This window comes from Rana temporaria, chromosome 3 (assembly GCF_905171775.1).
Source record: "Rana temporaria chromosome 3, aRanTem1.1, whole genome shotgun sequence".
Taxonomy (NCBI): Eukaryota; Metazoa; Chordata; class Amphibia; order Anura; family Ranidae; genus Rana; species Rana temporaria.
Window position 1 is genome coordinate 358,246,811 of NC_053491.1, and position 72,089 is coordinate 358,318,899.

General features: G+C 43.0%; 1 protein-coding gene across 1 annotated transcript; it reads left to right on the forward strand.

Moving 5' to 3' along the window:
* Window positions 1-6,810: 6,810 nt before the first annotated feature.
* Window positions 6,811-44,151, forward strand: IL12B (interleukin 12B). Its single transcript, XM_040341671.1, has 9 exons — window positions 6,811-7,082; window positions 15,891-15,978; window positions 17,611-17,859; window positions 18,011-18,122; window positions 19,170-19,351; window positions 24,281-24,438; window positions 29,189-29,301; window positions 40,851-41,434; window positions 43,859-44,151. The coding sequence occupies exons 1-9, from the start codon at window positions 6,942-6,944 to the stop codon at window positions 44,149-44,151; spliced, it is 1,920 nt and encodes a 639-aa protein (XP_040197605.1). The 5' UTR covers window positions 6,811-6,941.
* Window positions 44,152-72,089: the final 27,938 nt, after the last annotated feature.

Here is a 72,089-nt window from a genome sequence, read left to right on the forward strand (position 1 = left end):
TCTGCAGTAACACAGTTCGTCGCCACTCCAGCCAGAGTGGGTGAAGTGCCCCCGGACAGACCCCTGCCACAGGCCTGGCAGCCGGAGTGCCACTTTAAGGTTGCTGGGAGGAACAGGCCTCTGCCACAGACCTGGCTCTGATTAGATTAGGATGCCAGATGAAACCTCTGCCACAGGCTCAATGCTGACAATGTGAACAGCAGAGCGAATCCTCACAATAAATCACTTCAGGGTCACCGGTTGACAGTGCAAGTGTACCTGTCAATGTTCCGGTCACCAGATCCCCGATGGTTCATTCAAGCCCTTTTGGATAACCTGCCTCCGGGTTCTCCTCAAGCCGATCCCCCACCGAATGACACACAGCCTGGGATCTCCCCAGTAGAAGGAAGACCAGTATGTCACTGGGGCCCCTTTGTGGCATCATCCTATAATTGTCCGAGTGATACTCCGGCTGCCAGGTCAGTGAGAGAGGCCTGTCCGGGTACACTAATCACACTCTGGCAGGAGTGGTGCAAAGAAGTGTTACGTTTGGGAGCAGGACTGTATCCTATCATTACGCCTGAATCTGCTATTCTCCTATCTTCTTCAGCTTTACTTTCCTCACCCCAAGTTTTACTGTTTTTACCCGGCTGGGTAATAAAGAGCACAGCAAAGAGCACCTGTCTGGACATTCCTTTACTTCTACTACATGCAATAAGCATCATTCACCCCTAAGAATTTCGGAGGAGCCACGAGGTAACACGCCGCCCAAAAATCAAGCAGCTCCTCCGGGGTTAATGCTACACTAATAACAAGCTTGATAGCAGATTTGGAAAGTCTGGTTATCTAGGGAGCATCATCACAAATACGTGTCTCTTTCTTGTTCTGGGGAATGCTTTGTTGGTGCCCTCAGGAATATGAGTTCACTGTCAACTATCGATAATTAGGAGCCAGTAGGGTGGGCTCCTGATAAAGTCAGCAGTGTTCAGCCATTCACAGGGATTCTTGATCTGGAGCCCCTCTTATCAGCCTCTGGCATCACAGTTCATTAAGGGCCCTTTCACATGTACGGACAAACGGTCCGTTTATTACAAGTCCATTTACGGACTTGTAATGTATCCCTATGGGATTGCAGACGTTAGCGGATGATGCATCCGCTAACGTCCGCAACAATCCGCGTCCACAAAGATCCGCTTTTGCGGACGGAAGAAAACCCTATTTTTCTTCCGTCCGGCGGAACCGATCAGATGAATACGGACACACGGTCCGTATTCATCCGATTCCCCATAGGGGAGAGCGGAGGAGAGACAGGGCGGTCTCTGCACTGTGTGCGGGGACCGCCCTGTCCGCCGACAGCTCAGCGGGGATTTACGGAGGAATCCCCGCTGAGCCAAACGGGCTAACGGAGCGGATCAATATGGATCCGCTCCGTGTGAAAGAGCCCTAAAGCAATGTTTCTCAACTCCAGTACTCAACTACCTCCAACAGGTCATGTTTTCATGATTTCCATTATTTTGCACAGGTGATTTGTTCAGTTTCACTGCCTTAGTAATTAGGGAAATCCTGAAAACATGACCTGTTGGGGGTACTTGAGGACTGGAGTTGAGAAACATTGCATTAAAGAACCAGATCCCACCTGCGTAAAGGGGTTAAAGAAATGACATCTCTGCTATTTTAATGCACGTTACAAAAATCAGTTAAAGAATGTTTGATTCAAAATCATTCATCCATTTTTCTTATAGTAGGCTTTGCAAACTGAACATTTGCTGTATAATATTAATATTTAATCAGGAAAAACGTGGCAGTTCTGCAATCTTTATCATGTTTCCACGCTACTCAAATCTAAAAACAAACAAAACATTTAACTGGATTGAATTTTTAAGCATTTTGGGAGGTGCGCTGGATCTATGTCGATGTTTTTCTTTGTAAAAAAAAAAAAGTTGGTATATATTTAAATGTCACTAAAATATATTTTTCAGAAGTCAACTTGAGTTCAAGGTTTATCTTTTAAAATTAAACCTAAAATTTTTATTAGCTTGGAATCCAAATAATGAAAAGGGAAGTGAGAAAGAGCTGGAAAAGTCCTGTATATAGAACAAAGGTCAGACGTCTGCAGTTTCCACCCAGTTTGGATTATTCATTTATGATGATTATTCATTTCTAATTGAAAATCTATTTTTTCCCACAGGAATTCTGCAGAAACCACTGTAGGAACTTTTATCTGTAGTGTGTATCCGGGTGGCCTTCCCTACCTAATCATGAAGCAATTTCTGTGTTATACCTTATAATGGTGTTTTGGCAAAAATTCTACAATGTAAATGTTGAAATTTTCCCTCTCACCAAAAAAAATAAAAAAACAGGAAGTGAAGGAAAATCTCCCTAGAGTGGTCACAGATGGAAACAAGACAAGACAAAATTGTAGCTCCACCCTTCCAAATCTAAAAATTAGGCTTTAAGATATTACTAAAATAGATCTAATTAACAGTAATAAGCATATCAGTATTTTTCTTTTTTTTAACAGTGTAAAAGCATATCAGTATTTAATGTTTCCAATACTTAATAAATAAATAGTTTTTTTTATCAATACTTTATTTATTAAAAAATGTTCTTATATATATCACATACAAATAATGACAAAAACATAAAAATAAAAAAAAACAACAGAATCCCAATACCAAAACACTACATATTAAAACAATAAAAAAAAACATAAAAAAACACTGTGGCCGGGATTCAGAAAAAACTTACGACGACGTATCTCCAGATACGCCGTCGTAAGTCCAAATGTGCGCCGTCGTATCTATACGTGTATTCTTGAAACTAGATACGCCTGAAATTTGCCAAGATACGACCGACGTAAGTCTCCTACTCCGTCGTATCTTGGGTGCATATTTACGCTGGCCGCAAGGGGCGCTTCCGTAGATTTACTTGTCGAATATGCAAATGACCTAGATACGCCGATTCACAAACGTACTTGCGCCCGTCGCATTAAGCTACGCCGTTTACGTAAGGCGTATGTCCGGCGTAAGTTTACCCCTCATAAAGCAGGGGTAAGTCATGTTAAGGTATGGACGTCGGAAACGTCGGAACAGCGTTGTATTTTACGTCGTTTGCGTAAGTCGTACGTGAATGGGGCTGGGCGTAGGTTACGTTCACATCGAAAGCATTGAGCCGACGTATCTTAGGGAGTATTTGCGACGTGATTCTGAGCATGCGCGCGCATGTGCCGTTCGATCGTCCATGCATTTACATGGGGTCACGCTTCATTATAATACAACACGCCCACTGCATTGCTACTTTGAATTACGCGGGCTTGCACCGGCCCCTTTTACGTTAAGCCGGCGTAAGAAAGGGAGCAAGTGCTTTGTGAATACAGTACGAGCCACTCCAGGTTACATCGTTATTGCGCATATCAGATGCGCTACGCTGCTCTAAAGAAACGCCAATCTTTCTGAATCCCGGCCTGAGTACGTTACTGCAGTATTATTCCTGAGCTTGCAGCATCTACCATATTTTCACCAATTCAGTGCCAAACCAGGTGTTCTGCCTATATTTATTTAAGGTGAAAATTCCGCTTTTGCAACCAAATTGAGATAATACCTGCTTCATATTTACTTCATATGGCATAACTTTAAAACATTTACAAATTGCTGCTTACCTTTTTTATTTGCATTTTTTAAGCTGGAAAATCTTACTTAGCGTGTGTTCTGAAAAGGAGGAGGCTATGGGACCTCTGTACTGTGCTAGCAGATTTCATTTTCAGCTGTAAACTAGATCTGAACACCATGGAGGTTATTTACGAATGGCAAATCCACTTTGCACTACAAGTGAAAAGTACACTTACAATTGCACTGCAACTGCAGTCGCTGTAAATCTGAGGGGTAGATCTGAAATGAGGGGAAGCTCTGCTGATTTTTTGTAGCACTACCCCCATAGGAGCTTCTGGTTAGTTTTGGGCCTTGCACGTTACCTCATTGTCTAGGGGTTGAGAGTCAGCAAAAAGTTCAATGTCCACGATTTATAGTTCCTTTTCTTTTGCTTTTATTTTCAAACAACTTTTAGAAGTAGAGGGGTGAAGGATCAGGGGAAGGTTTAGGCGCACAAAACAGATCACTGGGGAATTGCTAAACTTCAAAGTCACACTCACCACTTTCTCTTAAGTGGGTATTGCTCACCCGGATAGGCCCCTCTCACCTGGCCTAGCAGCCGGGATGATGCACAGACAAGGATAATCTCAGTCTCTGCCACAGACTGGTTGCAAGTTCGGATGAGGGATTCTGGAATCCTCTGCCACCGGATTTTATACCCAGAGATCCAGCCTTACAGATCTAGAGCCTTTAAGCCAACCCGGCACACTGTAAGGTATTGTAGGCTATGGTGCATCCTTCAATAAGTTACCAGGCCTCTCCCAAAGTACCAGCCTTCTGCTCGGTAATTTCCAGGACAGGTCCTCCCCTGGCTTCCTCCATTGAGTGGCTTCCTCCCGCAGAACAGACAGCACAGGATCACCTCCATGGCGTTGGCCCCAGTCGGGGTAACTGGGCCTACCAGGCTGAAATGCAGCCTCGGGCCAGCATGGTCCCAGAGGCTAGAAAATCACACGACACATACCCGCACCAGGAAGGCCACAAGGTGGAAAAGGCCCCCGTAAAATGGTGTCTGCCCCTAAAGTATCCTTCCCCATCATGCCCTGCGGGGAGACCACTCCCACTGGGCTGTTCCCGAGGAAAGACACCCAATACACCATGACTTGCCTTAGTTCCAACATTGGCCTGTGGTGGTACCACCACCTACAGGAAAACAAAGGGAAATCCCTCCAGGCTCAGCCATAGCCAGAACAGAGGTTGATTTAGCCCCAATTAATAGAGTCTGAGCTAAACTACCAGCTCTAAATTTGACATAGCGCCTGGTCACTGGGAGCAGGGCCCTACATTTTATTATCCAATCATATGCAAGCTATAATGCTGTTTTTTATTTTTCTTGCATGTCCCCCTCGGATCTACAGAGCCTACACTTCCAAGTACACTTGGAAAATTTGTCTTTAGTAAATAACCCCCTATACGTCCTAACAAATGGTTAAAGATCTCCTGGGTTGGGTTCTGCATTGTATAATAGTATTACAATGTATTTATGGGTGAGGACTGTAAACAGTGTTTGCAGGCTTTATTGATACAGGAACCACTGTCATTGCTCCTAAGATAAGGTGACCAGATTTCTAAAATGAAATCCGGGGACATATTTTTTCTTTACTAGTAATGGCAACAATCTGCGAATCTCTGCCCGTCGCCTCACAGCCTCTCAAGTCTCACTCTTTGGGCCCCAACTACTACTGGATGGGGAGCGGAGGAAGATCACTCCACCAGGGAAGACAAGGAGATAGGCAGGTGGCTGGCCAGGATTTGAGCCAAGGCAGAAGAACATGCGAGCGGAGCTTAATGGGCATGCGCCCGAAACGGAAGAAATATTCCCTCCGCTCCGACCAGCACATGATCATCAGAAAGGGGCACAGATAATGGGAAAAATACAACCCCACTATGCTAGTAGGCACAGCGGAGTGGGGGTGTGTAATTCTAATTTTTTTATTTTAATTCTGCACTGACTGTCTTTGAAATTGCCCCTGCCCCCTATTAAATCCAATCTGGGGACAACACCAGGGACAGACTTGGTCCAGGGACAGTGTCCTTAATCAGGGGACTGTCCCCTGAAACTGGGGATGTCTGGTCACCCTATCCTAAGACACCACCACAGATTACAGTGGGGGCTGGGGGCAGTGGTGTATTTAGGTTTTGTGCTGCTCTAGGCCTGACGAAACTCGTGCACCCCCTTAATTTAAATATGACCCACAGCTTTCCACCCTTTCCTGTGAAGGCCACACCCCCATTTAAGACCTGCCCTGACATTTTCCAGTGGGGACACTAGTTCTAAGAGCCTTGGGGGAGCAGTAGAGTCCCCTAATTTGCAGGGATTTACTCTGACTTCCTGTCTTGTTATGGAGCCCGTCAGCTGACTGTTTGACAGTTTTTAGCCTCCCGACATGGCATCTGTCTCTCTCTAGCTGAGAACTCAGGTGGGAGGTTCACTGTTATGATAGGAAAGTCAAAACTAGAAGCAATGCAAAGCCCCCCCCCCCCCACTAAAAGTGTAGCGCAAGCTACAGGGACTCTTTTCATGCTGCCCCCCTACAAAGTGCTGCCCCCCTACAAAGTGCTGCCCTAGGCATGGGCCTTGTTGGCCAAGATACAGCATTGGCTAGGGGCATCACTGTGCAGGGTTCACATATTACATGAGTGCTGTTCAGTACAGCAGTAAGGACCACCAACCATGGCCAGGGCAGTAATATTCTGAGCCTAGCCTATGTGATGTTGTGTAGGCCCTTGACAGCCTGGGCACAGACAAAGTGAGCCGAATCACGCTGGCTGTCATGCAACCTGAGGACATCTAGTGGGTGAAAGGAGGTACTGTGGAAAGCAGCAAAGAAACCATAAACTGAAAGTAAGAAATTCAATAAAAGCTGATTTTTTATGAGGGTTTTTTTCAATAATTATAAATAAGAAAATATATAATAAATAATAATAATAATAAAAAAAAGGGAATTCAAACAATTGCCTGGTATACCTTTTTCTACTTTTAGTGTGTGTTTTTATCCTAGTTGGGGAAGTTTCCTTCTTTTCATTTTTTTTTTTTAAAGAGAATAACAGAAACTACATAATGCCACCCACACAAGCTAAATTAGTTTTGTCTAAAATTCCCTTGTATCTTTCTATTTGAATGTCCTACTGGACAGGTATAGGAAGGCAAGGTACACTAAAATGAGTGACATATCTGTACAGTATATCATGTTCTTCCACTTCACACATAATGAAAGAGGAAGAGGAAACCATTAAGCCGCTTTAGAAAAATAAAATAAATATGAGACCTTTCAGCTTCCTCTAGGATCGGGGCATTACCAGTGACATCATTAGATGTTCTCATACTTCTATATAACCCGGTATCCTCTGCAGTTTACAGATTGTGATATTTGGCTGAAACAAGGAAGCAAAGGTACTCACATCATCATCATCATCGCAGCAGCTTCAGACTCTGTTCCAGCGACAAACGCAAAAGTAAGATGCCTCAGGGTATTGTTTTGTTTATAGCATTTTACTACATTTATAGCATGGGTATACTTTAATTAGTTGTAGGGCCGTTCTGTGTGTCTTTTCTAAAGGAAAATGTGTTATATCCCTTATTTTACTAGCTGCTTTTTTTGTCCTCATTTGCTTTTTATTTTAACTGTCAGTTCTACCTTAAATTGCATCTTAGAAAATTAAATTTTGTCTTTAGATGCAGTGGCTCCATTTTTGTTTCCAGACATTTGTTTCCTTTTTTTTACACCAAGGGAGCTTGCCAGTAACAAATTTCCTGTCCTAGGGTGACAACACCTTCTCACTGTATTGTGTCATTGGAGGACAAGCTATACCAGCCTGAGACAGGGAGTGTATTAGGACTACAGAATACTTCCCCCTATCCTCATCTCCAGAAGTGTTCTGTAGTTTATTGAGCTAGAAGTTTATAGTTTGATAACAATGGTTGTGATTTCACCTCAGTGAAGACACTGGAGGGGAACTCAATAAAGAAATAAGGACTGTTTTTTGGCATTATGTCCCTTTAAAACAGCCTGTGCCAAAAATTACAAAAGTCTCTATCACCCGTTTTAGTAACTTTACAAATGCAGCGGAATCAGGTAGTTCTTAATAGCGCCACTTGTACAAGGTGGTGCTATTAATGCACCAAATTCAAAAATAATTACCCCCAGTTCATAGATAACAAAACTGGAGGTATTTAAGACCTAAACTTAATTGGCATTCAGAGACAGGCAGAGTGCCTGTCCTTGTCTGTAGTGTAGAAAAGTGGCATACTTGCCACTGCTACACCCCCCCCCCCCTTATTACTTGTTGTTAAGGATGCTGTCGGCTTCAAAGCTGACATCCTCTTAACAACCAATGGTGCTTAAGTGGGTGGAGCCTGGTGGAGAAGTTGAGACGCAAGTTCTCCATCAGGTCTGCACCTTATTGTAATTGACAGCAGGCAGTGGGCAGATTCATTGGCCAATGGCAGGCTTTCTGTTAACTAAAGATCTGCCCACTGTCAATCACAAGGGGAGTAGACCTGATGGGGAACTTGTGTCTGTAAATTCCAATCAGTCTCCTCCTGCCCAAGTACAGAACTCCTCTATTGTTTTTAACCCATTTTGTATAACTTGGTTTTAACAAATTTTGTTATACATTGACTTTGTTTTAGCAACTCTCAGTATATACTGTATTTATTGGCGTATAACACTCACTTTTTTACCCTAAAAATAGAGGGTAAACTGTGCCTGCGTGTTATATGCAGGGGGCTGAGGAAAGTTTTTTCCTGAAACTTAACTCTTAAAGTTAGGGTGCGTTTTATACGCCTGTGCGTGTTATACGCCGATATATACAGTAGTTTCTAATAGAATTCAGCTCTTTGGTATATTATAAAGATCTATACTAATAACAATTGGTGAGACTGTTTCCATAGAGCAGCTTTGTGTGACAAAATAGCAACAAAAGTATGCAGGTCTTTCCCCTGGCAGAATTACATGATGGTAAAACCAGGTCTGCAATTCCAATAAAGGATTTGTGGCTGGTGACTGGGGCAGCAGGGTAAGAAGGGACAGTACCAAGTATCAGAATTTACAAATTGATAAACTTTTTTTTATTGTGGTTTTTTTTTCCTGGCCACCTTTGGACACTTGCAAGAGAACTGTAAGGCGAATGGGGTGTATGTTATGTTGAGAGGAGTCAGGTGGCTCTTTAAAGTTTGGTAAACATAAACCCATCTTTGATTTTTTTTTTTTTTTTTTTCAAGGGGGTCTGTATAGTTGAAAAGTAGTTCTGTATATAAAGCAGAACCCCTTGTTGCCACAAGTAGGAACTTCTAGGACTAGATTTTACTAAAATAATTAAATATGAAGGTGAGAAAAATGAATCAGTTAACCGGGCCATTACCTGAACAAAAATGACAAGTAATACAATCTGTCTTCATGTTCAACCACATCACCTTACTATCCAGAATCTGATGCTGAGTGGTGCTATGGTGCGGTTAAAAGAAGATATTACAATCTTCTCAAAAAAAAAAAATTTTTTTACGAAAATGAAAAGTCAAATGCAATCAAAATGTACTGTACAACAATATTTGCTCGACATATTTCGCCAGAATATGGCTTCATCAGGAGACTTTATACTTTTTTGTACAGGATACTGCAAACAGAAAAATACACATTAGAAAACAATAAACAACAGGGCTGAATAACCCTGTTAAATTCATTTTTCAATTCACATGATTACATTGGATCTGAGAGACCACTCTTACTCTGAATAAATATTCAGGTCAATATGCAAGTACACCAGGGCCACAGGCCCGCCATTAGGATATTGGTGTGTCATAGGAAGACCTTGATGCCAAAACAAATCAAAGAAACACCACATATATATTATATGTATGAAGCATGTATACTATTCCAAAAATGCTACCAACATATATACGATCAATTAAGGTCTCTACATTTGGACAACAGTGTTAATCACAATTGCCTGTAAATTGGACATATAAAGCTATCTGTTAGAAAGGTTTCAGCTTCTGAACTGTAGTTGCTTTGATCAACTACCAGGGGGAGATCAAACACTTGTTGCAGATCCTTTATTTCACAGGTGTCCCTCCATGCCATTTCATGTGGCCCTCGCACCTCGCTCCAGCCCTCCTCTGGTCTTACTCCAGACCCTTACTTTCTGCTTTCAAGCAATGCATCTAGCTTCTTCACAGCAGCAGCATAAGGAAAGGGGGTGCACTGTGATGTAAGGGAGAGTGGGGGACTCAACTTCTGATGGTGGGGTGGCTCTTGACATCTATTGTAAAGGGGAGGGGATGCGCTGGACATCTAGTCTTACGGATACAACCGGCCCTTTTGAGGGCAATCATAATGCTGATGCGGCCCACAATGAAATTGAGTTTGACACCCCTGTTTATTTCTATGCAAAAAATATTATCATACTAACAGGGAAGGGTCTCTCCTAATACTTGACTGCATAGGCGTGTGCACAGGGTGTGCCAGATGTGCCTAGGCACACTATAATCACCCCATTTGCATTACCATAATTGCTCTGTGTGCCAGTGGGAAGGTGGGAGAGATCTCCCACTTAGCGACTCTGCCTTAAGGGGAAGTGTGGAAGCATTTCTCTCTCTCTCTGAATTTGCAGGCAATGAGATCATGTACCGGCGGGTCAGAGTGTCCCGCAAGTAAGACTATGTGTGTGTGTGTGTGACTGTGTGTGTATAAATACATACATGTGTTTGAACTTTAGTGTGCACACCTTAATGCAATAGGCTGCGCACACCTATGCTTGACTGCAAAAAGTAAATGCTAGCCTACCACTTTATTTATATTGTATTGTCTTTAAATGAAAATCAAAAAATATATCTGTTTAAAAAACTGTGAGATCCTGCAGGATTGTCACTACAGGCTTCTGTTGGGTGGAAAGAACCCTGTAAGTTTTTTTGCATGGATTCACACGGGATAATTTTTTTAAAACCATAATGCACTGCATGGCTTTTGAACTATGACCAGCTGGATAAGGAGGGCCAATCAGAGGGCTTTTGGATAAACCATGCACTGGGGTGTCATTCACAATAAATGACAATGCAAGGCATACTCAATAGGGCAGGCTCTTTGCTATGCTTCATGGTAACGTACGTTAGCGTGTTTTTATCACATGTTCCTCCAACGCACAGGCAAGAATAGTCCCACAGAAGCTTGTTATCACACCCAAGTAAACGTTAGGCCCTGCGCACAATGTCGAATTGTTTTGCACATTGAAATTGTTGCAGAAAGTCAGCATTCCAGCACGTGGAGAGGAAAACAATTACACTATTAAGTTATATAAAAATAAAGATCACCACATTCTTGGAAGACTGACACAGCAGTGAGTCAGGTTATAATGTTGTCACATCTGCAAACACTAGCATGTCCTAGTTAACAGCTGTTAAAGGGACATTTTATGGGTTTGTTTGGGTTCTCTGGCCCTATTTTAAACCACCATTTCATTAAATATCTTACAAGACTTTATAATATTTTTTATGTTTTTATTCAATTTTTATGTAAAATTACAAGCAACAAAGGAGTTAAGGGGTATGAGTTGGGGGTTATAAGTTTGATGAGGAAGGGGCAATTAGGGAGTGGGACACATGCGTGGGGTGGGGGACATGATTTGAGGCATAAAGATGATTTCTTATTTTTTTATCAGGGCAATGCTCACACTTTCAAGTTTGAAGCGGTCCACATACAGCGTGGTCACGACACTGTAGTAGATATACAATGGTCCTGCAAGAAAGCATCCAGCAGACCACTCAAGGGAAGGAATGCATTATGCCCCTGTATTAAACATTGGTTTTATAGTGTAACCAATGCATACCATGTCACTTGGACAGCTTATCTTGCATAATATGTATCAGTCGCTCCATATTCACTAGCTTATTGATTAGCGTGAACCATTCCTGCAACCCGTCTGTTTGGAATGCCAAGTGTCAGAATGCACCATCTAGCCACAATAATCATGTACATGGCTAATGCCACGTACACATGGTCGTTTTTTGTGATGAAAATAAACAAAGTTTTTCAAACTTAATTTTAAATAACGACGTCGCCTACAGACCATCGTTTTTTAAAAATGCTCTAGCAAAGCGCGGTTATGTTCAGCACGTACGGCGGCACTCTGTTCCATTCAAGCTCGCGTCATAACTTGCTTCTGAGCATGCGCGGGTTTAAAAACATTGTTTTAAACGTCGTTTTAGCCTACACACGGTCATTTTGTATGACCCAAAAAACAACGTTTTGAAAAACGACATAAAAAATTGAAGCATGCTCGAATTTTTTGTTTTTGTTTTTCAGAAGACATAAAACAACGTTTTCCCCACACACGGTCATTTTAAATGACGTTTTTAAAAATGTCGTTTTTTTTTCATCACAAAAAACGACCGGGTGTACGCGGCATAAACATTTTAAAAAATGCTGCTTGGGGATGGCTGCATGATGCAGTGTGATTGTATGAGTGTAAACTTTCAGGAGCAACCACAATTGAAAGCGCTAATCAGGACAGTCTTGAAAGGACAAACAGTCAAATAATTAAAACGTTCAATGAAATAAAAGCATGTGCCGATTTAATAATAACATATGATTGGATGAAAAATTATCTAGACATCTCCTTGCATAGATGGAACAACTGCAAAGTGTGCTCCTCACTGTGACAGTACCTTAAGCAACAGTTGGTGGTGGACTGACATAGATAATATGTGGGTGTGAACAGTGCCGTCTTTAAGTCAGGGCAAAAGGGGAAGCTGCCCTGGGCCCTGTCAATGTTGCGGGGCCCAAAGCAGCTGCCTCATACTTGCCAACTATCCCAGTTTAAATTCCCTTGTCCCTTGAAGTTTTAGTCCTGTGCTGTGTCCTGATATCTAAATGTGAAGTGCTGCTACTTATTCTGCCCAGCTCTGCCCTATTGTTGTGTACAGATGACTCACCTGCAGACCCTTTACATGTAAACAACCAATTTTCTATGAGCTAATTCACTCATTGTAGAAGGTAGGGAGGCTCAAAGCAGCCATTGTGTACTGAGAGCTGCCATAGGGAGGGATGACAAACTGCATAGGAACAAGTTAGGTTCAGTTACTTTGGTTTACTTCTGATTCCTTGCTATTTGGGCAAATCACCTGCTTTGCCACCTTCTTTTTCTTACTTACTATTTTTTTATTTTTGGTTCTAAATATGGGGGTAAAAATTACAGGCATGTAGTTCTCAGCTACCCGCCTGCCCATTTACATCCAATAGGCTTAAATGGGATTTACCTGTACTGCAGGTCCCATTTTTAAGGCTATGGGACATTAATGCGCAGGAACTAGCATTTTCCTGGCCAGTGTTCAGAAATAGTGGAAGGCTGATGGTGTCAGAGGAGACATGTATGTACCTGTAGTGGGCATGACTCAACGTATTGTAAAAAGGGTAAACAGGGAAGAGGGATAAGGAGTTTACTGAACTTGTAAACTTGTCCATTAAATTTAGAATTTACAATACATTTGCACGATCAGTAAGTTGTAGGCATAATAATGAATATACAGTAAGAATAAGGAATGTGGTGTGGCATAGAACAATCCAATATATTGGGGGTCAGTGTGAAGAATGACACTCACATCACTGGTCAGTGGGACAAATGTCACCCTTACAGACAATTTGATCATTAGGTGTGCAGGTAGTGCCCATGTGGGGACGGGGAGCAGTGTTCGCTAGTTCCCCTAAAGTCTGACAAAGGCACATGCCTACACAGGTATGGCGTTTAAGGCAGCACTCCCCATAATAGCGGCACTTCTCCACACAGGCAAACTCCTTGAAGTCTGTGGCACAGTTCTTTAATTCTTTATACTCTGTACGCTATGGATAACAGTTCCTATTGCACTTCTCTCTTTCGTGCAGCATTTCTGTGCCAGTGTCACGGAGTATGCACCAGACTCCACCAGCCCAGTTACCTGTCACTCCATTCCAATGACACTGATCCGTATGTTAAGCTTGAATCCCACTCCATCTTCCACGACATACAGACTGGGTCCCTACGATGCCCGTACCGTGAGTCAGACCCAGATTGGGGTTTCCTTTGCTAGGAAAGGTGCCTAAGCTTACCATCTCCTTCACTACTGGGAGCTATGCCAAGTCATCTGCATTTCCCAACTGGCTGCTAATTGCACCTAGACACTAGTACTGTAGTCACTAGCAAAGGCCTTTACTAGTTACTGCACTTTATACATATGTAATGTATCTTTTCGTGTTCTGTCTTGTCCCCTGGTGTGAACCATACAGTATGTGTGATATGCCATGCATGCATACACCCCTTCTTCTAATATAACTTTGGACCAGACGAAGATGTACACAACATTTATTTTCCAAAGTTGTTCAGGTATAATTAAACAATTGCTTCTTCCATCTATTCCTAACACAAAGTGCCTTCTGAGTGTCCCTGCCCATTGAGGTAGTCATACCTTGCAAATAGAACAAATTCATATCTCTGGAACCCCAACTGGGTTTCCACCAAGGGATGGTATCAAGCAAGGAAGCAATTGCATACAAGCACAGCTTCTGTTCCCTTCCTGCTGCGTAGATTGACCTATGTCTAGAGGGAGATCACTTTATATATATACAGTTGCCTCAGCAGAGGGTGGTACCACCCAAAAAGCCCAGGAAAACCTGGGCGACAGAGTTAATACATAACAACTCAGAAGACATCAGCTCTGCAGGGCAACATAGAAAAACAGTACAACAATCAAAACATTAAGAAAACAAAAACAAAGGACACATAGTACAGCTACAGCAATCCCCTACTACGCACCCGCATACAGGTTTACTTACACAAAGTGTCCTCACTATATATGAATTGCTAGAATTCAACTATGTCCAGAAAACCCTCCCATAAATGATGCAATGTTACAAGTAAATATTACCTAGCAAGCAGAAACCTTTAAAGCCTACCTCCAGTAAACCTAAAACTCCTCCCTGACAGTAGGGCTGTGCCCACACTGCATTGGTTAACTACTCATTTAGACCTAGGGGATAATAAAAGCAATTTATTTATATGATTCTCCACTTCCAGAGTAGAGAGTGCTCCCTCCCAATGCGGCAGTGAGCCCTACTTTGTCGCCCTCATGTCCAGTGCAGGGTTGTATATCTCTCTTGGCCTGCACTCTAAAAGTAGACACCGTATTTATAGGCGTATAACACGCGCCAGCGTATAACACGCACTTAAATTTTAAAAGGAACGTTTCAGGAAAAAAACTTACATTTTAAATAAAGAACTTTGAAGCAAAATAAGGGTCAGTGCCCATCAATGCAGCCTGATCAATTCCCATCTGCAGCCTCAAAATTGCCCATCAATGCAGCTTGATCAATGCCCATCTGCAGCTTCACAATTGTCCATCCGTAGTCTCACAATTGCCCATCAATGCAGCTTGATTAATGCCCTTCTGTAGTCTCACAATTGCCCATCAATGCAGCTTGATTAAGGCCCATCTGCAGCCTCCCCATTTCCATGAATGCAGCCTGATTAATGCCCATCTCAGGGAGGGGGGCGGTATGAGCTCCGTCAGATTACATACAGCGAGAATTTCCTGTTTACTTGGCACCCTCTTTAATACATGATAGATAGACAAAACACTGGTCCAATGCTCGCCCAGGAGACAGGACTTTCTATTAGAGAGGCTGCTGAGTAAACAGGAGATTCTCGCTGTATATAATCTGACGGCGCTCGTCCCGCCCTCCTCCCCATTCTCTCAGAGGAAGCCCAAATTGCAGTATTGGCTTATAACACGCACACTATTTGCAACTGATTTGCAGGATGAAAAAGTGAGTGTTATACACCTATAAATACAGTATTTGCTATGCCATAGAGAAATACTATAAATATTTTTGAATGGTTCAAGTCAGAATCTCTGTGTGTAATGTCTGTGGAGGCACGCAGTTGGTGGCCGACCACCAGCAGAGGAAACATTGTTCGGGTGGGTACTCTTGTAGATTTATGACTGACCTTATAATCCCACACATTGCTGGCATGCAGTTAGGCCTTTTATATACAGGCTTCTGTTTGCATGCCAGTAGGTAGTGTGTACAGAAAGCTTTTACAAGCACTTACTTTTTAGCCAGCCCATTAACATGAGATGGAGTTTCCAAGTTAGGTGAGGCTAAATTAAATCTTCTTGAAAAAATGTTGTGATAAATTGTTCCTCATTCTTTAGTTGTTTTATTCCTTCCTATTGAATTAGAAAGTTAATTACCAGCTCAGCAATCACAACAAATCATAAAACATTTTGACTTTCAGATGATGCTTCTACCGATGACTCTAATGTTCATCTTGCTATACCTGGATCCACTGCATGGAGCTTGGGACCTGCAGGTCAAGAAAAACAGTAAGTGTGATTTATGTTTTTACCACCTCAGGGGCCTGATGTATTTAGTCTAAAAGGGGGGGGGGGGGAGTGAGGGAGCGGCCCACCTTAACCTATCAGGTATTTGCTTCTTGGAGAGGAGCTCTAAGCTCCAGCTCAGATCAGACTCAATGTTTGTTTGATGATGCTGGGTGCTCTTGGCATAGTTGCCAACATTTTATTTACACAGTCTGGAGGACACTGCTGCAGAGAAAGTGGGTTTGATTTACTAAAGTCAAATAGACTGTTCATGTGGCAAGGGAATTTGACCCAGAGCTTAGTGAATGAGTTGAAGTTTTGCTGACTTCCATCATCCAATCACAAGCAAGCAAAAATGCTATTTTCTTTAAAATGTCATTTGCACATGATTGGGTATTTATTGCAAAGTGAAACTTCACCACATTTACTAAGCTCTGAGGCAAATTCCTTTGCAAAATCCAACTTCTCTTGCAAAATGAACAGCCTATTTGCCTTTAGTAAATCAACCTCAGTGCATCCAAGCATGTTGTGATCAATACTATCTGACAGGATCAGGTAAAGAATATGGATTTCTGCTGTCTTCTGAAGCAGGATTTTATTCAAGAGGCAGCTCTCTGGCATGCAATGGGCACTGTTAAGCTATTGAAACAAAACATTTTAAAAATAGGAGCAGCAAACAAGTTCCGAAGTCCAGATATAGTTTATTGTTCACGCTATCCATTAAAAATTCTATTAATTTCATAAGTTCTTCATCAGGGCATAGAAATGTCAGGCATAGCTGGATAAAAAAAGAGGTAAGTATGGTTTGTGGAAGATCATAGAACCTTCTGGATCAGGTGTCACTATTTATTTAACCACAGAATATTGATATGGTATGCGGACAAACCTAGTGTTTGTAAAAAAAAAAGGATCCTGCTCCTTGAAAGCATATTATACAGCACAGTGCTCGTGCTGTGTAATTTGGCCCCTGTATCACCTGTAATACCTGGCTGATCTGCCTGGCTTTACCCTCCCCCTGTAAACTGACCATGGTGTATGGTGGCTGCTAAGCCCTGATACGTGGTCAGTTTACGTGCCTCCATCAGCTCCAGCTCCTTTGTCCTCCTCTGTGCTCTCCTCCATCCTCTCCCCCCTCCCCTCCCTGCCTGTCTGCTCCTGTGTTAGTGCCCGCCCCTCCCCTCCTGCTCCAAAAATATATTTTATTGTCCTCAATAATCCACTGTGTCCTAATGATGTTATGAATGTTAATATAGTGTATCTGTGGCTAGAAATCCTAGGAGGTGTTTTTCAAAGTGACTTCTTAACACAATAAAGCATAAAGCACAAAGACATGGATGGGTGGGTGAGTTTGCTTATTATATTATAAAATGATTAATAAGTGTTTTCATTTTGTGGTGCTTAGGTACAATTTGGTCCTGCTTTAAGATTAGAGTTGACGGCACTTAGCTGGTAACCTTATAATAAAGCCTTCCCTGTGATTTCTTCATTGGTTAAGCTTTTTATTTTCAAGTAGATTAATGTTATGGTAGAGAAAGAAAAACAAGAGAAAGAAATTGAACATGTCTTGTTTTATTACCCTGAGATACCTTCGTTTTGCTTATTAGTCTCCATTTTTTTCCATTATTCTCCATTCAGCAATGGTAGTAGATGTTGCTGAGAATCCATCAGTAAATGTAAAGTGCCGCACTCAGGACCATCAAACTGTCCATTGGAAGAAGAAAACCCGAAAGCAACGATCCGACAATGGGATACTAAAGCTGACAGTGACGGAACATGCTGACGTTGGGAATTTTACTTGTCACTCAGATAAAGGACTCATTCTGGATTATAAAGTCATTCTATTACATGAGGAAAACTTAGAGCAACGCAAGAAGATATTGTCAAGTAAGTATATTGCGAATAGCTGTTTTAATCCTGTTTCGTAAATCATGCATTCATATTTACTTACTTGACCTTTACTGTCGCAGTTTTCATTACGTTTTGAATAACAGTTAACAATTATGAATTTGTTTTGGTTTCTGCTGTTTTTTATTAGAGTCGGGAGAAATATTGAAATGTTCAGTAAAAAACTACAGTGGCAACTTTAGTTGTTTCTGGAATTCAACAGATGACAGCAATATCGAATTTTTCTTTAAAGCTCATAGAGGGTAAGTCACCTATGAAGGTCAAATATTAAAATTGTATTAAATATTTATGAATATGGGTTTAGGATCTGTTATCTGGAATGTGAGGAACTCAAAATCTATATTTTTTTTAATTAGGAAAAGTATAAACTATTTCTACACTCCAAGAACAGAAAACACCACTTAAATTTGTAGCAGCAGTACTGAAAAATAGAAGTAAAATGAATAACATAAATTAAACATATAATAAACATACAATAAAATATATATCACATTACATTAAACTAAGCTTTCTCAACCTTTTAACCCTAGAGGAACCCCAAACATAAGTTTCATGTCTCGAGAAACCCTTAGGAACCTTTACTAAAACCAATTCACCGGGGCTCAATAGGAACAATGCCCCTTATATTGGTAGTCAATAGGAAGAATTTCCCCCTTAAAGTGGTGCTCAGAATGCCACCCTTAAAGACAGCTAAATAGATATTTGGTGTCATACTGCTGTATTTGCTAAGTGGTGCTGAACCTTGAACTCTGTAGGCATCATCAAATAGGTGGTTCATCAGCCACAGCTTAAGAAACCCCTAGCAACCTCTGGAGGAACCTAAGGGTTCCACGAAACCCCGGTTGAGAATGGCTGCATTAAACTGTATATCCAAGCTCTGATCATTGCATTACAAAAACTAGTAAAAGGGAAAAAAGCACAAAATATACAGAGAAAGTAAATAACCTGAATTCTTATACATGAAAATGTATTACTGAACATGATTTAAAGAGGATTTGTGCCCCCCTGCCGCCTTAGGCCGCCCTAGGCCATAGTCATTTTGGCTCCTCATTTCTTCTCCTAGTGTCAAAGTTACAGTAAGGGAGGTTACATTTTCCCAGTGGGGTCCTAAGGTATTAACTCATCTCAAGTCTATCCAAAGCTAATCAAAACATTTTAGCTGGAGTTATTATAAAATATGGCAAAAATGTATAGTCTATAGGCTTTTAGTCATTGTATGTCCACACATGGCAGCCCACACTTGGCAGCCTGACATCTATATTATACTAACTCAAATGTGTATTATACAGTGATAATGACAGCATATCCTGCGATGAGCCTGTAAAAAATAAAGGTCAATACAGTGTGGAGTGCCGCGATACCCAATCCTGCATTTATGAAGAAGAGGAACAAAGCATCACGGTTGATCTGCATGTAATTCAACAACATAAATACGAGAATTATACATTGGCTTTCATGCTAAGGGAAATCAGTAAGTATTTTCAGTTAAAATCGTTTTCTCTGACCAAAGGTTATAGAGCAGAGACGCTCAATGGTGGCTTTGGATGCTATTCTGTGGCTCACCCAGGTTTAGGATGGTAGGGGTTGGGTCATTATTTTATTATATATGTTTCTGCAAAAACCTTAAATTAATAGATGCCCTCAAGTATTGTAATATGGACCAAGACTTCTGGACCCATGGCAAGAACAAGCATCCCTCACTATACTGTTATGTTGTTGGTATTCTTTGCTGACAAGGTCATAATGCTTGTGGGTGGGTTTATGGGTTATGTGTTAGGTACAGGTAATGAAAGGTCCTTTTATTAACTTTTGGCTTTTAGTTGTCACTGTGGTAATAAACCCAATACCAAAAATTGTAGATATTGCAGCTTACCAATCAAAAGATATGGTGGCTGCATTTGTTTCCTTTTTTAAAATATTCCCCTCTATTTTCGCCTGGTGATCTGGCCAATAACACACTTCCTGTATTAGAGTTCCCCCACTCTGAATGAAGGAGCAAATTTGGACAGCAGCATTGTTGGTCTGGAGGGAGTGGAGAGTTAGATGTACTAGAAGGTTTAGATACACTGACAAATTGAAGTTAACACTTTATAAGCAGTTACAAAAAAAAAGTTGTGTTGTTTGTGGGATAAAGGTTACATATAAATAAAAGCTAACCATTGTAAGCACCCCTGTCAGTGGTAAATGGTTTGGCTCATCACTGTAACCGCTATATTTGCAAAAGAGCTTGTTCTGTTGAAAAACAACAGACTTACTGGCTGGATGACTAGATGAAAATAGAAGAAAGAAAGCCTAAAAAATTAACAAATGCACCCATCACATCTATTGATTGGTAAACTGCAATATAATAAAATAGTATTGCTTGAATTGTCACAACCTGTTCCTTTTTTTTTTTATTATATACAAAGGTTTTAAAGCGGGCCTGTGCTTTGTCTATACAGGGCAAGGCAACAGGTTCACTTTCATTACCTCACCCCCAGTAGCTTATACTTACTTTCCTTTCTCTCCCCGCTGCTCTGTTAGCAAGCATAAAGCAAACACCCTGGCACTGAAGTCTAGTTTCGGAGCTCAGGCCATCTTTCTCAAGATACATGTCTTGAGAATGATGTGATGATCTCCATTGAAACGCTGACAATAAAAATCCTTGCCATCCAGGCACTAGCAAAACAGTTCAGATTCCTCTCTGACAGGTTTAGGTCTTCACTCTGTCACCTACAAAAAAAAAGTTTTGCAAGCCCTTTCTTTCTCTTACAAAGCAATTTCCACACATAGCTCTTTCAAATAGTATCCCTGTGGCCCAGGCCAGAGCACCCCCTTGTTTCAGCCGTTCCTTATTTATTCCACCTGCTGCTAATCAAAAATGGGCAGCAAAGCCCAACCTGGAAAACATGGACCAGATTCTACCTTAGTTTCCCACAAACAAAAACTTGTGAGGTGAAAAATACTGTCCCTTATTATGTCACATATCCCTCCCTCTGCTCAAGCCGCTGCAGCTGAGCAACTGTCTCAAGAAGGGAATTGGCACAAGAAAGGGCATCTTCAATATCCTCAGCATTTCCTCCTCTATGTTCCACCATAGACTTAAATGCTTTTGTAGCCAAACAGGTAATGCATTTAATAGCTAAACATTCCTTCTCAACAGTGGCAAAAATGTTCTCCTGTCTATTAAGCTTTCTGCTAAGGTAGACCACAGGGTGCTCCCCTCCATCTTTCATTTAGGACAGTGCAGCACCCAATCCCACATCAAAGGCATCTGTCTGTACCACAAACGTCTATGTGAGATCAGGGGTCACGAGCACTGGTTTGGCACAAAGAGCTTCAACATCTGAAATGCCTTCTCAGAATTCCACTTAATCATAACTGAATTTTCGTCAGGTCAGGACTTCAGTGATGGCAACATTGCAAATAAAATGCCTAGGATTCCAAGGCCCCAATTCAGCCACACCACTTTACTGCAGGTATCATCTTTTGCAGGTAATAGCTGGCACACCACCATTTTCTGTTCCACCATTCATGAGCCCCTCTTTAACTCCATGAGGTGTTGGGCCACCACTTGTGGAGCTCTCAGTTTGCTTACTGGGCCTCTGTAAACTGGCAATTCCTCTCCATCAAACTGTCGCTGATTCTCTGCTAACTAGCAATTGGTTTCCTGCTGGATTGCAGTGGTGGGCAGCAAGGCTCTTATCACATAATCAATCTTTCCACTTAATCAGGAAGTTACCTGCATTCTCCACCTTGTGTGGGGGGTAGCTCAAGTGGAGATTAACTTTCCTGGAATAAAGCAATCCAAGTATAAATAAGAGGGAGGAGATGATGGACAGCCGCACTCCAATAAAGTGTAAAAAATGGTGCCTTTTATTCCAGTAAAACGAAAACTACAACAGCAAAAAAAAAAACGCAAGCAGTGGGGTAACAGAGCTGACGCATTTCACATCGATAACCGATGCTTACTCATAGCATCCAAGTAAGTTTTATTTTAAAAGATTTCACACAAGACAAACAAAATAAAACAGTAAATTAATCTTTGCCATCCAGGCACTAACTAAACAGTACAGGTTCCTCCCTGTCAGGTGAAGGGCTTCTCTCAGTCACCTACAAAAATAAATTTCCACACACAGCTCTCTGAGGCAGTTTTCCTGAGTCCCAGGCCAGAGCACTCTTGTTCAACGGTCCTTTATTTAACCTACCCGCTGCTGGTCAAAAATGGGAAGCATTTTTTTTCCTTCCCCTCTTTTTTTCCTCTTTATTTTGTTTTTCTGTGTAGCTATCTGCCTGTAGAGGCAAAACCAAGACTCAATCTTGGAAAGGAAAAAGAGAAATGGTGTTTATTTAGTTATAGATTGTTATTAGAAGATAGTTGAATTATTCTTCAAGATTAGATAATGACTATGAAAAACAGCAAATAGTGACAAGGGGGGGGGGGGTGTAATGGCGCTTGCAACAGGATCTAATTAAAACTAAATATCAATAACGATTTCCATAATGTGAATAAGTTGTCAGGAAAATGTGCTCCACTGGTTCCTGTGTAAAATATGTTCCACTCTTGAATAAAATCATATACCCACCCAACATTAACTGAGTAATGTGGAGAGTAATAAGAATGGATAAATGATGATAAAAAAGACAAATGTGCCAGTGACCCGCACAATATTAATAGCGAGTGATCTGGAATCGTTCAGATAAAATTAACAAGCAGTAGCTATCTTCATAAACATATATAGTGAAAATATGCAAATGAGCTCAAACCAATAGTGCAATAAATGAATAATATCCATAAAAGTGAAAAAAAACATCAAAAAGTGGAAGAAATATAAATAATAAAATTCCAATCCATGCATAAAAGTGAAAAAAATTTCAATCCATAAATGACTGCAGTGAAAAATGTCCCATATAATTCACCAAGGAATTAAAAAAAAAAAAAAAAAAAATCAATCAAGAAATGTCAATATATAAAAAAATATATATAACAATATATATATATATATATATATATATATATATATATATATATATATATATATATATATATATATATATATATATATATATATAAAGAAACGTGTCCAGTGCAATAATAACGTGAAAATGAAAAACAATCCAATCCAATAGTCAGGAACGCAATATCAAGCAAAGAATATAAAGTGCATCTGTGCTTCACTTCTATTTAAATAGTACTAATTATGATAAGGACAAGAAATATAATTGTTGTGATATAACAGTATGAGCCTCTTCATGATATAATTGTAACACTGTTTCTATGTGTAAAAATAAAGAAAAAAAAATGGGAAGCAAAACCCAGCTTGGATTCCACACAGCCAAGGTGACCTGGAAAACATGTATCAAATGCACCCTAGTTTCTCACATTTGAAAGCATATGAGATGAAAAATACCATCCCTTAACCACCTTAAAGCGGGGGTTCACCCTTAGAGGGCACTTTTCCCCCTTAGATTCCTGCTCGTTATTACTAGGGGAATCGGCTATTTATTTTAAAATATGTGCAGTACTTACCCGTTTACGAGACGCATCCTCTCCGTCGCTTCCGGGTATGGGCTTCGGGAATGGGCGTTCCTTCTTGATTGACAGGTTTCCGAGAGGCTTCCGACGGTCGCATCCATCGCGTCACGATTTTCCGAAAGAAGCCGAACGTCGGTGCGCAGGCGCAGTATAGAGCCGCACCGACGTTCGGCTTCTTTCGGCTACGAGTGACGCGATGGATGCGACCGTCGGAAGCCTCTCGGAAGAATGTCAATCAAGAAGGAACGCCCGCTCCCGAAGACCCATACCCGGAAGCGACGGAAGAAGATGCAGCTCGAAAACGGGTAAGTACTGCACATATTTTAATATAAATAGCCGATTCCCCTAGACCGAACGAGCAGGAAGCTAAGGGGAGATTTTTTTTTTTTTTTTAAATGGGTGAACTCCCGCTTTAATGTTATGTCACAATATGTTACATATTATGGGTATTAAAATTAATCTTTACATCAAAGTGCGAAAAATTCACCAAAAAGTACTCAAAGAAATACTCAAAAAATAATCATAAAATACTCAAATGTCGATATCAGTATATGAAAATCGAAATCAAAAAAGTTACAATGTTGTAGCCAAAAGTGTATTTTAAAAAAAAGTTGTTACTGCTTCCTGGGTCCCTGTTGAAGAATTTCCTCTAACTCCTCGTTCCAGCAACTGTGGTCGCTGAGACAGAAAGAGTATGGCCACAGCAAAAATAACAAAATAACTCACAGAAGTCGCATTTCTCCCCCACCTTATCCAAAAACATTTAGGCTGCAATCTCAATGCCTAGATTTCAAGGTCATCCATACCCCGAGGCCAGCTATATTAGTGATTTGTTGACATTGGAGTCCTTCGTTAACTCTTCCATAATGTGATTATTTTTTACAGCCAAGCCTGATCCCCCTCAAGAACTAGATATTAACAACACAAAAGATCACAAACATGTTTCCATACACTGGAAGTACCCAAAAACCTGGTGTAACCGCCATTCATTTTTCCCACTCATCTTCAATGTTCAGATAAAAAAGGATGAAAAAACCACAGAGGTAAGCTGATATTATCTCTAAGAAAAGAATTCAAATGGTTATTTTTTTAAGTACAATGTGCAACTGTGCTTAAGAATAAAAAATTAAGCAGCACAACAAGGGCGTGGTTTAGGGTGTGGTTGTTTATAGGGGGGTGCTTTACATTGCCAATAGGCTCCCAATATATAAATCCACCACCGATAATAGGTCAAGATTGTCAATCACAGCAATTGCAACAAAACAATAATGGCCTTTTCTATTTTTGTAATTATTTCCTCCCATTAACTGACTTTAATTGCCCTTTTACACGCAAGCTTGTAAAATAGGCAGGTGGCAGCCTTTTATATGATAGAATGCTTCTACGTATAATACAGAAATGCTGAGTACTTGAATGGGAAATAAAGTGAGAAAATCTATAGTAAAAAAGAAACCAAGAACTAATGTAAATATGCTTCTTTGTAAAATATTATACACTTCACGAAATAGAAGAATGTACTGAGCAAGTTTAGTTATGTTTAGAAGCGTGTTTCTGTAGCAGAAATTACCGGTTTCCTTGTGCCTCAAGGGTATTTGGAAATGTAGATTGCACAGAACTTCCTGGAAACTTATAACAGTCAGGGCAGGAAAGAGTCAAACCATTGTTTTGTGGTACGTTACGTATATACTGTATATGTTATTGTAATAGCACATCAAAGCTGTTCTTTTTTTAGCTTTAGCATACCGTGAAAACCTGTTTGAATTATTCTAGTGGTTATTTATAGGTACAGAAAATGCTCACCTTATACCGACTGAGGGCTCACTTACTACAATGTTTTATTTTAAGTGATAACATCTTGGTGCTGGTAGATCAGTACAGAAAGCAATGCTCAAATTAAAGTCCCACTCACAGTAACCCCTCCTAAAATCCTAACACCTGCCCTGTAATTCTAACCCTACCCCTCCCTGCAACCCTAACTACAACCCTCCTATGTTCTTCTCTACACTAACCTTCCCTGTAACTGTAATACCTAGTACACATGATCGGTTTTCCCGACGGTCAAAAGATTTCCGGGAAACCGGCTCAGTCCCTTTTCCCCTGTACACACGGCTGGTTTTCCTGACAGGAAAACTGCCAGCAGGACTTTAGTCGAGAAAACCGGCCATGTGTATCTCCCTCGCAGTGTTTCCCATAGGAAAACTGCGGGAAAAAACCCCCGTGAACACTAACCTTTTCTGTAACTCTCACATCCACCTTCCCTGTAGCTCTAAAATAAATCCTCACTGTTACCCAAATATTAACCCCTCCTGTAACTCTAACACTAACCTTCCCTGTAACCGTAACATTAACCTTCCCTATAACACTTACACTAATCCTCCTTAAAACCCTAAAATTAACCTTACCTGTAACTCTAACATTAACTTTCCCTGTAGCTCTAACAAAAACCCTAACACTAACCTTCCCTGTAACCCTAACACTAATTGTCCCTGTAACCCTAACACTAACTCTTTCTGTTACCCTAACCTTCCCTGTAACCCTAACATTAACCTTCACCGAAACTCTAACGCTAACCCTCCCTGTAACCCTAATGCCCTGTACACACGATCGGTCAATCCGATGAGAACGGTCTGATGGATTTTTCCATCAGTTAACCGATGAAGCTGACTGATGGTCAGTCGTGCCTACCCACCATCAGTTAAAAAAACGATCGTGTCAGAATGCGGTGACGTAAAAGACAACGACGTGCTGAAAAAAATTAAGTTCAATCCTTTCAAATTTTTTAACCGATGGATAAATAACTGATGGGGCCCACACACGATCGGTTTGGTCTGATGAAAATGGTCCATCAGACTGTTCTCATCGGATTGACAGATCGTGTGTACGTAGCATAACACTAACTCTCCCTGTAACCCTAACACTAACTTTCCTTGTAACTGTAACACTAGCCCTCCCTGAAATCCCAATAATATCTTTCCCTTTAACCTTAATATTACCTTCCCTGTTCCCTTAACACTTGCCCCCACTGTAACCCCAATACAAACCCTCCCTGCAACTCTGTCCTTTTTTTAACTCTAAAGCCCTGTACACACGATCGGATATCTGATGGAATCTAATCCAATGGATTCTTTCGTCGGATATCCGATGAAGCTGACTTTTATCAGTCTTGCCTACACACCATCGGTCAAAAATTCGCCTGTGTCCAAACGCTGTGACATAAAACACTACGAAGTGCTGAGAAAAATGAAGCCCGATGCTTCTGAGCATGAGTCGACTTGATTCTGAGCATGCGTGGATTTTTGACCGATGGACTTCCACACAGACGATAATTTTTTTCAATCAGTTTTTTATCCATAGGAAATTTTTAAAACATGTATTTTTTCACCGATGAAAAACAAACCGACGGGGCCCACACACGATCGGTTTGTTTGATGAAAACGGTCCATCGGTCCGTTTTCATCAGACAAACAGATCGTGTGTACAGGGCTTAACAATAACCTTCTCAATAACTCTCACACCTCCACCCTCCCTGTAGCTTTTTAACAAATCCTTGCTATAACCCAAATACCAACCCTTCCTGTTACTATAACACTAACTTTCCCTGTAGATGTTCAGCACATTGGTCACGTAGCTGGGCTGTCCAATGAGCACTTTCCATTGTGAGGATCATGATGAAAACTCAAAGATGGGGCTGTGTATTGCAGTGTACATGGAACTCTACATTATCAGCAGTGGCGGTGCGTCCATAGAGGGCACCGGAGCGCCGCCCCTCTTGCTCTCGCACCGCCACTGACTTACAATACATAGATTCATGCATTGCATGAATCTATGTATTGTTGCCGCTGCCACTGACTATTCAGATGGCCGGCCGGATGGTGAGCGCCGGCCATCTGAATAACAGCAGCTGGTTGGCTGTGTAGAAGTGCCTATCAGAGCCGGTGGCTGTATTCGGCTTCCAGATACTTATCTAAGGAACGTACGGGGGGTGCGTTCCTTGGATAAGACTGACAGGCGTCTCAGCCAATCAGGTTCACCTCTTCTGGTTACCGGTAACCTGATTGGCTGAAGCGTCATCAAGAGCGGTAGAGAACATCGAGGGACGTGGAAGAAGATTGGCCAACCCCAGAAAGGTAAGTGTCGGGCGGGGGAGGGGTATTTTACAGGGCACAGCAGCGACAATTGGCACAGTGACAGTGGCGACAATGGGCACAGTGGCGACAATGGGCACAGTGGCATCAATTGGCACAGTGGCGACAATAGGCACAGTGGCGACATGTGGCACAGTGACAGTGGCATCAATTGGCACAGTGGCGACAATGGGCACAGTGGCGACAATTAAAGGGCACAGTGACATCAATTGGCACAGTGGCGACAATTAAAGGGCACAGTGGCGACAATTAAAGGGCACAGTGGCACAGTGGCGACAATTAGCACAGTGGCGACAATTGATGGGCACAGTGGCTGCGTTTGATGGCATGGCACAGTGGCTGCGTTTGATGGCATGGCACAGTGGTGACAATTGATGGCCCAGTGGCTGCATTTGATGGCATGGCACAGTGGCGACAATTGATGGGCACAGTGGCTGCGTTTGATGGCATGGCACAGTGGCTGCATTTGATGGCATGGCACAGTGGTGACAATTGATGGCACAGTGGCTTCATTTGATGGCATGGCACAGTGACTGCGTTTGATGGCATGGCACAGTGGTGACAATTGATGGCACAGTGGCTGCATTTGATGGGCCCAGTGGCTGCATTTGATGGGCACAGTGGCTGCATTTAATGGGCACAGTGAGGCTGCAATTGTTTTTTTTCCGTTTGCGCCCCCCCCCCCCCCCCAAAATTTTGAGCACCAGCCGCCACTGATTATCAGCATGGGGCATCATAGCCGTTATGTGCAGCAGGGTCCGGAGTGGTGGCTCGGGATATTTAGAGTTCGCTTACCTTTTCATTTTTGTGAAAAGGTGAACTTACCCTTTACACCCAGATGCTAATGTATGCAAACGATTTTCTTTCCTTGATTTCTTGATTTTCAGCTAGTTATCTGACCAGTAACAAACCTAATGTCTTAGGATATCTTCTCCATCTATGGAAGAGCAAATAAAATCTGGAAATGGTACCGTTAGATGAACTAGCAGACTTAGATGGATTTTACATAAGTGACTAACAAATTAAAGCGACAGTAAAGCTTACCTGTAGGTAAAATTAATATCTGCTCAACGTGCACCGTTTAGGCATGCTTGTGCCATTTTCTGATAGTGATGTGCCGTTGCCTGACACACACACGCATGCATGGGAGTGACATCACCACAGCTCAGCCATTCAATTTTCCAGATACCTTGAACCCAGTAGGAAGTTCAGGTGAAGATGAAAGACTTGTCAGCGGTGACAATGCACCATTGGAGGGCTTCATTCTAAGGTATATATTTCATAATGTTCTAGTATGTGATGCATACTAATACATTATGCAATTGCCTTGCAGGGGATTTTTTTTTTTTAATGCCGCAGTTTACTTCCGCTTTAAGACTTAACTCAAGCTAATGCTTTTAAGCCCCTAAATAAATACAAAAAAAAACTGGCCAATGTAAGCATCCCTGTCAGTGTTAAATGGCTTGTTTCAACCCTCCATCCTCCACTTTTGCTGGGCAGACTGGGGTGAGTCAAAAAACTGTGTTAATGTCAGTAACTGACTGCATCAAATATGTCATTTTGGATTTTGGATTTTAGTACTTTAATGTCTCAACAAAAAAATAAGTATGTGCTATAAAGTAAATGCCACTTCTTTTTGACAATTTAGCATCAAACTGACCATACCACCTTTAAGTTGGAGGACAAACACATTGAATCCTTCTGTGTCCAAGCTAAAGACAAGTTCTTCAACTCATCCTGGAGCGAATGGTCATGTTACAAGTAGGTAAGATATCCTATGTACTACATTGACTGCACAAGATACGTATGTTTTGGTAAACTTTTTGTGACTCTCATAGTAAGAATTGGGGAAGTAACAGCAAGTATTCCTACAGAAACCCCTATAGGAGGCCTTGGCTCTTGGGCTTTGATCCTAAAGTGAATCTGTGCTTTGCCCTACAAGGTTGGCTCCTGCAGCTGCTTGTACTTAAAGTGGATGTAAACCTGATTCATGAAATTTGAGCTGGGCACATATATCTGCAGTGTTTTCTTATCTCTCTTCAAAGCCCTAAGTCCTGTTGCTTTCTCCTTCTCTGTTCTTATGTTATCAGCCTGATAACTTCTGACAAGTTCTCTGACACATGTGATAAAACCAGCCTTAAATTTGTGTGAGGGCGGGTCCTATAAATAGATTAGCAAACAGCTGGTCAATTCACAGCACCACTTTGCAATTCTCTGCCTATGAGGATAGGGGTGTGTGCCTTTCCTACAATCAGCTGTCTCACAATGTATGGCAAGACTACCCTCCCCCTGCTGCAACAGGAAGAGAAAATTCTAACAGGACGTGTACTTTCTAAACAGTGTATAAAGTCGAACACAGCAGATATACAAGTAAAACTTATGTAGGAAGATTTTTTAATCTTTGTGTATCATCTAAAACTGTTCACTTCACTGGTTATATGTGAAGGGTTACATCCACTTCAGCCCCGGAGAATTTGGCTGCCCAATGACCGGGCAATTTTTTGTGATTTGGCACTGCGTCGCTTTAACTGACAATTGCGCGCGGGACATTGCACCAAACAAAATCTTTTCTGCGGTTTTTATTTTTTGCACTAAAAACAAAAAAAAGCGACAATATTGGAAAAAAAGCAATATTTTTAACTTTTTGCTATCAGAAATATCCCCCAAAAATATATATAAACATATTTTTTCCCTCAGTTTAGGCCAATATGTATTCTTCTACATATTTTTGGTAAAAAATCGCAATAAGCATATATTGATTGGTTTGCGCAAATGTTATAGTGTCTACAAAACAGGGGATAGTTTTATTGCATTTTTATTATAAACTTTTTTTTTTACTAGTAATGACGGCGATCAGCGATTTTTATTGTGATATTGCGGTGGACAAATGGGACACTTTTGACACTCTTTTGGGACCATTGTCATTTATACAGCAATCAGTGCTATAAAAATGCACTGATTACTGTGTAAATGACACTGGCAGGGAAGGGGGTTAACCAGTAGGGGGTGAGGAAGGGGTTAAGTGTGTCCTAGGGAGTGATTCTAACTGTGAGGGAGCTGGGTTACCAGTGACACAACAGTGATCACTGCTCTCGATCACAGGGAGCAGCAGATCACTGTCCTGTCACTAGGCAGAACAGGGAAATGCCTTGTTTACAAAGGCATCTCCCATTCTGCCTCCCCATGGGCAAGGTCACGGAGCTCACGGCGGGCACACGTTTGCGTCGGGCACACTCGCTAGGCGGCAGATTCAAAGCAACGTACCTGTACATTGCTTTGCCTGCCCGTGCAATTCTACCGACATATATGTACATGAGGTAGACCACAAGTGGTTAACCATCTCTTCACTCTCCAGCAAAATGCAATACCCAGTACTTCCAAGTATGAGGAAACGTGTGACAGGGCTTGGCAATTGGTTGCTCATTATTCACACTGTCACATTTGCACTTTGTTTATGGATCCGTTTTGTACTCTGGAAGAAGTGCTGCCTTGCACCACCTGGAGTAAACTCCTGATTGCTATCACACTGTGGTGAGCTGATTGTCCTTGGGTTCCTCCTTAACCCAGCGTAAGCTCCACATCACAAGCTAGAGCATATGCAGGGCCTCTTCTCCTCATTCATGTAAGTGAAAAGGGTGTTAGGAGGAGTAATTGGAAGGTAAGTATTAAGCAGGTACTTGGAAATAACGTGTTACATTGTAACTCCATTTACTTTCTTGCAGCTTCATAACTTTCCCTTGCTATTTGATCCAGCATGCCCTGCCTTAAATCAATGTAATTCTGCAACAGGTACGGGCGTGTAAAGAATGTAGGATGACTGCACTCCAGTTAAATTATAACTAAAGGCAATTTTTTTTTTTCATTTTGGATGGAGTGGAGAGGGAATAGAGCACCTTAGTTTTTATTGGTGTCTGTGCCCCCATTGAGGAGATTCACCCTCTCTATTTTTTCTGTTTACCATTATCATTGAAAGCAAAAGAAAATCTAAAATTTTGGGCTGTTCCCAGAAATGTAATAGAGGGGAAATCTTTCAATGGGCACACTAGTTCCGGTGATGTGAGGTTCCCAAGGAATTCCCTTAATTTGCAGGAATTTCTTCTCATTTCCTGTTTGGCTATGGGACAGGAAGTAAAGGGAAATCTCTGCAATGGGACTCAGTTGGTGGGTGGGGTGGGGTGGGCAATCTGACAACGGTTATAACCCTCCCTTGCTCTATCCAAAATTAAAAGTTTTGCCTATAGTTCTACTATTATCCACTTCATTATAGAATATCCATAAAATAAAGTACAATGAAAAAATAAATAAAAATAAAGTACAATGCAGCAAGAGAAATGAGGCCACCACTCTCTTACTCCATTGTATTTGTTATTTTGGATATATAAAACAAAAGGAAGTGTACATTACTGGAATGCAGTCATCCTCCATTCTTTACTTCAAGCTTACACCCAGTTAGCATAGATAACTTGCCACAAATTTGTGGCAGTGTTGAACTGAAAGTCTGCTAACTTGCCACACATTTTTACTAGCCATGTGTACACTTGCAGAGCACTTGAAGCACAAGTTCTAGTTGACACTTTTTCAAATTGTAGAAAATTTACATAGCAAGTCTCTAGCAAGAGCAAAGTTTCAGTGGTGAGTCTACAGCAAGAGCTCTACAAGTCTACAGCATGAAAATTCAGCCACAGTGACCCCCTGTGGTGGGATGACTATTGCACGACATAACTGAACCAGAACTTGCAGCAGACTTGCAGAATGTTTGCAAAGAAACTTGATCTGGTGACTTGTTGCAATTGTACAACAAGCTTGTGAAGTCTGGCAATAGCTTAGCAAGTAATTTTCAAACTTGTAGCACAATTGCTTGCCATCTGGGAAGTTGTGTGCTGGACTCATACCCGGAGTTTGGGCAGATGTAAGTGGATCGACCGGGAGTGTTATTGCATAGTGTATGTTGGGTACAGCCAAGTGTTTCTTTTCAGCTGCTGATAATATGGCTGTACAAATCAATGACAGGCTGACAGTTTATGCTGCTGTCTGCAGCTTTTTGCATGTAATCGCACATGGAGTAATTACCTGAAGTTAGGGATGGCTGCACACACCTAGGTGCAGACAGTTTACTTCCAAGGAAGCGCATCCTCCCTAACCGCAGGTAATTGTCAAGTGTGCATGAGAATAGCTGTGGATAATTATGGAAGGTGTTAGCCTGTCATTGACTTGTTCACTCTTACTATCCGTGGCTGAACAGAAACATATGGCCATATCTACTGCAGAAATACTCGGAGCAGTGTACAGTCCTAATGGTCTGTGTGCATGAGCCTTTAAAATGGTTTCTGGATGGGAGGTTCTGCCATCATTATAACTACCGTAATTTTTGCGTCGTAAAAAAAGAAACTGCAATGAGAGTAGCTCACCAAAAATGAAAGTGCTGTTTCAGGGGAGGCCTGAAATTTGAACTGTATCCCTGTGCAGACTACTAGAAAAAGCACACAAACAGAAAATGAAATTATTGGGGAGATTCTATACATTTCCATGTTGCAAAAAAAAAACATTTTTTTTTAAATAGTTTAGAAAATGAAAAAGGGCGCAATTTGAAATTGAAAGGATTTTGTAATGGGTGCCAATCTCTGGGCTCCCATCGTCAAGCAAACCAATCAAGGGGCAAGTACAGGCATTAACAGCAGCCAACCAAATTTTGGGGTAGCAGAGGATGTCTTCTGATTGGTCGCTTCAGCAGTTATGGCTTGAGGTTTGCTCTTGCACAGCTTTATAAAAAAAAAAAAAAATTCAAAACAAATTGTCAGTGAAGATACAAAAATAGAGCTTATGAAAACAATTGTCTTTTTAATTCACAGTTTGAAAAATAAAAGTAATAAGAATGAAAAGAAGAAGGGAGAAAAACATAAAGGAATAAAAGAAAAAAAGAAAAAGAAGAAGAAAAAGGATAAGAAGCTATAGACCTCTCTTGCGTATACTACAGTACTTACCGCACATGCCATTCAGACAAGCTTGTGCCTTCTGCCTCTACAGCCTGATCAGTCTTCAATGACAATAGGCCAGCAGGTTTTCACTTTTGTGTATTGCTTTACTTCCATCTGTTCCTGTGATTGTGTTTGTTTATTTATGTTCTGATAAGATTGAAGAATCTGTTTTCTTTGCTTCTAATATCAAACTGGGTGTCATGTGTTAACCGTGATAGGAAGAAATAGTTGGTGTTGTTTACAGCAGCCAATCGTATTCTAGCTTTCCTTTTTCTACATCAAGCTAGTACACTTTCCCTTTTCAAACTGACCACACTAGGCATGGGAGCACATCCATCCCATTGTGGTCAGTTTTCTGGATGCATGCCTGTCGTCCAATGACCAAGACTTGTGCTGACACCCCCCCCCCTCCACAGCCAAGAAGATCAGTGTACTGCTGAATCCTTTAGGCAACTGAGAATAGCGATTGTGTGATCACTTATATAAAAAAAAAACAATTAAAAAAATTAAGTATTTATATATATATATATTTTTATATAAACAAATATGTTTTGCCTTTCATTTCTATTTTTAATTAAAGTTGTTTTACAAGGTAAGAGTTCACATACCCTTTAAGGTCATGTTGGCATTAACAGGGGTATATAACTTATTACTTTGAAGTCGTCATAACTGCACCCAAAATATTTAGCATGTCAGATGTTCCCTTTTCTATAAGAAAAAGCGATTGAACTTTTACCATGTCTGTTTTTATTGCCTAAAATAGCTTTATGATTTTGTCCTTTTAGCTCAAAATGAGGCATCTGCTTGTATTTGGCTAGTCGTAGAGAATGAAAGCAAGCATCTGATTGGCTATTATTTTCAACCCCAATATGCTTCTCTTTGTTCAGATTTTAGTTTGCTTATAGATTTTCTGGTCATTTCAATATACAAACATGAGGGTAGTAGTATTTATACTCTATATAGTAATATTTTTATACTAGTCTTAAAGTTTTGGGTCAGTTTTAACAAAAACTTTATTGTAACATATTTTATTTCTAGCTAAAAGCTTAAGTTTAGTCTTATTTTCTATCAGTACCAGGGTACATTGAATGAGAAGTGTCCCTTGTGCTGTTGTGGTAACTGCTCTGTTTGTTGAAGTCCAAACTCATCTGCCCCCCCCCCCCCCACGCACACACACACGCCCCCTGCTCCTTTTATAACATTTGTACTATCTCTTCCCACAATAAAAAATGCTCTAAGAAAGAAGGACGAGCGGATGACTGAAAGGTCCTTTCATTCAGCTGCCTATCCTAATTTCATAGAGTGCTTTTTAGTGCAGGAAGCCATATAAATGAAGGAGGGGGCAGAAAGGATGGGCATAGTCGGCACTTTTGATGAATGCCTGTGCAGGTCCAGCAGCTCCTATTAACCCTGGAACACCAGAAGATCATGAGTGCAGCATATGCAAAGGCGCAGATGACTTCACCAAACAGAGCAGCCACCAGCACAAGAGACACTTCTCATTCAATGTAAGTACCCTCCCTTGTGTAGATTAAAAAAAAATGAACTACAAATAACTAAACTTAAGCTTTAAAGCAAAGGTGTTATAAAATCATTGTGGTGCAGTATGTTGAAAAAAAGCGGCAGGCGTGTTCTTTGTTATATCCATGCAGAGGTTAAAACGCTTCACCATTATATGTGCATTGAAATGTGAAAACAAAATTGTGAACGCATACGCAACTATACAACCATACATTAACATCTTATCATGCCATTAAGCATCCCAGTCGCCAAGTTTTGGACAATGATCCAAAACACACTGCAAAGGCAACCCAGAAGCTTTTGAAGGAAAATAAGTGGAATATTCTGTAATGGCTGAGTCAATCACCTGATCTCAACCCAATTTTTGCATGCATTTCACTTGTTGAAGGCAAAACTAAAAGCAGAAAGACCCACAAACAAAGAACAACTAAAGAAAGCTGCCGTACAGGTTTAGGAGATATTCCTTATACCTACAGGTAAGCCTTATTATACATGTATCTGCACCCTCTCCCCCCTGAAAGGTGCCAAATGTGACACCGGAGGGGGGGAGGGTTCCGAAAAGCGGAGGTTCACTTTTTGTGTGGACTTCCACTTTAAGGATTGTTTAATGCATGATACTATGTTCATGTATGGTTGTATAGGTGCGTATGCATTCACGATTTTGCTTTGAATTTTAGTGCACATATAATGGTGAAGCGCTTTAACCTCTGTATGGATATATTATTATTATTATTGTTATTATACAGGATTTATATAACGCTGACAGTTTACATAGCACTTTACAACTCGAGGGTGGACAATACAAATACAAAACACTGTATTACAGTAGGAATCAGAGAGCCCTGCTCATTAGACCTTTCAGGAATGCTATCTCTTCTCATACAGTGGTATTTGGGGGCATAGTCTGTGCGACTGATACATTTTGGTAGGTTGCTCTTATGGGAATGTCACAGCTCACTTTTTAAAAATAGTGACGCTTTATGCTGGGTTCACACCATTGCGAATTGGATGCCGAATCCCCACATCCAATTCGCAATAGCAGGAGGTTTTGACCGGCTCTCTATGGAGCTGGTTCACATATCTCAACAGCATTCCAGTGCATTTTGCAGAAACTTTTGGTCTTTTGGTTCAATTTCAGGTGCAAATTCAGCCCAAAATTCCGTCCGAAATGGGACCTGAAATTGTGAACCAGCATGCACCGGACCACTGCTGTAAGACAGATCCGTCTTAGATGTGATCCGAGCCTTAAGGAGTACCTATGCAAAATGGCCCATCTTTTCAAGTTAGGGTGCCCAAACACATTGACACAGCAGGAAATGGGTAGAGGAAAGCTGTTGTTGAGTGGTAGCTTAATAGCAATTGCTATATACAGAAGGATAACTAGAGTAGGTATAACATTGCTTGTCTTCTACCAAAACTCAGTTAAAATGTAAGGGAGAAGTTCTCCTTTAGGTTTATTTTCTACATAAAGAACACCTGAAGCCCAAAGATAATCATAGAACTTTTTCAAAGTGTTTTTATATTTGTCATTATTTTGGCACTGGACTTATACCATATATTTTCTTACAAACAGAGCTGGTCTCTATAACTTACCGTATGCTTTATTTAGCTGACAATCTTACTTAATTTTATTTGATACCACTGCAGAATATATGAACTTTGAGAGATGTTCGTTATTCCTTTATTTTTTTACTGTTTCCAATATTTTTTTTATAAAGTATTCATTTTTGAAAACGTAATAAAATGTTATTTTTAGCAAGTAAACGTGTTATTCGTTTTTGTTTCTTTTTTCTTTCTTTAAAGCTGACCTTCAGACCTTCTTTCAGTCTGACACAGTTGTAAAGGCTCCTCTCCTGTACTGAATATGTTCTCTCTGATTTCAGTGTTTGAAGTTACATTAATCAAAAATGTAAAATAGTAGGATTGTCACCAGGACAGGAGGTGAAGGGTCACTATTTCTCTGATTTCTGGAACTGGTATCCCCACTGGAGGATTTCCCTTTACCAGTAACGATTGTACAATTTTGGATTTCCTACCAACCTCTGATAATGGTCGCCAACATAAATAGGGAGGGAGAATCTCACCAACAGGAACACAGCAACAAAAACCTGTCCTGCCCCCCCTCCCCCCAACTCCCATGTCACAGTTTTTGATTGACAGCAGTGGGAGCCAATGGCATCTGCTGCTATCAATCTGTCCAATGAGGAGAGCGACAGCAGCTGGAGCCACTGCACTCATGCACAACGCTGGATTGGATTGGGCTCAGGTAACAAAAGGGGGGGTCTGGGGGGGCCTGCAGCACAGAAGGTTTTTGTAACGGCACCCCTAATACAAAAGGGGTTAAAGCCGGTTAGGATATTCCCTTTCCGAACACAAGGCAGCTACCGACACTCCACAGTCAGGCGAACGAGACCCATAAGAATAATTCCCCCCATTAACGAGACACAGCTCTGTTTGAGGTTCAAGCAGGAATGACTTTATTGAAAGGAAACAGTCCTTTTTTATACACTTGAGAATACTGAACAATGACCCGGATCCACCCACAACATCACACAATGGTTACCTAACAAGCCCCTAATACACATCTTTCTCAATACATCTCTTAGCAGACAAAATGACTCTGAGACCTGACCTAATTTACATGAGCTAATTAACTACAGCTGATGACTCATACACATGACCTTTACGTTTTCCAGACTGGCTGTCTGCTAACTTACAATACACATTATCATAAATACACCTTCACACAATTACAGGGTCAATTAGTACAAGACACAATTAGATGCAGAGCAGCCACACTAGAATGAGTCACTATTCTAATATGGCATATATCCTGGGAGATATTGTGAATAATCATTACTTTCCCATCTCAGATAGTCCAAGATATAATTTCTCAGTCATCCTATGCCCCTAGTGGTCATAGGATTATTTTAGACATAAGAGGGTCCGGTGAAGCTGAAGCAAGGGTATCTCATACATTTCAAGAACTTCTGGGTTCCATGGGCCCTCCCGTTACAGTTTTTCACCCTAAAACCCCTTTTACACTGGGGCGGTTTGGCAACTCAGCTGGAGTGCCCTTCCGTTCTGCGCATGTGTGGAAAATTTTCGACGGCGGGCACATATCGATAGAACGCCTTCTAGGGAGCTTGCTTTCATTGCATTGTCAGGGATGGATACATTTTGGAGAGATTAGTTCCACTTTAAGCTTGTGGCTATTTATCAAGCCATTACTAATACAGTTTACAGAACATGAGAACATTCAGGTACACATGTACATAAATAGCCATTTGTTTTCTAAGCGGTATAGTCAAGCGGCTAACGTTATTTCCCTAGTCCAGAAATATTACCTCTTCCTACACAAGTTTTCCATTGCCCCGCACATTCACTTTACTGTAGAGAACAATATTATATGTGTTGCAATGGCACTTAGCTGGAAAAAGAGAAGTGACAAAAATACAAAATGCCACCACACTCATGTCACAGTCATAAGATAAAGTTTATTAACTTCCTCACTTGCCAACAAAGACACATGAAAATAATTAATATATTTTGGCATTATGAGTTGTTTTTAACCATGCTATACCAAATATAGACCTTCACTAAGGATGATAAAGCCAAATACTTAAAGGTAACCTGTCAAGTCATACAAATATCAAAATTAGCAATAATGATAAGATGATAATATTCTATCACTGTGTATGCAGGACCCACACATTAGCTCTCTGGATCTCAGGTGCATTCTGTATAAGGCCCCGTACACACGATAGAATCTATCCGCAGATAAATCCCATCGAATGGGTTTCTGCGGATAGATTCTATGGTGTGTACACTCCGGCGGATATTTATCCGCGGATATTTCCGAATTCCAGCAGATAAATATTTGTCGACATGCACAGAATATCTATCTGCTGGAATCGGATCCCACGGATGGATCCGCTCGTCTGTACAGACTCACCGGATCCATCCGTCCAAAGGGATTCCCCGCACGCGTCGTAATGATTTGACGCATGCGTGGAATTCCTTATATGACAGCGTCGCGCCCGTCGCCGCGTCATAATAGCGGCGACGGCGCGACACGTCATCGCCAGAGGATTTAGGCGCGGATTTCAATGCGATGGTGTGTACACGCCATCGCATAGAAATCTGCTGAAATCCTCTCGTGTGTATGGGGCCTAAGGGTACTCCACTCCTACCAGTCATTGAATTAGGCCACATCCATCCTAGAGCTAAACTAAAACTTTTCCTTTTAGCAGCCAGTAGAGGCTTTTAAAAAGACATGTTGAATAGGCGACTTAGCCGGGTGGAAGGTTCTCAGCTTAGAGTCAGGCAAAAGTCGATGCCAGAGGAGGAAGAGAATGAAGAGGATCTGTGACGTCACTAGACCAAATACACAAAAAAATGTATGTATAGAGATATTTGTAAGGTGCAGGGATACTCCAGTAAAGAGTAAGGGGCAACAATAGGGAGGAAGGGAAATCAGAGTGCAGAGTTGTGCTCATAGGTGTGCACAGCCTATTGCATTAGGGTGTGCACCTTAAAGCTCAACACACATACATATATGTATGTATGTATATATATATATAACGATGGTGTCAGTAGGGCAGAGATTGGTGTCAATAGGGCAATGGATGGTATCAGCAGTATTTATTATTTTATTTTTTATTACTTTTTACAATTTTATTTTTCTATTTTACTATTTTTTTATGAGCCCTGGGGCTTTGCTGAAATGTCAGTTGTTTAAACAGGGGGAATCTGCGCCACACAGGGTGATCAGGGTGTTCCCAGGCACACCTGGCCCACCCGGCGTGCACGCCTATGGTTGTGCTAGAAGCTGGCAATACACTATAAAGTCTGATTCCACAATTAGTATCAAAAGGCTCTTGTACTGGTAGATCTAAAGGAGATTGTACAATCAGATTGTATAGCATATGGTCAGCCTTAACCACTTCAATACTGGCCCATAGTCATTTGACGTCCACAGATGGGATCTCCCATCCTGGGTGGACGTCATATGACATCATGGGCTTTGTGCAGTGATATCTGAATGATGCCTGCAGCTAGAGGCATCATTCAGATATCATTCTTTAGTGCCGGCGATTCTGTGCACCATAAGAATGATCATAGCGGCAGTTCCGCCGCTTGATCGATCTTATAGGCGGCGGGAGTGGACACCCTCCCCTCCCGCCACCATCCGTTGCTTCTCTGGGCTCTCCCGTGCTATCGGGGGCCCGGAGAAAGAATCGTCACGCCCGGGTACCCAAAAGTAAACAAAGCCACAGTTGCCTGGGATCAACAAGTGTCACCGAGATAGACAGTATGAGATATGAAAAATGACTCGGCAGTGACACCTGAAGGAACTCACCAGGAACAGCAGCAGCCACAAAATACAGCAAGAGAGGAGAATAGCAGAGAAGCTGGTAAGGTGACTGATACAATCTTTTCTTTCCCTCTCGTGTATGCTGTATGCTGTATGCTGCCATATCAAGTACTGTGAAGCAATCGTATGTAGAGTAAAGTAAAAAAACGGGCTAAATTCAGCAACATAAAAAAGGAGGACATTGGCTATTGGCCCCTATTGACTTTGGTAAGGGATCGCCCAAACAAAGGGGGGGGCCGTATGTAAAGGAGTTGCTCCCTGAGTACCCTAGGAAGCTCCCCGGGTATCCTCTATTCTCTGCCTAGCTGGACTTGGTACCCATAGAAGGACATCAAACGGGAAGAAAGTAGACAGAGGGAGGCTGGGTATATCCCAATTTACTCGAATTAATTGACTGTTACCTGACGGTATTTAACTGCTTATACCATAAAATAAAGGAGAATGGTGAAGAAGGCTACTAAAGGTAATACAATAACATCCTATTTAGTGGCCGAAGGCTCTGGTCAGGGGGCAGAGAGCCCAAAGAAAAAAGGGACCCTAGCCTCCCCAGTAAAAAATACTGCTGACCCAGAAGTATACCACGCCTTAGAGGAGACCCCGGGAATGAGTAAGGATAAAGGTAAAAAGGGTATAACACCTGGGGGTAAAGGGGTAAGCAAGGATCAGAAATCCCCAGAGAAACAGCAACAACCTGACTACCCCCCTGAAGGACCACAAGCCCCTCCTACCAAGCAAGATATGACAGATATGATGGAGATGATATCATGTTTAGAACGGACAGTGAAAGGGGAGATGGGAGCAACAAGGAAAGACATACAGAGTGTGTTACAGAGGGTAGAAGGTTTAGAAGAGCAACTGGAAGAGCACAAAAATGCAATTGATGAACTGAGAGGCCGTGCAGATAATGATTGGATAGAGATAAGAAACACACGATATAGATTGGAGGACCAAGAGAACCGCAGCAGGAGGAAGAACTTGCGGGTAAGGGGCCTCACGGAAGAGGTAAAGGATGGAGAACTTGGTAAGACTTTGCGGGAGATATTTAATAAAGCGCTTAAATGAGAGCCAACTGCCCAGATGCATTTTGTAAGGGTACACAGAATACAAAGGTCACATAATGCCCAGAGGGATTCACCAAGGGACACTATAGTAAGATTCCCAAAGTACAAGAAATTCAGTCTCATTGGACTATAAAGGTTCATTGCTGCTTATATTTTCAGACTTATCTCCAGAAACTTTGGCACGCAAAAGGGTACTGAAACCGGTGACGAACCATCTCCGGGAAAAAAATATTATCTACAGATGGGGGTTTCCTGCTTGTCTGTCGGTTAAAAATCAGGGGGTGTCGGCATATATTCGGTTCCCTGAAGATGTAGAGGAATTCTGCAATAAACTAAGGGCCAGATCCTCAAAAGAGATACGCAGGCGGATCTGCTGTTCCGCCTGCGTATCCCTGTTTCTATCTTTGGAACTGATCCACAGAATCAGTTTCCAATAGATAGGCAGAAGATCCGACATGTGTAAGGGATTTACACTGCCGGATCTTAGGATGCAGTACCGCATCCGCCGCTGGGGGCATTTCGAGTCGAAATGCCGCTTCGGGTATGCAAATTAGCACTTACGGAGATCCACAAAGCTTTTCAGCTTCGTTTTTACTCTGTAAGTTTTAAGTTGCATGTGTAAAATTAGGGCTGCTTTTACAAAGTGTAAACTGTTTACAGTACACCTTGTAAAAGTAGACCCTTCTTTCTCGCGACGCTGTTTTTTTTTTGCCCGCCGTAACTTTTTTTTTTTCCGACGCAACTTTTTTACCCGGCGCGATTCACAAAACTCTGCGTAACGTAAAACCGCGCAAAGCACGTCGGGAAAATGACGTCGGGAGCATGCGCAGTACGTCCGGCGCGGGAGCGCGCCTAATTAAAATGGGACTCGCCCCATTTGAATAGGAACGCCTTGCGCCGGCCGGATTTAAGTTACACAGCCGAAAATTTCTAGGTAAGTGCTTTGTGGATCGGGCACTTAGGTAGAAATTTTCCGGCAGTGTAACTTAAATGGGAATTTTTAAGTTACGGCGGCTGTTTGTGGATCTGGCCCTAAGTATACAACACATAAAGGTGGATAATTGGGAAAGAAGACCTCCGGAGTGGAAGAGGTGGAAGGACCAAGATTGGAACAGAGCGTAGTGCTTAGAATATAGGTCATGAGCTACAAGAAACTAAAGAATTCGAGAGACCATCCCCTCTTTTTTCCCCTTTTTTTTTTTTTTTTCTCTCGGGGATGCCCTTTTTGGCTGAATTTTTTTCTTTTTTTCTCTTAATTTTTTTGCCTTGGTTTTTGCCTTCCTCTGTTCCTCTCCTCCTCCCCTCCCCCTGCGGGGGCGGGGAGGGGGGGAACAGCGGGGGGAGATGATGGAAGTGCTAAAGTGTTAAGTGTTAAGTGTCATGTGGGTTCGGTCAGGTCTATGGGGGGGAGGGAGGAGGCATGGAGTAAATGTGTCCCCCCCCCCAGTCCGGGGGATATCCCTAATCAGGGGGATGGAAACCGGTTGAGGGGGGACAGGTTAAAGGCCCCAAGAAAGGCCCGCTCGGCAAGCCGCCTGGATGGGCGCGGATCGAGGGAGTCTAAACATTGTTGTACAATGTGCTTGGGGGTTGGGATGGGAGGAGGGAGGGGGGTATATGTGGTACATGTGGTCTCTAAAAAGTATGTTGATATTTAGGTCATGTCGGTTAAGATTGGTGGCCTTAGAATTGACCAGGAAATTCTCCTATGTCACGCAGAAGTCTGATTCGAGAATATGAAGAGAAAAGTTAGAAAATGGCTGCATTAAAAATTGCCACGTACAATGTACGGGGTCTAAACAACCCAAATAAGCGATATCAGATACTGCAGGATATGAGGAGACTCTCGGTCAATATAGTGTTTCTACAAGAAACCCATCTAAAAATAACATCTAAGACAAGATTAAAATCAAAAGATTTCCCTACTTGGTATCACAGTTACTCCCCGAACAAAAGATCAAAAGGTACCGCAATTGGATTTGATAGAAATACACACTTTATCCCAGAAGCTATAGAAATGGATCCTGAGGGAAGATACCTATTCATAAAAGGTTCTATGTTTAATCTGAAATATACATTAGCAAATGTGTACTGCCCTAATGTGAGATCGGCAGTATTTTTGTAGAAAATCCTGAACAAATTAGAAAGATTCAGAGAAGGCAAGGTGATCCTTACAGGAGATTTTAATTTTGTCTTTGACCCATCTTTGGATACCCAACCGGTATGATTGAGATCAGAGGGAAAATATCTTAGGGCAATTAAACAAAAACTTCACCAAATGGAATTAGTAGAAGCCTGGAGAATTTTACACCCAAGAGAGAAAGACTTTACATATTTTTCATCAGTCCACAGGTCATACTCAAGAATTGACCATATGATTTTAGATCATCGGTTATTAGAAGGACTGAGAAGTGTAGACATAAAATCCATAACGCTGTCAGACCATGCCCCAGTGGTGATGTCTCTAGATGTTGGGGAGGTCCCGCTGGAGCAGAAAACATGGAAAATAGATGAATCTCTCCTAAATAACATCAAGATAGCCGATGATCTGGAAAGGGATATGTGCCTATTCTTTCAGGAGAATGACATAGAAAATGTAGCGCCCTCAACGCTAAGGGAAACACACAAGGTATACATGAGAGGGAGGTTGATTGCTGAAAAAGTTAAAAGAAATTAAATTAGGCAGGCACAGAAGCAAAGGCTACTAGAAGAAATTTGGAGTCTAGAACAGCTACATAAAAGATCACAGGTAGAAGAGGTCTACAAATCATTAACTAGGAAGAGAGAGGACCTATGTAACCTATTAGAACAGGAAACTAAATGGGTATTCAATAAAATGAACAATAATTTTTATGCTTTGGGCAATAAACCAGGGAGATTCTTGGCAAGGACTATCAAACCAAGAAACTCACAAAATTTTATTCTAAAAATAAAAGATAAAAAGGGAGAACTGAGACACTATACGAAGGAAATAATTAGAATATTTCAGAAGTATTATCAAAATTTATACAAGGTTAACCAAAAACAAGGTATAATAGAAACCCAGAATAAGAGAATGAAAATTAAACAATATCTAGAAAAAGTAAAGACCCCGGGCCTATCGGAGGAAGTAATTAGTAATCTAGAAAGGGAAATCACAAAAGATGAAATATGTGAAACTATAAAGAACATTAAGATGGGGAAAAGTCCTGGTCCAGATGGGTACACCTCAGCCTACTACAAAAGATTTGGAGAGATTCTAGTGCCCTTCTTCCAGAAGTATATGAATTCCATCGGGGGAGGTATGAGAATACGCGAAGAGGCTCTAGGAGCTCACATAACCCTGATCGGGAAAGAAGACAAGGATCCCTCACTATGTGCAAGTTATAGGCCCATATCCCTGATCAATGTGGATATAAAAATCTACTCAAAAATCCTGGCTGAGAGAATAAGACCACTCTTGCCAGAACTGATAGAGAATGACCAGGCGGGATTTGTACCAGGGAAGGGGAACGAGGGATAATATTCTGAGAGCTTTATTTTTGATACAAAAGGCCAAAAAAAGCAAAGAGTGAATACTGTTTCTGTCATTGGATGCCGAAAAGGCGTTTGACAGGGTGGACTGGGAATTTCTGCTAGCCACCCTGTCACATGCCGGATTAGGTCCAAACATGCTTAGGTGGATTGGGGCACTATACTCTAGCCCCTCGGCCCAGGTGAGGGTGAACGGCACCTTGTCAGATAGATTCCCACATTACAACGGGACCCGCCAGGGATGCCCGCTTTCTCCCCTCCTGTTCGTCCTGACATTGGAGCCGCTAATGGAGACAATAAGAAGGAACCAGGAAATAGAGGGGATAGAAGTGGGAGGGAAGGAGCATAAGATCTCTGCGTTTGCAGATGACATGCTGTTGTATGTATCCAATCTGAGGGAAACACTTTCAAGGATAATAGCCGAATATGAGAGATATGGTGAGATCTCAAATTTAAGAATCAATCAAGAGAAAACAGAGATTCTGAGTATTTCGGTTCTGGAAGCTCTATATCCATTTAAGTGGAAACAGAGGAGAATGAGATATCTGGGGGTTTTCTTATCTACTACTGAAAGGTACATATAAGAAGATAATTATATACTTTTATTAAATAAATTAAAGTCAGATTTAAAAGGTTATAGCGTAAGCAGAGTGTCTTGGTTAGGAAGGATAAATACAATAAAGATGATGATATTACCTAAAGTTCTATATTTTTTTCAAACCCTCCCGACAAGAATCCCAGAAGCCTTTTTCAGAACCCTGGGAAAGATAATTAGGGGATTTATATGGAGGGAAAGGAAATCGCGTATAGCAGTAGAAACTCTGATCAGATCTAGACAGGAAGGAGGACTCCTACTGCCCGACTTCAAACGGTATTATGAGGACTCGGTACTGAGGAGGATGACGGACTGGTTCCTGAGTGAGGGAAGGGAGAAAAAGAAATGGGTAGAAGTAGAAAAAAGCCTAAGTACTAATAAACTAGGAGGAAGAATATGGGTGCCGAAACAGTATAGAGGACTACCCAAAGATATCCCCATAATCACAAAAGAAACATATAAAATTTATGATAGAATATGTAAAAGGGAAGAATGGCCATACAATAGTCCACTGATGCCTCTTACGGGAACAGATTACTTCAAGCCAGGGAGAGAGGGAGGCATATACCTGAGGTGGGGAACTTTAGAAACATTAAAATTGATGGACTTGAAGAAAGGTGAGGGTTTATGCTCCCTTCTAGAACTGCGAGAAAAATACAGAGTATTCCCAGGAGATACTTGGAGATACAGGCAAGTCAAACATTTTATAAACACTCTGCCGAAGCCACTACGAGCCCCTAACGATCTAAATCAATGGGGAAAATGTACACTCCGGGGAGGAATAGGAAAGCAGGGACTCTCTAATATCTATAAGATTTTGACACCTAATGGTAAGTTGGAGGCATTTAAAATAGTTGAAAGTTGGGAAGCAGAATTGAACCAAACAATATGTATAAAAAAAAAAGGAAGATACTTGAATATGTCCACTCTACGTCAATGGACGCCAAGGTTAAGGAAATGAACTATAAGCTTCTCTGTAAATGTTATTATGTTCCAACGAAAATGCACAAGATAGATAGAGGGATATCACCCTTTTGCTGGAGAGAGTGTGGGAGGGAGGGATCCCATGCTCACATATGGTGGCAATGCCCCCTGATTCAGGAATATTGGAAGGAGGTATTGGCACAGATAAAGGAGATCAGCGGATATGAGGTGAAACAAGACCCCTGGGAATGCCTATTTCATAACTCGGCGATGACAAGGAAAAAATATAGAAAAATATAGAAAAAATATAGAAAAAATATAGGGGGTCATTGGTCCCGCATTTATTAAATGGAGCTAAGATACTTATTCCCAGGAACTGGAAGAAAAAAGAGGCACCCACTATAGAGGAATGGTTCCGTGAGATAGATAGAATTAGAGGGATGGAGGAACTGTGGTCATTCCACGGTAACTCTAGGAGGGGACATGAGGGATGGAGGAAGTTCAGGGAGGGGGGGGGGGGGGGGGGGGGGGGGGTGCGGGAAGAGGAGATGTAGATGTTTGCGGTCTCCCTCAATTACCCTCCCCCTTCCTCACCCATTTTTTTTCTCTCTCTTTAGATCACTAAGGGAAAAGGTTTGCGGTGTGTTTTTTTTTTTATTTATTTTATTTTTATTTAGATCACTATGGGTAAGAGGTAAGGGGTAGGTGTAACCCCCCTTAGATTTAAGATGATTTAGCATTTATATATATACATTGGGAAGGTTTGAGTGCTTCCCCCGGTGGTTTGCGGTGTTCAATTTTTTTATTTATTTTTTGGGGCTCCTCTATCTCCTACCTTTAGAGGATTTGGATGGTAGATGCCCCCTTAAATCCACAATACAATAGAATCCTTCAAATTTAAAATAGGAAAGGTCATAATAGAATTCTTTAAACTAAATTGGATGCACATATGGGTGCTCCTTTTTTTCTTTTTATATTTTATTATTTTTTTTCTTCCCTTTTCTTCCCCTTATCTCTCAATTTCTTCTTTCTCACTTGGAGAGAGAGGAGTGGGGCGGGTTAGGCCCTTCAAATTCACGTTTTCTCTTGGTTTATAGCCATCACTCAGAAATGAATGAAGGGTTGAATATAAATTCTAAACTAAATAAGTAGTGCACTTGGGTGTCCCTCACTAAGGGAATGATTTAGTCAGACTGCCCATACCACAGTTAGAAATATTGGGTGGGTTCTTTTTTTTTTTTTTCTCCTCCCTCTCACCCTCCCTACATCTCTACATCCTACCATTCCCTGTATCAGGAGCCTATCCGTACCTATCTGTACATATCCCAGAGAGGTTTTCTTTTTCTCTTAAGTGAATTGGGGTGAATGTCCTAAAGAGGGGCACATGGCGCGGAAGAGGATAGGATGAAGCACCATGCACTTTTAAATAAGAGCCACCATAGATTAACTTACATAAGGGACTAGAAGGAGACCATGTACGTGTTGTTATATGTATGTCAATATATAAATGTAAGAATGTGTATGTTGATGTTAAGTCTTTGTTAAAAAAAATGTGTTTAATAAAAATTTTATTGAAAAAAAAAAAAAAAAAAACATGGGAGTCTATGGGGAAACAGGGTCAGCTTGAGACGCGATATCTCCACGGCCATCCCAAACATGGCTTGCTCGGTTCAGGACATATGGGGCTACAATGTGGAGAAGAAAGTAAGAGCCAGATTCACATAGAATTACGCCGACGTATCAGCAGATACTCCGACGTAACTCCGAATCTAAGCCCGTCGTATGTTTAAGTGTATTCTCAAACTGAGATACACTTAAACATGTCTAAGAAACGACGGCCAGCGCCGTCGTATTTTAGGGTGCAATATCTACGCTGACCGCTAGGTGGCGCTTCCATTGTGGTCGGCGTAGAATATGCAAATGACTAGTTACGCCGATTCATGAACGTACGCTTGCCCGCGGTAGTGAATTTACGTTGTTTCCATAAGAGATACGCGGCGTAAAGATAAACATGCCCCCTAGGTGGTGTATCCAATGTTAAGTATGGCCGTCGTTCCCGCGTCACAATTTTAAAATTTTACGTCGTTTGCGTAAGTCGTCCGTGAATGGCGCTGGACGCCATTTACGTTAACGTCGAAACCAATGACGTACTTGCGACCTAATTTCGCGCAATGCACGGCGGGAAATTTCGAGACGGAGCATGCACAGTACGATCGGCGCGGGAACGCGCCTAATTTAAATGATCCACGCCCCCTACCTGGATCATTTGAATTAGGCGGGCTTGCGCCGGTGGACTTTAAGCTACGCCGCCGCAAGTTTACAGGCAAGTGCTTTGTGAATCAAGCACTTGCCCTCAAAACTTGCGGTGGTGTAACGTAAAGGAGATACGTTATGCCGCCGCAATTATATGAGAATCTGGCCCTAAGTCGCTACCGGTAACGGTTTGGGAGAACTGGCCGTCCAAAGTTGGGTGTTTTGGGACTTCAGCCTGGACGTGGCATAAATCGTTTTTTTGAGCTATAACTTTTGAACGGAATGTGCTACCGACTTCAAACTTGGGGAGCATCTTCCTGAATAGCAACCGGAGCGTATCGAGAATTTGGAGTTTCTGGGACCTTTTACCGGGAAGTTACCGGTCACACTAGGTACACTCCGGCCTTTGGGGCTAGGACCTCCAAACTACCCACATTTGAAGGGGAGACTCTCGGCTACATGTCTACCAAAGGTGGGGTCACTGGCACCCAAGGCTGGCCGGTACCGTGCCTCCAAAGATGGACTGTTTAACATGGGAGTCTATGGGGAAACAGGGTCAGCTTGAGACGCGATATCTCCACGGCCATCGGTCCGCTGGACCCCAAACATGGCTTGCTCGGTTCAGGACATATGGGGCTACAATGTGGCAAAGAAAGTAAGTCGCTACCGGTAACGGTTCGGGAGAACTGGCCGTCCAAAGTTGGGTGTTTTGGGACTTCAGCCTGGATGTGGCATAAATCGGATTTTGGGCTATAACTTTTGAACGGAACGTGCTACCAACTTCAAACTTGGGGAGCATCTTCCTGAATAGCAACCGGAGCGTATCAAGAATTTGGAGTTTATGGGACCTTTTACTGGGAAGTTACCGGTCACACTAGGTACACTCTGGCCTTTGGGGCTAGGACCTCCAAACCACCCACATTTAAAGGGGAGACTCTCGGCTACATGTCTACCAAAGGTGGGGTCACTGGTACCCAACGCTGGCTGGTACCGTGCCTCCAAAGATGGACCTTTAACATGGGAGTCTATGGGGAAACAGGGTCAGCTTGAGACGCGATATCTCCACGGCCATCGGTCCACTGGACCCCAAACATGGCTTGCTCGGTTCAGGACATATGGGGCTACAAGGTTGCAAAGAAAGTAAGTCGCTACCGGTAACGGTTCGGGAGAACTGGCCGTCCAAAGTTGGGTGTTGTGGGACTTCAGTCTGGATGTGGCATAAATCGTTTTTTGGGCTATAACTTTTGAACGGAACGTGCCACCGACTTCAAACTTGGGGAGCATCTTCCTGAATATCAACTGGAGCGTATCGAGAATTTGGAGTTTATGGGACATTTTATCGGGAAGTTACCAGTCACACTAGGTACCCTCCGGATTTTGGTGCTAGGACCTCCAAACTACCCACATTTGAAGGGGAGACTCTTGGCTACATGTCTACCAAAGGTGGGGTCACTGGCACCCAAGGCTGGCTGGTACCGTGCCTCCAAAGATGGACCGTTTAACATGGGAGTCTATAGGGAAACAGGGTCAGCTTGAGACACAATATCTCCACGGCCATTGGTCCGCTGGACCCCAAACATGGCTTGCTCGGTTCAGGACATATGGGGCTACAATGTGGCGAAGAAAGTAAGTCGCTACCTGTTACGGTTCGGGAGAACTGGACGTCCAAAGTTGGGTGTTTTGGGACTTCAGCCTGTGTGTGGCATAAATCGTTTTTTGGGCTATAACTTTTGAACTAAGCGTGCTACCGACTTTAAACTTGGGGAGCATTATGCTCCCCAAGTTTGAAGTCGGTAGCACGTTCCGTTCGAGAGTTATAGCCCAAAAACTGATGGGGTCTACCAAAACCGATTTATGCCACACCCAAGTTCTCCCGAACCGTAGTTCTCCCGAACCGTAACCGGTAGCGACTTACTTCTCTATATCGGTTTTTGGGCTATAACTTTCGAACGGAACGTGCTACAGACTTCAAACTTGGGGAGAATCTTCCTGAATAGCAACCGGACGTATCAAGAATTTGGAGTTTATGGGACCTTTTACCGGGAAAATACCGGTCACACTAGGTACCCTCCGGACTTTGGTGCTAGGACCTCCAAACTACCCACATTTGAAGGGGAGACTCTCGGCTACATGTCTACCAAAGGTGGGGTCACTGGCACCCAAGGCTGGCCGTTACCGTACCTCCAAAGATGGACCGTTTAACATGGGAGTCTATGGGGAAACAGGGTCAGCTTGAAACGCGATATCTCCATGGCCATTGGTCCGCTGGACCCCAAACATGGCTTGCTCGGTTCAGGACATATGGGGCTACAATGTGGCGAAGAAAGTAAGTCGCTACCTGTTACGGTTCGGGAGAACTGGCCGTCCAAAGTTGGGTGTTTTGGGACTTCAGCCTGTGTGTGGCATAAATCGTTTTTTGGGCTATAACTTTTGATCTAAGCGTGCTACCGACTTCAAACTTGGGGAGCATCCCCAAGTTTGAAGTCGGTTGCACGTTCCGTTCGAGAGTTATAGCCCAAAACCGATGGGGTCTACCAAAACCGATTTATGCCACATCCAGGCTGAAGTCCCAAAACACCCAACTTTGGACGGCCAGTTATCCCGAACCGTAACCAGTAGCGACTTACTTCTCGATATCGGTTTTTGGGCTATAACTTTCGAACGGAACGTGCTACCGACTTCAAACTTGGGGAGCATCTTCCTGAATAGCAACCGGACGTATCAAGAATTTGGAGTTTATGGGACCTTTTACCAGGAAGTTACCGGTCACACTAGGTACCCTCCGGATTTTGGTGCTAGGACCTCCAAACTACCCACATTTGAAGGGGAGACTCTCGGCTACATGTCTACCAAAGGTGGGGTCACTGGCACCCAAGGCTGGCCGGTACCGTGCCTCCAAAGATGGACCGTTTAACATGGGAGTCTATAGGGAAACAGGGTCAGCTTGAGACACGATATCTCCACGGCCATTGGTCCGCTGGACCCCAAACATGGCTTGCTCGGTTCAGGACATATGGGGCTACAATGTGGCGAAGAAAGTAAGTTGCTACCTGTTACGGTTCGGGAGAACTGGCCGTCCAAAATTGGGTGTTTTGGGACTTCAGCCTGTGTGTGGCATAAATCGTTTTTTGGGCTATAACTTTTGAACGGAACGTGCAACTGAATTCAAACTTGGGGAGCATTATGCTCCCCAAGTTTGAAGTCGGTTGCACGTTCCGTTCGAAAGTTATAGCCCAAAAACCGATGGGGTCTACCAAAACCGATTTATGCCACATCCAGGCTGAAGTCCCAAAACACCCAACTTTGGACGGCCAGTTCTCCCGAATCGTAACCGGTAGCGAATTATTTTTCAATATCGGTTTTTGGGCTATAACTTTCAAACGGAACGTGCTACTGACTTCAAACTTGGGGAGCATCTTCCTGAATAGCAACCGGAGCGTATCGAGAATTTAGAGTTTCTGGGACCTTTTACCGGGAAGTTACCGGTCACACTAGGTACACTTCGGCCCTTGGTGCTAGGACCTCCAAACTACCCACATTTGAAGGGGAGACTCTCGGCAACATGTCTACCAAAGGTGGGGTCACTGGAACCCAAGGCTGGCCGGTACCGTGCCTCCAAAGATGGACCGTTTAACATGGGAGTCTATAGGGAAACAGGGTCAGCTTGAGACGCGATATCTCCATGGCCATTGGTCCGCTGGACCCCAAACATGGCTTGCTCGGTTCAGGACATATGGGGCTACAATGTCACCATGGAAAAAGTTGAAGGGAAATTGAAAACCAAAGTATTTTTCAAACCCACAGATTGTAACAGCTACCTGTCAACTAGAAGTGGCCATCACCCGGCCTGGATTAACCACTTCCATACTGGGCACTTAAACCCCTTCCTGACCAGAGGACTTTTTGCGATTCGGCACTGCGTCGCTTTAACTGACAATTGCGCGGTCGTGCGACGTGGCTCCCAAACAAAATTAACGTCCTTTTTTCCCCACAAATAGAGCTTTCTTTTGGTGGTATTTGATCACCTCTGCGGTTTTTATTTTTTGCGCTATAAACAAAAATAGAGCGACAATTTTGAAAAAAAATAAAATATTTTTACTTTGTTGCTATAATAAATAGCTCAATTTTTTTTTTTACGTTTTTTTTTAATCCTCAGTCTAGGCCGATACGTATTCTACATATTTTTAGTAAAAAAAAAAAAAATCGCAATAAGCGACTGGTTTGCGCAAAAGTTATAGCGCCTACAAAATAAGGGACAGAATTATTATTATTTTTTTTTTTTTTTTACTAGAAATGGCGGCGATCTGCGATTTTTATTGGGACTGCGACGTTATGGCGGACACGTCGGACACTTTTGACACATTTTTGGCGCCATTCACATTTATACTGCAATCAGTGCTATAAATATGCACTAATTACTGTATAATTTTTTTTTTTACTAGAAATGGCGGCGATCTGCGATTTTTATTGGGACTGCAACGTTATGGCGGACACATCGGACACTTTTGACACATTTTTGGCGCCATTCACATTTATACTGCAATCAGTGCTATAAATATGCACTAATTACTGTATAAATGCTTTTTTTTTACTAGAAATGGCGGCGATCTGCGATTTTTATTGGGACTGCGACGTTATGGCGGACACATCGGACACTTTTGACACATTTTTGGCGCCATTCACATTTATACTGCAATCAGTGCTATAAATATGCACTAATTACTGTATAAATGTGACTGGCAGGGAAGGGGTTAACACTAGGGGGTGAGGAAGGGGTTAAATGTGTACCCTAATTAGTGTTCTAACTGTGGGGGAGGGGGGGTGACTGGGGGGGTGACCGATCTATGTCTCTATGTACAAGAGACACAGATCCGTCTCCTCTCTCCCCTGACAGCACCGCTGTCTGCGAGAGCCGGGAATGAGAGATGATCTCATATGTAAACATATGAGATCATCTCTCATTGGCCGCACAGATCGCCTAGGAAACGGCCGCTCCGATTGGCCGTTCACGGCGATCTGTGACTGGCTGTGTCCAAGGGACACGGCCAGTACAGAAGTTCCCCGCCGCGCGCTCGGGAGCGCGCGCGGGGAACGTGTAAAGGAGAGGCCGTAAAAACACGGCCTGTTAGAGATTGGGAGCCGCGCTGAGGCCGTACAAAGTCGTACGGCCGTCAGCAAGTGGTTAAGAACATACCTAAAGGGAAATTCCTTAGAGTCCGGCGCAATTGTACAGAACAAATCGACTATTACATGCAGGCAGAAGTGTTAAAACATAAGTTTATACAGAAAGGATATGAGGAGGCAGAAATGAATGATATTATCCAACAAGTGGTTGGCATCCCTAGAGACCAATGCCTCAAGAAGAAGGAACCAATACCTATGAATAATCAACACCAATGGGGATTCTTAACAGGTTTTCATGCCCAATATAGAGAAATATATATTTTTTTTTAAAAACACTGGTACATTTTGGGCAAAGATAAACACTTGGGGGAAATCTTGCCCAATCAACCACGGTTCATCTATAGAAGAGCACCGAATTTTGGGGATCAGGTGGTCCGTAAAATTTTGGACCTGCCCGATCAGCAGGCCTTGAAAATTGATTTCAAAGGCTTCTATTCAAGTAGAATGTATTTGTTGCCGAATAGTAAAAATACATAACAGAGGTAAACAGCAGGTAACAGGCAGTGATGGAAGCACATTTGATATAAAGGAATTTATTACGTGCAATTCCTCCCATGTTGTTTACTTGTTATGGTGCCCCTGTGGATTACTATACGTGGGGAGGACTAAAAGGCTCCTGAGAGTATGCAAGGCCGAACATTTAGCAAATATCACGAAGGGTTTCAAGTACCACAGTGTCTCAGTGCATTTTAAAGAAAAACATAACCAGGATCCATCCCTCGCTCAATTCTGTGGTATTGACTGTGTGTACCCAGCTTGGAGGGAATCCAATAGGGTTAGGGACTTATCGCAATGTGAGACAAAGTGGATTTTTCTTTTCAAATGTCTCTTTCCTGCAGGACTCAACATAGAAGTAGACTTGAACTGTTTTATTAATAATGCTTAGTTACCCTATGATTGATGGAATTTAGTCACCACCGAAGCTATGGAAACTTACCTTCTGAATCACTAGGGGAACGGATATACTGTTCACCTGTTGGGAATTAAGCATAACTTCTTTTTCCTCTATCTGCTATGTCAAAGGGAGGGTAGGATAGAAGTTATCAGATCAAATATGTTTTTTCCATATGAAAAGTTGATACTTGGGTGTCAATGAGTTGGAACACTAAATATGGGAATAGCATAGTACCATCTGAGTTATCAATGATATATTTTTATAAATTTTTTATATTTTATATATATTTTATTGCCGTATAGACATATACTTATATAAAATGCTAGGGTTTATGTATATACATGGAAATTTAGCTTGGGATCACCCACCAAGTTATAAGTATATGCTCATTTTAATTGAAATTTTAATTCATTTTAACAATTTTAGATGATAAGTTAATATTGTTCTTATTATGTTTAAGCCATTCAGCTGTGTTTTTTAGTAACATTGTGAAAATCAGGTTATTTTGAGTCTTTAACAATATGATCACCTAAATGAGATTTAGAGAAATGGGAGAATGTAAAGTGGTGACTCGTGGTCACGGGGACACTCGATAAGCCGGTTATCAGCTACGGATAACTCTGTGTCAGGGTCGCACGCTGCATTTGCTTGAAAGAGAGGCGTGGCCTCTGTGTAACCATTGGGTGAGATAATCCAGGGGGTGGTGCCATGGGAGCCGTCAGGACGTTATGTTCTGAACTCACGCAACTCCCGCCCGCCGTCGCTATGATGTGCGCGCGCACCCTTTGAAGTTTTGCATATCAATTAGAGGATTATAGATAAAAGGGTGGACTTAGATCGTTGTGACCAACCCCATGATTAAGTCCCATGTGACGAAACATGTCGGTGCATGGTCACTCTGTCACAATCTGAACCAAAGTGAACTATTCAGGCGTGTGGCGTATTGAGCTGACTGTGGAACCAGGAAGGAGTATTTGAATACAACAAGCGCTCTGAGGGCTGTGAGTACATCTAGGCTGATTGAGGGTCCGCCGTGACCACTGGCTCACCTGGAAGGAATATTGGGAATACCTTTTTGATTTGGAGTGATTACTGCTTGGTTAAAGAGTTTGTTTGTGAGTTTATTCTTTGAAGATTTTTTACATGGTGTTTTATTAAAACTGGTTTACAGTATTACACTATTGTGCACTTTTTTTTCCTTCATTATTTATGTGGAAACATTTTTGGATTGCACTATTTGGAACGGATTTCTTATCAATACATCTGAGTGGTCCTGGTTAAGCTTTTATGCCAAAAACATGAGTGTGAGGCCTATCGTTCTGGTGAGTGTGTATTTCTGAAGGGTGGAGGATTCACTGAACACTGTGGTGTGGTGGGAGATTCTGAAGATCCAAAAGGAATCAACACTTATGAACTTTATTTTTGTCACTTTTAAACACTCGTTTAATTTCACGGGTTCTGATATATATTTATCCGTCCTATTATTTGTTTCTTGGTACACACATATGAGTGCTGTGTTCATTACTACACTTGTATATATACGAAGATTCAATTTACCTTAATTTTATTTATTCACATCTGGGTTATTTAGTTATTTAAGCGCTGCTTAATATATTCATTCATACATCTTCCACGGGCAGGTGTTAGTATACATAAATATATTTTGTCACAATTCACACTTTTAACCACTTACCCCCCGGACCATATTGCTGCCCAAAGACCAGAGTACTTTTTGCGATTCGGGACTGCGTCGCTTTAACAGACAATTGCGCGGTCGTGCGACGTGGCTCCCAAACAAAATTGGCGTCCTTTTTTTCCCACAAATAGAGCTTTCTTTTGGTGGTATTTGATCACCTCTGCGGTTTTTATTTTTTGCGCTATAAACAAAAATAGAACGACAATTTTGAAAAAAATGAATATTTTTTACTTTTTGCTGTAATAAATATCCCCCAAAAATATATAAAAAAACATTTTTTTTCCTCAGTTTAGGCCGATACGTATTCTTCTACATATTTTTCGTAAAAAAAAATCGCAATAAGCGTTTATTGATTGGTTTGCGCAAAAGTTATAGCGTTTACAAAATAGGGGGTATTTTTATGGCATTTTTATTAATATTTTTTTTACTAGTAATGGCGGCGATCAGCGATTTTTTTTTTTGGTATTGCGACATTATGGCGGACACTTCGGACATTTTTGACACATTTTTGGGACCATTGGCATTTTTATAGCGATCAGTGCTATAAAAATGCATTAGATTACTATAAAAATGCCACTGGCAGTGAAGGGGTTAACACTAGGGGGCGGGGAAGGGGTTAAGTATGCCTGGGTGTGTTCTTACTGTGGGGGGGGGGTGGCCTCACTAGGGGAAACACTGATCCTCGGTTCATACAGTGTATGAACCGAAGAAAAGCATTTCCCCTGCTGACAGGAACGAGAGCTGTGTGTTTACACACACAGCTCCCGTTCCCCGCTCTGTACCGAGCGATCGCGTGTGCCCGGCGGCGATCGCGCCCGCCGGGCACACGCACGGGAGTCGGGGGCGAGCGGGGGGCGCGTGCGCGCGCCTCCGGCGGCGCGCGTGCGCCCCTAGTGGCGGCTAAAGGGTAGGACGTCATAATACGTGATCTCGCCTAGGAGAGCCACCTTGTGGACGTATTATGACGGTGCGGCGACGGCAAGTAGTTAATAGCAGCAGCTAGTTTAGTTTAGAATCTATTCCAGTGGAGCGCAGTGGTGGTAGTTATTTGGACAGCCTTTTTCTTAATTACCAACTTGTTTAAATATTAATAAATAATCACACAATTAGTGCCTCCCTATCTATCTATCTATCTAGCTAGAGACACAAATGGTAAACATACCAGAGATGGATCTGGATGGGTAGCGTAGAATAGAACTCGGCAGTCCATGTGCTTGCTTCCAGGGTAAAAAGGGAAAAGGCCTAAAGAGGATGATGCAAGGCCTGATGGGATAGAAATACGGAGGCCTGCATGGCCCAAAACTAACCAGCTATTCTAACTGACTGCATTAAATAGAAATTGTGCAGTTAAACAAAATGGCCATTAGATGGCAGCATAGATTTAATTTAAATTAAACCAAAGTCAATGAAAGATTATGAGCCTTATTAATGAAGGCATGATACTCCCCGCCTGGTTTCCCACGGATACCACATATCATGGCACTCCGGAGGAGAGTAACAGAATAAGTTCGGAAACAGGTCTGAGGAAAAGTTTAGGCTGGCCTTGCCTAATGACTTTGAGTTCAACTTTCCTGACGTGTCCATCTTCACTGGGAAACACTTGGGTTATCAGACCCAAAGGCCACTCATTTCTCCTTGATTTAGAGTCTTTCATGAGGACAATGGCACCAGGCTCTCATTTGTTCCTGGCTTGTAGATTAGACAAGTATTGTTTCTTCCACTTGTTCCAAAAGGTGTCAGCTAACACTTGTACTCTTTTCCACTGACATCTGTATAAGTCCTTTGGGTCCAGATTGACTGAAGGAGCTGTGATCACCTCAACTTTCTGAATGAGCAAAGTGGAAGGTGTAAGCAAGAAAGGATCTTCAGGATCATTGGGTATAGATGTCAAGGGTCTGGCATTCATTATAGCTGATACTTCAGCCATGAAGGTTGTCAGAGTCTCATGTGTGAGTTTTGAAGTTCCCAGTTGTAGAAACATTGAATCTAGGATTCTTCAAGCTATACCAATCATACGCTCCCAGGCACCTCCCATGTGAGAAGAGTGTGGGGGGTTAAATGTCCATGTACAACCCTGCTCTGAAAGGTATCTCTCAACATGTTCTGTGTCAAGGTTTGAAGTGATATTCAATTCTTTGAAAGCTCCAACAAAGTTGGTTCCTCTATCAGAGCGTATATGTGCTTGACAGGGCCTCTAATAGAAATGGAGAGTCTCAGGGCATTGATGAAGCTGGATGTGTCTAAGGACTCGATTACTTCTATGTGTACAGCTATGATGAACATGCAAGTTATCATGACAGCCCAGCGTTTGCTGTTGGCACTGCCTCCTCTGGTTTGATGTGTGATAACAGCCCAAAGCCCAAACACATCAAGACCGATGTTTGTGAAAGGGGGTTCTGTACTGAGTCGGTCTGCAGGAAGGTTGGCCATTTTCTGGGTTTGGAAAATACCACGAAGCTTACGACAGGTGATACATTTGAAAATGGATCTACTCACAAGTCTCTTGGCTCCCACTATCCAGAAAAGACATAGGTGAGGCATAGGAGATCAATATCAAGACACCACATCCCATTTGACAGAAAAATGTTGGAGAAAGGGAGGGTAACAAACCCAGAGACTTTAAACGGTGTCAATAAAAGAAAAAATATGATAAGTAGAAAAATATATAATTTATTTGATTAATCACATACATAAAAAAAATGGAAGTACACACAACCACAATATGATCCTAGATAGATATGCGTGGCTTCAGAGGGAGCCACACTTATGACCTGTACATGGAGTGCCCAACATGTTTCGCCCCGAGCAGGGCTTCATCAGGAGCTTGTACAAGGCATACTATAACAAAAGAAAATAATCATGTATGAACAAATCAATCAGACATTGAGACAGTAAACATTTAACATGCTCAATATACAGTCCACATACTCAGAACAAGTATAGTATATATAAGTAAGCGTTTTTACATAAAAACGATAAAAAAGAAGAAAAAAGCTATTAGTCACAACAATATAAGATGCATATACATGAATACATGGAAATACATTGTATGATCATTACTGGGCAGACCACTTACCCACGAAGCAACAAATCCAAATGCGCAGTAAAGATGATGCTTGAAATACAATGAAGGTTGATGAGGGGAATGAGAACATAAATTCCCAAGCAAACGCCTCAGAAGAGTGCCCCCAAAAATCAATCAATCCCACAGTGAGAGGAGAGGCTACAGTACATAAAAGCAGAATATATATATATGGATACTCAATAGATAATTAGTTGCACAAAAGCACATCACAAAGGCAATCAGAAAGGCAGAGAGATGGTTAATCTCAGTGCCTAGAAAGCCTTTCACTAATGAGCTAAATACCTGAAAATTTACAGCTTGAAGTGTAGGGTCAAAAGATGAAAGTCTGGCTGTGAAGAAAAGGAGATCTTCAAAACTTTACAATCTCCGTTGCCTCCCAGGGCAAATACACCAGCCAGAACCGTCCAGCCGAATCACTGTTTAAACAAACAGTAAAAATCAGAGGCTGCAAACAGGGATCATTTAGATAAATAAATAATGGCTATAAAGCCAGCAAAATTTAAACTGGCCCCATACTCTAAGTAAAACCTAGAGGGGGAATAGGGAGAGACAAATAGAGAGCTCACATACCTGTATATTAAGGGTAGTAAAAAACGCTGAAACGGCAGCAGTAAATAATGTCCGGGGCTAAACAGCCCTGTCAGTGTTAGCAACAAAAGCTGAGCTTTAAATACCCCCCAGAGAGAGAAGCGGCGTCTGACGTCGCCACCGGGGGCGGGCTAGTCGCAGATGTCACATGACATCCTGGAGCCAATAGCCTGGAGGGGGAGGCGTGCAGACGCGCATGGGGAAGCCGCCGCCCGCCCCTAGAGGCGTGCTTGGCGGCATAGCACGTGCCTCAGCACACCTATGACGTGGGAAGTGACGCCGATGGCGCGGGCGCCATCTTGGAAGCTGGAAGGATTGCCAGCACAGAAGGCTGATGTCCTCAGCTATACGCCTGACCAGCGTATAGTCCAATAGTCCCTAATACCGAGTGCGCCCCTAGTGCCCATGTAGCCAATCGCACAGTGGGAAGAATCGAGGAGGCAGCCTTTTAACCAAGATACTTTTTAAGTATATGAATTTGTGTTGCCTCTTGGTTAAAAGGCTGCCTCCTCGATCCTTCCCACTGTGCGATTGGCTACATGGGCACTAGGGGCGCACTCAGTATTAGGGACTATTGGTCATAACTTTCCCCCTTTCACTGTCATCACTGCCTCCCCTTTCGCCTGTTTTTCTTCCCACCATCTAGATACCGGTCAGGCGTATAGCTGAGGACGTCAGCCTTCTGTGCTGGCAATCCTTCCAGCTTCCAAGATGGAGCCCGCGCCATCGGCCTCACTTCCCATGCCATAGGTGCGCTGACACACGTGCTATGCCGCCGAGCACGCCCCTAGGGGAGGGCGGCGGCTTACCCATGCGCGTCTGCACGCCTCCCCCCTCCAGGCTATTGGCTCCAGGATGTCGTGTGACATCTGCGACTAGCCCGCCCCCGGTCGGGGGGGGGGGGGTATTTAACGCTCAGATTTTGCTGATAACAATGACAGGGCTGTTTGGCCCCGGACATTATTTACTGCTGCCGTTTCAGCGGTTTTTACTACCCTTAATATACAGGCATGTGAGCTCTCTATTTGTCTCTCCCTATTCCCCCTCTAGGTTTTACTTAGAGTATGGGGTCAGTTTAAATTTTGCTGGCTTTATAGCCATTATATATTTATCTAAATGATCCCTGTTTGCAGCCTCTGATTTGTACTGTTTGTTTAAACAGTGATTCAGGCTGGACGGTTCTGCCTGGTGTATTTGCCTTGGGAGGCAACAGAGATTGTAAAGTTTTGAAGATCTCCTTTTCTTAACAGCCAGACTTTCATCTTTTGACCCTACACTTCAAGCTGTAAATTTTCAGGTATTTAGCTCATTAGTGAAAGGCTTTCTAGGCACTGAGATTAACCATCTCTCTGCCTTTCTGATTGCCTTTGTTATGTGCTTTTGTGCAACTAATTATCTATTGAGTATCCATATATATATTTTCTACTTTTATTTACTGTAGCCTCTCCTCTCACTGTGGGATTGATTGATTTTTGGGGGCACTCTTCTGAGGCGTTAGCTTGCGAATTTATGTTCTTCTTATTCCCCTCATCAACCTTCATTGTATTTCAAGCTTTATCTTTACTGCGCATTTGGATTTGTTGCTCCGTGGGTAAGTGGTCTGCCCAGTAATGATCATACGATGTATTTCCATGTATTCATGTATATGCATCTTATATTGTTGTGACTAATAGCTTTTTCCTTCTTTTTTATAGTTTTTATGTAAAAACGCTTACTTATATATACTATACTTGTTCTGAGTATGTGGACTGTATATTGAGCATGTTAAATGTTTACTGTCTCAATGTCTGATTGATATGTTCATACATCATTATTTTCTTTTGTTATATTATGCCTTGTACAAGCTCCTGATGAAGCCCTGCTCAGGGGGGAAACATGTTGGGCACTCCATGTACAGGTCATGAGTGTGGCTCCCTCTGAAGCCACGCATATCTATCTAGGATCATAATGTGGTTGTGTGTACTTCCATTTTTTTATGTATGTGATTAATCAAATAAATTATATATTTTTCTACTTATCATATTTTTTCTTTTATTGACACTGTAACGGCTACCCGGGCTAGTGAGAGGGTATCAGCCGTTGGAGAAGTCCTTTTCCCTGGCAAGCTACGATATGCAGGTACCGCCGGTATATCCCATCGAACGCCCTTTCAAGAAACGAGACGGGCTACGTTTGCAGAGTCAAGCAGGACTGACTTTTTAATGGTTCACTCTGAGATTTTATACAGTATTCAAGGCACATGAACAATCAAACTGTCCCCACCCACACATCACACCGTGGGGAAGCATCAATCACCTTCTTTGAGCTAATTATAAACATTTCTTCATTATCAGAACTCAAACACAATGATCTCCTTGAATCAATCAGTCTCTAGACGTTCCGGCACCGAGATCTACTTAACATGACCTGGCCGGGCACATTCCTTTCTCAATAGAATTCAATTAACCTTTAGAACAATATACACTCACAGATCATCACGTTAGCATACACCTGGCAGGACAATTATATACAATAAAGCGCATGTGGTAAATCCTGTAAAGGAAAAAGAGAGTCCTCAGTGCAAAAAGTCCTGTAAGCTAGGTGAGCTTATACCATGAGTTACAGTTTGTTATACCGGGCAGCCATGCAGGGGGAGCTGAAGCAACACTCCAAGTACATATGATAAAAGAAACAACAAAAAGGAGCAGGCGCCACTAGGTGAACTGTACAGCTTTTACTCAATGTTTGAAATAAAAGTACTCACATGAAGTTATGAAATTCAGGCATGTAGTTGTTGTCCTGCGATTAGTCCGGGTCCAACCGATAGATCTGAGTATCCTTGGGTCTCTGTCACAGCGCTGGTGTTTTGCTGTGTTGTAGGTGTAACCTTGCTGGGTCCATGCGCTTGGTTGTAGGGATTGTGGGTGCACAGATGTGCCAATGGAGACGCCGGAGCGCACGTTGAAGCGCACGCTTGTGGATGCTATGGTTGCGGGGGGAAAGATGACGTCATCGCCTGGGGACAGCAATGTGCGACGCGTTTCTGTGCATGTGCTGTGGTTCGATGGGGAGACGTACACACAGCGCGCACCTTTGTCAAGCTGGCTGTAGGGGTCACTACAGCACGTTTTTATATGCCTCTCCTAGGTTGCCATCTTGTGGCCAAATAGTATAATGTCCTCTATATAGAGGAATTAATACTATAAGAGATGTTTGTTATGCCAATGAAAAAGAGATGGGGAGGGGGACTAGGGAAATGCCGGATGTTTGGAAATAAAATACATGCATAAATAACGCGCCAAAAGTTAATTAAAACAATAGTCTATATTGAACGTGAAGATAAATTTATTAATTTTATCATCTTTTGTCCCATATATGACACCCACAATAAAATTAATAAATGTATCTTCACGTTCAATATAGACTATTGTTTAAATTAACTTTTGGCGCGTTATTTATGCATGTATTTTATTTCCAAACATCCGGCATTTCCCTAGTCCCCCTCCCCATCTCTTTTTCATTGGCATAACAAACATCTCTTATAGTATTAATTCCTCTATATAGAGGACATTATACTATTTGGCCACAAGATGGCAACCTAGGAGAGGCATATAAAAACGTGCTGTAGTGACCCCTACAGCCAGCTTGACAAAGGTGCGCGCTGTGTGTACGTCTCCCCATCGAACCACAGCACATGCACGGAAACGCATCGCACATTGCTGTCCCCAGGCGATGACGTCATCTTTCCCCCCGCAACCATAGCATCCACAAGCGTGCGCTTCAACGTGCGCTCCGGCGTCTCCATTGGCACATCTGTGCACCCACAATCCCTACAACCAAGCGCATGGACCCAGCAAGGTTACACCTACAACACAGCAAAACACCAGGGCTGTGACAGAGACCCAAGGATACTCACATCTATCGGTTGGACCCGGACGAATCGCAGGACAACAACTACATGCCTGAATTTCATAACTTCATGTGAGTAATTTTATTTCAAACATTGAGTAAAAGCTGTACAGTTCACCTAGTGGCGCCTGCTCCTTTTTGTTGTTTCTTTTATCATACACCTGGCAGGAGGCTGTTACTACACAAAGGAGAGTCCATTAGCTATGTAAAGGGAATATTAGCATTCAGCAGTGAAAAAGTCCCTTGTATAATTAACCCTTTGAGCTCAGAATACAATGTGGTAAATCCAATTGTAACGAGCCATGCAGTTCTTTGTAGACCTCACTGTAGGAGTATTATAGGATGTCCCGGCAGAATAGTTCATACGTCCGTTACACTGCTCCCCTTTTGTGGAACACTCCGGCAGACCCGGATTGATCCTTTTCGGGTCAACTTGGGGATGTCCGGTCTGCTGTTAGGGTAAAAGTTCAGTTTGTCTGGACAGTCCGTCGGCATTCCCATTGAATCTGCCAGGGCGGTATTGGATAGAAAAATTGTAGGGTTGTAGGGCCAAGCTCCATCTTAGCAAGCGCCCATTATCTCCGGCTACTCGGTTCAGCCATACTAGTGGGTTATGGTCCGTGATCAGGGTGAATTCCTGACCATACAGGTAGGGTGTGAGCTTCTTTAAGGCCCAAACCAGGGCTAAACATACCTTTTCCACTGCCGCGTAGCTCACTTCCCTGGGTAATAGTTTTCTACTCAGGTACGCAACAGGGTGTTCTCCTCCATCCTCCCCGATCTGGCTTAGAACTGCCCCCAGTCCGTACATGGACACATCTGTATGAACGACAAATCTTTTGTTAGGGACGGGGGCAGATAGAACAGGTGCGTTGATCAATGCTTGTTTCAAGGTTTGGAATGCTGTTTCACAGGCGGGAGACCACAGGACTACTCTAGGCAAATTCTTTTTGGTCAAATCCGTCAGGGGTTTGGCAATGGTACTGTAGTCAGGGACAAATTTTCTGTAATACCCCGCTGTCCCTAGAAATGCCAGTACCTCAGTACCTGATCCAGTACAGCCTCAACATGCCTCAAGTGTTCCCCCCAAGTCTCACTATAGATCGCAATGTCATCCAGGTACGCGCAAGCGAAATCCTGGAAGCCATCAAGGAGGCGGTCCACTAAGCGCTGAAATGTGGCTGGGACGTTCTTCATCCCAAATGGCATGACCTTGAACTGGAATAAGCCAAATGGGGTGACAAATGCCGACTTAGGGATAGCCTCCTTGGACAGGGGAATCTGTCAATACCCTTTGCACAGATCGATTGTGGTCAGATAACGTCCCCTGGCAATACGATCTAATAGCTCATCTACTCGGGGCATGGGGTAGGCATCGGTCACGGTTCTGTCATTGAGGCGTCGGTAATCGACACAGAATCGGGTTGTTCCGTCCTTTTTGGGTACTAGGACAACGGGCGAGGCCCAGGGGCTGTCAGAGGGTTCTATAATCCCCAGTCTTAACATTTCTTGTATTTCCTTCCTCATCTCCTCTTTTACTGCCTCAGGGATTCTGTAGGGAGTCTGTCTGAGAGGGTTTTGTCCTGGGGTCTCTACGTAGTGCGTCGCTAAGAGAGTGTACCCGGGCTCCTGGGAAAATGTCAGTCCTTTCTCAGTTATCAATTGTCGCATCTGTCCCTTTTCTGCGGGAGGTAACCGCTCCCCTAGCTGTATCGTATTGAGCAGAGTTTTAGGTTCCGAATCTGCTAATAGATCTGGGATGGGTAAGCTGTCAGGGTCTTCAGTGGCTGGAATACATATGGCTGCTACATCCTCTGATCTTTCTTGATACTCTTTTAATAAGTTTACATGAAAGGACTTCTGGACCCTTTCATCTTGGCTGCTGGCGATTACATATGTAGTATCGCAGACTTGCGCTACCACTTTGTAAGGGCCCTGCCATGAGGTCTGGAGCTTATTCCCTTTGACAGGCCTAAGCACCAGCACCTTCTGGCCCACTTGAAACGTTCTCTGACGGGCGCCCCGGTCGTACCAGTGTTTCTGTCGTCCCTGGGCCGCTTGGAGATGGTCCCGTGCCATCCGAGCTAACTGTTCCATGCGGTCCCGCATTTCCAGCACATATGGCACAATGGGGACACCTTCATGTTCTGTCTCGCCCTCCCAGTGCTCCCGGATGAGGTCGAGGGGGCCTCGCACTCTCCGTCCATAGAGCAGCTCGAAGGGGGAGAACCCTGTGGATTCCTGCGGTACCTCTCGATAGGCAAACAAGAGGTGAGGCAAAAATCGCTCCCAGTCTCTGTATTCCGCCATAAAGCTCCGCAGCAATTGCTTGAGGGTACCATTAAAGCGTTCACAGAGACCGTTGGTCTGAGGATGGTACGGTGAACTAAGCAGGGTCTTAATACCGCAGACCTTCCATAACTGTTGGGTTAGGTCTGCAGTAAACTGGGTCCCTCGGTCGGACAGGATTTCCTGAGGGAACCCCACTCGGGTGAATATCCAGACGAGCGCACTGGCAACAGTGTCCGCCTGAATATTCGTCAGAGCGACGGCCTCCGGGTAGCGGGTAGCATAGTCTACTACGGTAAGAATGTATTTCTTACCCGAGGGACTGGGGTTAGGTAGAGGTCCCACTAGGTCGACTGCGACCCTGCTAAACGGTTCCTCGATCACGGGCATAGGTGACAGTCGAGCCTTAGGATGGTCCCCTCTTTTTCCTACCCGTTGGCATACGTCACAGGTGCTGCAGTAACGTCGCACATCCTTCGAGATCCCCGGCCAAAAGAAAGTCTGGGTGATCCTGTAGGTGGTGCGGTTACCCCCTAGGTGCCCTGCCAACGGAATGTCGTGGCCGATTCGGAGAAGTTCCAACCGGTACTTTCTGGGTACCACTAGTTGGCGCTTTTGCGAAGGGACACCGCCTCTCTTTCTGCCTTCCATCAATCTGTATAACCTGTCACCATCCCATACAAAACGTTCCCGAGTCCTCCCTAGTTTCCCTCCCAAATTCCTCTGGGGTGTCCCAAGCTATGGGTCTCTCTACCGTAGTGGGGTTACATGTCGGTTCTTGGCTTACCTGGGTCTCCTGGCCTGTTGTAGGATCATCTGTGATACGGGTCTGTGAGCGGGTGGTCACGGGGCAAGCCGCATCAGGTGTAGGTAGATACGCCGAAGTCAGAGGGCCAATGTCGTTGCCCAGCACAACCTCGGCCGGTAGGTTGTCCATGATACCAACTGTGGTCTTTCCTGACCCGACTCCCCAGTCTAAGTGCACCCGGGCGGTGGGTAAGCGGAATACAGCGCCCCCTGCGACCCGGACGGCAACTGTGCGAGTGGACACGTTCTCTGGCTTTACCAGATGTTTTTGAACCAGAGTGATAGTGGCCCCGGTATCTCTTAAGCCTTGTGCTACTTGTCCATTCACCCGTACCTCCTGACGGTGATGCTGACGGTTATCTGGAGAGGCAGCTTGTATTGGGTCTGCCTCATACAAAATTCCCAGACATTCCTCCGGGCCCCCCTCGGTCTCCAGGCAGTGGGCCGCAGAGGGACGTGATGGAGTGACCTCTGTGTTGGGTGTTGTACGTCTCCAGTTGTTATTTGTAGCTCTCAGAGGGCAATAACGAGCAATATGTCCCGTGTTGCTGCAGTGATGGCACGTCACCCTGGACGAATCCCGGGGGTAGTTGTTAGGCCCCTGAGGACGTGGTGGTCCTGGTGGGACTGGAGCCCGAAACTCTGGGCGTGGGGTGACGGTTGGAGTACGTGATTCCACCTTATGAGCCAGCCGTGTAGTACTCTGGCTTACTCTCCTTGTTTCCGCATACTCATCTGCTAGCCGAGCCGCCTCGTTTAAGTTAGCGGGACGGCGATCTCGTACCCAGTCTTGTATGTCTGCGGCCAGGTCTTGGAAGAAATGTTCCATCATGAACAGCTGTAATACTTCCTCCCCGGTGTTGGCCTTGCACCCTTGGACCCAATGGGATGTCACCCTTTGTAACTGGTTTGCCCATTCCATGTGGGAGTCCACAGCCTTCTTCTTGGACTCCCGGAAGCGACGGCGGTAGGCTTCTGGAGTTACGGCGTATCGGGTTAGCAGCGCCTTTTTAACTTGCTGGTATTGTAAAATATCCTCTGGAGCGAGAGCCCGAAAGGCTTCATTGGCTTTGCCCGACAATTTCCCCGACAAAATAGTGACCCATTGGTCTGGTGGTACCTGGTGTAGTGAGCACTGCCTCTCAAAATCCGCCAAATATCCATCGATTTCCTCCTCACTTTCTACAAAAGCTTTAAATGCCGTGAACGGTATTTTATTTCCTGTAGCCACGGGTGGGGGAGAAGGAGCTGCATGTGTAATGGGCTGTCTTCGTTTGTATCTCTTCCCTTGCTTCCCGGAACAGCTGGTTGATTAGTTCCACAGACGTTTCTGGATACAAGGATAATCTCCGCTGTACAATCCCAGTAATTACATCTTCATCGCTGACCGGTACAAGGGGCTCAGTTCCTTCCATGGATCCATGCATTTCGTCCAGCTCCAGCAGGTCAGCTATCAGCTCCCTCCGTGGTCTGTTGCTGGCGCTCCTACCACGACTCTCTAATAAATCTTTTAGTGTGGATCTTTTCAGCCTGGCGTACTGCGACTCCATTCAGCACTTGTTCTTTGGATAAAAGGACCATCCCAGTGCTGCCAACCAATGTAACGGCTACCCGGGCTAGTGAGAGGGTATCAGCCGTTGGAGAAGTCCTTTTCCCTGGCAAGCTGCGATATGCAGATACCGCCGGTATATCCCATCGAACTCCCTTTCAAGAAACGAGACGGGCTACGTTTGCAGAGTCAAGCAGGACTGACTTTTTAATGGTTCACTCTGAGATTTTATACAGTATTCAAGGCACATGAACAATCAAACTGTCCCCACCCACACATCACACCGTGGGGAAGCTTCAATCACCTTCTTTGAGCTAATTATAAACATTTCTTCATTATCAGAACTCAAACACAATGATCTCCTTGAATCAATCAGTCTCTAGACGTTCCGGCACCGAGATCTACTTAACATGACCTGGCCGGGCACATTCCTTTCTCAATAGAATTCAATTAACCTTTAGAACAATATACACTCACAGATCATCACGTTAGCATACACCTGGCAGGAGGCTGTTACTACACAAAAGAGAGTCCATTAGCTATGTAAAGGGAATATTAGCATTCAGCAGTGAAAAAGTCCCTTGTATAATTAACCCTTTGAGCTCAGAATACAATGTGGTAAATCCAATTGTAACGAGCCATGCAGTTCTTTGTAGACCTCACTGTAGGAGTATTATAGGATGTCCCGGCAGAATAGTTCATACGTCCGTTACAGACACCGTTTAAAGTCCCTGGGTTTGTTACCCTCCCTTTCTCTAATATCCCACTATCCAGAGTCCAGCCGTATGCAAGGCTCCTTCCGTGAACAAACGTCCTTGGTGTTTTGTCTGTGTGTGGTAGTATTCCACAAGTAACGAAGCAGCATGGTTATTTGGCATTATGACAGGATTGCTTTCACCACTATCAAGTCCTGCATTAGAGATGCGCCCTCCAACTCTTAACAGTCCTTCATTGTCTATAAAGGGGTTGAGTTTCCTTAGGCCGGGTACTCACGACCAAACATGTATGGTGAAAGCGGTCCGTCGGACCGTTTTCACCATACATGTCTGCCAGAGGGCTTCTGTACGATGGTTGTACACACCATCGTACAGAAGTCCGCGCGTAAACAATACGCGGGGCGTGTCCGCGGTGTCGCCGCGTCGATGACGCGGTGTCGCCGCGACAATGACGCGGTGACGTGGGCGGCCCGCCTTTAAAATGCTTCCACGCATGCGTCGAAGTCATTCGACGCATGCGAGGGACGGCGGGCGCCTGGACATGTACGGTAGGTCTGTACTGACGACCGTACATGTCCGAGCGGGCAGAATTCCAGCGGACTGTTTTAAAACAAGTCCAGGAATATTTGTCTGCTGGGAAAAGGCCCGGCGGGCAAATGTTTGCTGGAATTCGGCCCGCTCGCGCCCACACACGACCAAACATGTCTGCTGAAACTGGCCTGCGGGCCAGTTTCAGCAGACATGTTTGCTCGTGAGTATGGCCTTAGAGGACAGTTCTTTGGAATGCTCTTGTAATTTTGAAGACATTCTAGTGCTAGTGCATATGTCTCTTGTTGGATACAGCGGATGATTGCATTTTTCGCTTCTGTGAGCTCATCCATACTGTATATGGCTTGTGACAATAATGCCAACCTTTGCAACAACTTGGTCTTGTAGGGGTGCCTTTAAAGGATCTGGCTATATGAACCAAGCAAGCTGTAGCTCTTTGTAAGGATTTCCAAGTGGAGAACTTATGGAATCCCAACAGTTGGTTAGAAATTGTTGTATGTAGTGTGGAAACCTGAGGACGGATGTCTGAGTCAGATTCGGGTTCTAACAGTTCATATGTCTTCCTTTCTGGAGTGGTAGGCACTGACTTGTACAGGAAGGGTGGTCCTGTGAGCCATGTAGTGTCTTTGAGACGGGATGCTGGCACAGACCTTGTGGCATGATCTGCTGGGTTATGATCAGTTGAGACATAACACCACTGGGTGGGCTGTGTAGACTTCCTGATCCTTAGGACTCTATTGTGTATATAGACATAGAATCTCCTACTTTCGTTGTAAATGTAGCCCAACACTACCTTGCTGTCTGTGTAAAACTCTGTGTCCTCGAGTTCTAGATCCATCTCAGATGTGATAAGTTCTGCTAGTTCTACTGCTAGTACAGCAGCACAGAGTTCCAATCTTGGAATGGTGGTTTCAGGACATGGTGCTAGCTTGGCCTTGCCCATAACAAACCCAATATGAATTTGGCCCTCGATGTCTACTGACTTGAGGTAGGTTACTGCTTCTATTGCCTTGACTGAAGCGAAATACACATAACTTTCTAGACTGAACCCTTGCAGGAGGAGAGTGGGTGTATGGTCTATGTATGTGTAGGTTGGATAAAGTCTTTAAAGAGTCTCTCCATGTTACCCATAATGTCTCTTTCTCAGGAGGTAGAGGAGAATCCCAATTACATGTGTCTGCAGTAAGCTCTCTAAGCAGAATCTTACCTTGGACGGTCACTGGTGCTGCAAACCCAAGTGGATCATACAGGCTGTTGATGGTGGATAGGATACCTCGCCGAGTAAAGGGTTTTGGCTCTTGGTCAACCTGAAAGGTAAGGGTGTCAGTCTTGAGGTCCCAGTTGAGTCCTAGGCTGCGTTGCATAGGAAGAGAGTCTGTAGCTAAGTCCAGATCTTTGAAGTCACTGGCATAATCTTGAGAAGGGAAGGCCTCCATGATGACCTTGCTGTTTGATGCTATCTTATGCAGTCTAATATTTGAAGAGGCAAGTGTGCTTTAAGTCCTCTTGAGTAGACTTATTACAGCTTCGGGTGAAGAAAGTGATTTCAGACCATCATCTACATAAAAGTCTCTTTCAATAAACTGTGTAACATCTTTCTCACCTTCTTGGGCAGATAGCTTATGTCCATAGATGGCAACAGCAGGGGATGGACTGTTACCAAAAACGTGCACTTTAATGCGGTATTCTGTAATGTCTTTAGTAGGGTCATTGTCTTTGAACCATAGGAATCTCAAGAAGTTCCTGTGTTCTTCCTTGACTTGGAAGCTGTGAAACATTTGCTGTATCTCTGCAACTATGGCAACTGCTTCCTTGCGGAACCTGATGAGAACACCAAGAAGTGTGTTGTTGAGATCTGGTCCCTTTAGGAGGACATCATTTAGTGAGACCCCTTCGTGCTGAGTGCTGGAGTCGAACACTACCCGATTTTACCTGGCTTCTTGGGGTGGTATACGCCGAAGATTGGTAGGTACCAGCACTCTTCATTGTCTTTTAGAGGTGGGGCTATCTCTGTATGGTCATCCTCAAACATCTTACTCATAAATGAGAAGAAATGTCCTTTCATTTCTGGCTTCTTTTGAAAA

Excerpts from the sequence above, each read along its gene's own strand:
- IL12B (XM_040341671.1), top strand. The coding sequence starts at position 6,942 with ATGTTCTCATACTTCTATATAACCCGGTATCCTCTGCAGTTTACAGAT. Across the intron at positions 7,083-15,890 it reads TTCCAGCGACAAACGCAAAA|ATGATGCTTCTACCGATGAC; the intron begins GTAAGATGCCTC and ends TTTGACTTTCAG. Across the intron at positions 17,860-18,010 it reads ACGCAAGAAGATATTGTCAA|AGTCGGGAGAAATATTGAAA; the intron begins GTAAGTATATTG and ends GTTTTTTATTAG.